Consider the following 72089-nt stretch of genomic DNA (forward strand, 5'->3'; position numbering starts at 1 on the left):
CTGTATGAAGTTAGAAGCAGAAGAAAGAATTATTTCTCCCCCACTGTATGATCTTAGTAAAAAAATATTTTTTTGTGTGGATGAGGCCTGTATAACAAGACTACATGTTTCAAGCAGTTTCAAACTGAGATCTCCCAAACTATCATGCTAGTAACGGAAGAAATTTTTTTTATGTGGATGAGGCCTGTATAACATAGACTACATGCTATAAACAATTTTAAACTGAGATCTCCTCTACTGTATCACGTTAGAAACAGAAGAAAGAATTGTTTGAGTATGGATGAGGCATGTATGACAAAGAAGATATGCTCCAAACAATTTCAAAATGAGATCTCCCCACTGTATGATGTTAGTAACAGAAGAATTTTTTGTGTGTGGATGAGGCCTGTATAACATAGACTAGATGTTTCAAACAATTTCAAACTGAGATCTCCCCTACTGTATCACGTTAGTAACAGAATACATTTTTTTTGTCTGGATGAGGCCTGTATAACAGACTACACGCTACAAACAATTTCAAACTGAGATCTCCAATGCTGTATCACGTTAGAAACAGAAGAAATTTTTTATGTGGATGAGGCCTGTATAACATAGACTACATGCTGTAAACAATTTTAAACTGAGATCTTCCCTACTGTACCACGATAGAATCAGAAGAAATAATTGTTTGAGTGTGGATGAGGCTTGCATGACAAAGAAGATATGCTCCAAACAATTTCAAAATGTGATTTCCCCTACTGTATGATGTTAGTAACAGAAGAATTTTTATTAGTAGATTAGGCCTGTATAACATAGACTAGATTCTCCAAACAATTTCAAACTGAGATCTCCCCTACTGTATCATGTTAGTAACAAAATAAATTTTTGTGGGTGTGTGGATGAGGTCTGCATACCATAGACTAAAGGATACAAACAATTTTAAACTGAGATCTCCCCTACTGTATCACGGTAGTAACAGAAGAAATAATTCTTTGAGTGTGGATGAGATCTGTATGACAAAGAAGATATGCCCCAAACAGTTTCAAAATGAGATCTACCCTACTATATGACATTAGTAACCGAATACATTTTTTTTTTTACTGTGGATGAGGCCTGTATAACATAGCTTTAAACAGTTTCATAGTGAGATGTACCCTACGGTATGACATTAGTAACAGAATAAATTTTAGTTTTGTGTGGATGAGGCTTGTAGTTTTGTTTTTTAATTTGCATGAGCTATGCAGACAGTTGAATTTCACCTCCACTACATAACAAGGTGAGATATGGCATGCTGAATCATGGTAGCAACTGCCAAAAAAATCTTATTTTCCTGCCCAACAGCTCAAATCACAAAACAATGTCACCACACAACTAAATGACAAGGTGACGTGCATTGCTGTATCACATTTAGCAACTGAAAAAATAAAATTTAGAAAGGACTATTCGTGCATGGAGCACAATAGAATCAGTGCACAACACACTTTTATAAAATGTGCCCTGCTATCTTTGTCTGTGGACCTCAGTAATGGCACAAAAAAAAATCCGCTGGAAGGTCGATTTCACAGCCACACAGGATACTAGCTACCTAAACTATCTGACTTACAAACAGCTGTCTATCTAACTAAAATCTATCAGCAACCAGTCCCAGCATCAGTCTCTGCACTGTTACATTGTAAAAATGGTGCTAAAACAAAATGTCCGCTCTTTATATGGAGGGACATGTGATTCCAGCAGCCAATGACACAAGCTATTGTGTTAGGACTTTGTGGATGTTTCCTGTGCCCTGGTTGGCTAGTCACAATTTGCACACATAAAGTTAGGAAAAAAAAGTTTAGAAGCAACGCCGCTCCTCTGAGCTGTGCCAACGCCTTCCCCTCATCAAACACATGCCTCACGCTCTTCATACACCACCATTATTGTTGCCAAAGTGCGCAAAATACTTTAGTGGCAACTCAAATTTTTTTCCCACACTTTCTACCGAATGTTACTAGTTTTATAAAATGTTGTTTGTGGTTACGATCAAGAATCCGAATGTGCCATATTCGTGCCATTTTTGTATTTGGTGATCGTTTTCCAACAAATTCGCTCATGTCTAGTCAGGATGCCTATATACGGATTAGATGTTTGTCCGGACTTGTCCGATGTTTGTCCGTTCTATTTTCTGTTTCACAAATAAAAGGCACAAGTAGTCAGGAGAAAACAAAAAATATATTGCAAAATAAAAAATATGCACAGTTACAGCACATTAAAATTTTCATTTGTGCTAGAAAATACCCCTAATCAAAGGAGTCTGGCTGTGTGCACACGTCGCAGATTTGGTGAGTTTTTTCCTCATTTTTTTCTGTGTAAATTTCTGGCAAGACCTGATGCCAGTAAAGTGAATGAAAAACTTGAAGTGTCATGCACACAAGTATTTTTGACTTGCAGATTTGGTGCAGAAAAGAAACTGAAGCATGTCAATTCTCTGTGCATTTTTCACCATTGACTTCACTAAAAACGCAGGTCAAAAAGGTACAAAAAAGGAGCAAATACGTGAGTTTTTGCAGCTGTGTTTTTTTCTGCCAAGAGATGCCGACATGGTGCAGAAATTTAACTCAACGTGTGCACATAGCCTAACAGCTTACTAAAACTTAAAAAGATTTCTTTAGTTTAAAAGTCAATTAAAATAATTGGAGATTACTGCATCATTTACTCCACAGCTTTCAACTGAAAAGATTTGAAAATTAGATTAAAAAAAATAGAAAATTAAATATATTAAAATGTAATCAAACAATAAACATCAGTCTCTGTGTTGTCTCTGTTTTTCACCCCAAACTAATAGTCTGGCTTTGCACAGGTCATGTATGGTGTGGGCACTAATGTGAATCCAATGCCAGGCTTGAGACTCAGGTCTTCTCTGGAAACTCCTGAAGGCGGATAGAAAGTAAATGCTTGAAGAAGTCCAGTGAAAAATAGGAAAAGTTCCATCTTGGCCAAGGCCTCCCCAGCACAAGCTCTTTTTCCTGTAGAAATCGGATAAGTGAGTTACCAATGTCATATTGAAAGTAGATTTTGACCCTAACACGTGTAGTAATGAAATAAATTGAATATAATGCATATTTTCCAACTCTCTCTAAATGACTGTGAGTCTCATGGAAAAAAAGGAGACCTACAGAAAGTTACAAAAGATTCCTAGAACCCCCTGGAAAGCATTGTTGACTGAATGGTTCTTGTTCGTTGCTCCAGTATGTTTTGTATCCAGTCCAGCCCCAACTTACATAGAAAATTACAATTCTACTCCATCCTCCACAAGGATGCCAAATGAGGGACCAGTTCTAGGAAAGAGATGACAAGTTCAACTTTGCTCCCTTTCATTGCACCAGATATGTCTATGCTATTTAGAAATTAATGCTGATCATCATAAGTCTAAATACCTGGAATATAATCACATTTTTTAACTAATGGTTCCAACTCGTAAATGCACACATGCTTGAGGGATCTCATTGAAACAACTCTGCCTTGTTCAGTGTATTTTGTCAAAGGACCAGAGAAGCAAACTGAATTCTTGCCCCAGGTGAAGGAAAACACAGTGAAGACTTTGGGAAATGTACTCACTTTGTTGAGGTTATAGTTGACACAGAACTTTCCTTTATTCACTATATCCAATCAGTCACTCGCTCATGTTACCTTCATCTTAAAAGCATTTCTAAAATCTAACCTTTTCTCACCTTTGGAACTGCAAAAACACTTACTGTCGCTCTTATTCATTCTCGTCTGGACTACAGCAACTCTTTACTGATCACTCTCCCTCTTACTAAGCTTTCTACTCTTCAACCTATCTAAATGCGGCAGCCAGGGTCATATTTCTATCCAGCCGCTTCCCCGATGTGCCAGCCATTGCACTGGTTGCCCATTCACTACAAAATACAATACAAACTTATCTCTTTCACCCACAAAGCTCTCCACAGTTTTGCACCACCCTATATCTAATTTCTAATTTCTATCACCCTACCTATGCTCTCCGTTCTGCACCTGATCTAAAACTAACATCCTCTATAATCCAAACCTCTGACCTCAGTCTTCAAAACTTCTCTCGTGCTGTGCCAGTTTTCTGGAATGCACTACCGCCAGCTGATCCAACTAATACCTAGCCCCCATGTTTTTAAGCGTGCTTTAAAAACACATCTCTTTACACAGGTCTGTCACCTCAACTCAGTAATCTAACTCTCCACTGTTCCCTCCTTCTAAATGTTAATCATAATCTTCTCCTTCCTATTCATCTGCCTCCATATCCTCTGTGCACTGAAGACCAAACAGTAGCTTCACTTAGACAGATCTGCCCTGACCACTGGATAATGCAGCTTTATATAAAAACTAGTGTTGAGCGATACCGTCCGATATTTGAAAGTATCGGCCGATATCCAAAAAATATCGGATATCGCCGATACCGATACCCGATACCAATACAAGTCAATGGGACACAAATATCGGAAGCTATCCTTGATGGTTCCCAGGGTCTGAAGGAGAGGAAACTCTCCTTCAGGCCCTGGGATCCATATTCATGTAAAAAATAAAGAATAAAAAAAAAAATATGGATATACTCACCCTCGGACGAGCCCTTGTTGTCACTGCTGCAAGCGTCTGCCTCCGTTCCTAAGAATGCAGAGAGTGAAGGACCTTCGATGATGTCGCGGTCACGTGAGCGGTCACATGAACTGTCACGTGACCAATCACAAGACCGCGATGTCATCGCAGGTCCTACACTCACTGCATTCTTAGGAACGGAGGCAGACGCTTGCATCGGTGAGGTCCAGGGTCCGTCGGAGGGGTGAGTATATCCATATTTTTTATTTTTATTCTTTATTTTTTACATGAATATGGATCCCAGGGCCTGAAGGAGAGTCTCCTCTCCTCCAGACCCTGGGAACCATACGCACCGCACACGCCTGGGAACTTATAGGAACTTCCGATTCCGATTTCCGATATCACAAAAATATCGGAACTCGGTATCAGAATTCCGATACAGCGAATATCGGCCGATACCCAATATTTGCAGTATCGGAATGCTCAACACTAATAAAAACCCTTATTTATCATAATGATGGCTGGATGGTACATAACAAGCACGCTCTACCTATTGTGTCCCCCCATTTCTTTATAGATTGTAAGCTTGGGAGCAGGACCCTCACTCCTCCTGTAACCAGTGAACTATGTGTTACATTGTATTATTTTTATTGTCTGTACATGTGCCCGCTTAAGGGTATGTTCCCACAATCAGGAATTGCTGCGGGTTTGACTCTGCACCTTTATGGAGCATCAAACCCTCAGTGACAAGATGTTAAAGCATAGTGGATGGGATTTCTAGAAATCCCATGTTCACTATGCATGCTTGTGCACCTGCGGATCACCCGTGAACACTGACATGTGACCCGTCTTTCAAAACCCAGCATGTCACTTTCTCTTGCGGAGACGCTAGTCTCTGGAACAGAAATGAAATTAATAGTATTATTATTGCTCTAGCCCATAATGCAAAAAAATTATAAAGTGCTCATGCATATTCTGAGCATCTTAATAAGACCATACTACATTTTTTTTTACTTTTTGGAGGAAACAATATGAGATTTAGAAAACATATAAATTATTTCTTGTTAAAAAATTGTCATTTTGTTAGGTAGTGTTTTGTCAGTTGAGTGACATGTAAAATGATTTGATTTTTCATCTTAATGCTCATCAGTCATCATTACTTACCTACTGAGAATGGCATAAATGCATCAGGTCGGACAAATTTCCCATTTTCATCCAAGAAGTGATTAGGATTGAAATCATAGGGAGTTTTCCATTGAGTTTTGTCATAGAGAACTGATGTCAGGAATGGAATAACCTCTGTACCCTGTGAGCAATAAATCACAAAATATATTTTTTTATTATATACATTTAAAAATGTAAGATTATTTGGATGGCTGTGGACCCCATAGCGGTCCCTTTTACAAATAGGTAAGTGCATACAGTATTTGAGCATAACAACATTTTTTTTTTTTAACAAAACTCACTTTTGGGATCAGGTAACCCCGCAAATACACATCAGTTGGAGTTGAGTGTGACACGTTTAATGGGAGAATATTGCCAAACCTTTGTATTTCATGTATTACTGCATCAGTATAAGGCATTTTCCTCCGATCTTCTACTGTCGGCAGCTGTCCAGGTTTAATATGTGTTTTAATTTCCTCCTGTACCTTCTCTATAAAGAAAAAAAAAACATATTTTGTTACAGTAACATTTTGTACTAGCACAACAATACCAATGCATTTAATTAATATATTATAGATTTTTGTTATGATTTGTATGGGCTGTAAGTCAGTGCTAGGGCGTGGATACAGCTGACACTCACTATGTACTGGCCGGTGACTGAAGCCGCGCCAGCTGCACCACTATGACTGAATGCCAGAGGATGCTGAGAGGAATAATGTTAATTTCCTCTCAGTAGCCGAGCTTTCAGTGCAGGGGCTGGGCAGCTTTGGAATGGTATTAACCTGAAGATTAACCCTATATCTGCAGGTTAATAGGGATTGGGAACATGAGAGGTTACTTTAAATGGAGTGGAAATCAAGCATGGGCACTGCGGCTCCATACATTCTCTATTGGACTGCTAGAGATTACATCAAGAATTCACTGTATACTAGTTCACATAGCAAAGTTCTAAAGCTTGAAGAAACAAAAATGTGGATTTTTATTGGCTTTGAAAAAAGTTTTTTTAGGAGAAATCTAAATGTCACACTCCACCAAAAATCACATGTCCCCTCTGTCTAGGGTGGGTGGCAGCATTATTCTAGAGCATTGGAAAATATTAAACATGCAATAAATGTAAAAAATATATACTAGAATTACCTCAACTTAATTGTTAATTTGCATATACAATTATAGTAAAATTGCATTTACAATTTGACTTCTACAGGGGAGGTCATCAAAAAGAAGTTCATTGTACAGGTATATGGAATATGATACAAAAGTGAATAAATAACAGAAAATCTGGGTAAAGTGGTAGCCTTCAGAAAAAGGTGATTTGGTGGTCTTGGGAGACCGTAGTTGTTCACCTACAGTCTTATATAACTTTTAAAAATATATCAAGAATTACTTTGAATCTCCGGATACTTCATCATCAATAAAATTCCCCAGCGGATTGTTGAAGATGTAGTTTCAGTTCCAGCACCGAAGAGATCCAGGACGGAACCAAGTAGATTACCTTCATTAAAATATGTCTGAGCTTTCGTTGTTTCCTAAAATTACATAACACGTATATTATCACCTGTCAGTATTTTGATTGACAACTCAATCATCCAGTCTGGTACAGGGGCGTGCTGAGCTGTTTGTGTGCTGTTTGACAGCTTGACCGTCCAATCTGAGACTGGGAGGCGCTGGCTGTCTCCAGGTGTTCATTATCAAAGGGGATGGTCAGGCTATCTAACTGGGATGTTACTCCTAGACCCCTGCCAGACGTACATTCAGCTACGTTTGATTTGTCTCTCTGTGCCTTGAGTTCTGTTTGTAGATCTTTCGTTGCCTGACCTTGGACCTTGTTCTGTCTTTTACTTCTGTTTATGATGTTCCTTCCTGGGTTTTGACCTTGGACTCCTTGATTACCCTGCATCGTGGCTTGGAAGTGAGAAGTGACTCAGCGTCACAGGAAACTTGTGATGACATTAAATCAGGCAATATTTGACAACTAAGTGCATCAGTATGGAAGATACATCAACATGCTCCTGCATAAATATTGGTCAGGGGATATGTAACCAACAAGCTCTGTGCCTCAATACTGTATGTAGCTACCAAGATTGCAGCCTCATAAAGAGGCTGTAACCATTATGCGAATTGCTTTATATTCAAAGAACACCTTGAACATCTTGCAGATCTTGTGTTTTACTCAACAAAAATGTATAGTCATCACATTTTTGGCAGCACAGTGGCAGCTAAAAGTAGCAGCCACTGACTAGTCTGTAGTGACTTAGTCCCCCTTCGAAATAGAGGAAAAAGGTGACATAGCATAAACTGTAGAAAAGTCAGTCAGTTCTAGGACCCTGCAGAGGAAGAATCCATGAGATCAACCCAAAAGGGATGGGCAAAGACCAGGTAATTTTACCTGGGTTTTTAAAGAAGTGATGACTCCTTAGGAGAATATAATGTGTGAGCTGTTAAAAGGGCTGTCAGCAAAGCAGTTTAGCAACAGTGGACTGTGACCTAATTTCACCACAACATGGACTCTGTTGATCCTCTGATTTACTTTGACGTGGTAGGATGGCTTCTGTGCTATTTTTTTTAATCAAAAACAGTATTACTAAAAACTCTGTGTTTTTTAAATGTGCTTTTGCTTTTTTACTTAGTTACAGCAGGGTTTTTTTGCTAACTTTTTCTCTTGTAGGTTTTATATGTGTTGTGGCCAATGTGAACATGCGTTTAACTTCTGCATGTGTACCAACTCAAGTTAAGCTCAATTTTTGTGCTTTTTTTCTTCGTATTGTTGCATTCTGTGCAAACCTGGTTGTGGCCTTCCCCTCTCCTGAGCTGGAAATTGTACATAAGGCTTCCCCAGTCTGGTGTCTCACTGGTTGGGCCCAGTCTTTTTGTCTGCCCTTATTCACACTGAGGTCAACATTAACACATGGTAAGGTTTTAACATTAGACAGCGTAGGACTGTCCCGATCAGAGTTACCTTGACGGGGTGGGATGGTTTTTGTGCCATTTTTAACTAAAAACTCTGTTATTTAAATGCTCTTTTACTTTTCTACTTAGTTATGGCAGGGTTTTTTGCTCACTTTTTCTCTTGTAGGTTTCTTCATTAAAATATGTCTGAGCTTTCGTTGTTTCCTAAAATTACATAACACGAATATTCCCCTTGTTATCACCTGTCAGTACTTTGATTGACAACTCGATCATCCAGTCTGGTACAGGGGCGTGCTGAGCTGTACCAGACTGGATGAGACTGGGAGGTCCTGGCTGTGTCCAGGTGTTCATTATCGAAGGGGATGGCCAGGCTATCTAACTGGGCTGTTACTCCTAGACCCCTGCCAGACGTACATTCAGCTAAATGTGATTTGTCTCTCTGTGCCTTAAGTTCTGTTTGTAGATCTTTTGTTGCCTGACCTTGGACCTTGTTCTGTCTTTCACTTATGTTTATGATGTACCTTCCTGGCTTTTGATCTCGTACTCCATGATTATCCTGTATCGTGGCTTGGAAGTGAGAAGTAACTCAGCGTCACAGGAAACTTGTGATGACATTAAATCAGGCAATATTTGACAACTAAGTGCATCAGTATGGAAGATACATCAGCATGCTCCTGCATAAACATTGGTCAGGAGATATGTAACCAACAAGCTCTGTGCCTCAATACTGTATGTAGCTACCAAGATTGCAGCCTCATAAAGAGGCTGTAACCATTATGCGAATTGCTTTATATTCAAAGAACACCTTGAACATCTTGCAGATCCTGTGCCTTACTCAACAAAAATGTATAGTCATCACAATTTTGGCAGCACAGTGGCAGCTAAAAGTAGCAGCCACTGACTAGTCTGTAGTGACTTACTCCCGCTTTGAACCAGAGGAAAAAGGTGACATAGCATAAACTGTAGAAAAGTCAGTCAGTTCTATTACCCTGCAGAGGAAGAATCCATGAGGTCAACTCAAAAGGGATGGGCAAAGACCAGGTAATTTTACCTGGGGTTTAGGGTTGAGCGAAACGGGTCGATCATTTTCAAAAGTCGCCGACTTTTGGCTAAGTCGGCGTCTCATGAAACCCGATCCGACCCCTGTGCTTGTCGGCCATGCGGTACGCGACTTTCGCGCCAAAGTCGCGTTTCAATGACGCGAAAAGCGCCATTTCTCAGCCAATGAAGGTGAACGCAGAGTGTGGGCAGCGTGATGACATAGATCCTGGTCCCCACCATCTTAGAGAAGGGCATTGCAGTGATTGGCTTGCTGTCTGCGGCGTCACAGGGGCTATAAAGGGGCGTTCCCGCCGACCGCCATCTTACTGCTGCTGATCTGAGCTTAGGGAGAGGTTGCTGCCGCTTCGTCAGAAGCAGGGATAGCGTTAGGCAGGGTCCACTAACCACCAAACCGCTTGTGCTGTAGCGATTTCCACTGTCCAACACCACCTTCGGTGTGCAGGAACAGTGGAAGCTATTTTTTTTTTTTTTTCCTCAGCGCTGTAGCTCATTGGGCTGCCCTAGAAGGCTCCCTGATAGCAGTATTGCTGTGTGTACGCCACTGTGCAAACCAACTGCTTTTTTCAAAGCACATATCCTCTTGTTCCTTTCTGCACAGCTATCTTTTTTGTTTGTCCACACTTTTTATTTAATTTGTGCATCAGTCCACTCCTATTGCTGCCTGCCATACCTGGCTGAGATTACTGCAGGGAGATAGTAATTGTAGGACAGTCCCTGTTTTTTTTTTTTTTTTTTTTGTGGGAGATTAAGATTGGCATTTCTGCTACAGTGCCATCCCTGTGTGTGCCATCTCTCACTGAGTGGGCCATAGAAAGCCTATTTATTTTTTCCGTGATTTGTGTTCTAAATTCTACCTCAACACAAAAACACTACATCAATCAGTGGTAGAAAAATATTGGCCTCAGTCAGGGCTTGTGTGCCACTGCTGTGTGTGCTATCTCTCATTCAGTGGGCTATAGAAAGCCTATTTATTTATTTATTTATTTTTCTTATTATTTGGTTTCTAAAGTCTCCCTGAAAAAAAAAATAAAAATAAAAAAACAGTGGGAGAGTAATATTGCCCTTTCAGCTTGTGTGCCAGTCTTGACTCCTGGGTGTGCCACCTCTCTCTCATTCAGTGGGCCATAGAAAGGCTATTTATTTTTTTGGTTTTTTTAATATTATTTGGTTTCTAAAGTCTCCCTGAAAATAAAAGAAAAAAAACTTAAAAAAACAGTGGGAGAGTAATATTGCCCTTTCAGCTTGTGCGCCAGTCTTGACTCCTGGGTGTGCCACCTCTCTCTCTCTAATTGTGGGCCATAGAAAGCCTTTTTTTTTTTGTTTTTTTTAATATTATTTGGTTTCTAAAGTCTCCCTGAAAAAAAAAAAACATAAAAAAACAGTGGGAGAGTAATATTGCCCTTTCAGCTTGTGTGCCAGTCTTGACTCCTGGGTGTGCCACCTCTCTCATTCAGTGGGCCATAGAAAGCCTATTTATTTTTTTTTTTAAATATTATTGGGTTTCTAAAGTCTCCCTGAAAAAAAAAAAAAACATAAAAAAACAGTGGGAGAGTAATATTGCCCTTTCAGCTTGTGTGCCAGTCTTGACTCCTGGGTGTGCCACCTCTCTCTCATTCAGTGGGCCATAGAAAGCCTATTTATTTTTTTTTTTAAATATTATTGGGTTTCTAAAGTCTCCCTGAAAAAAAAAAAAACATAAAAAAACAGTGGGAGAGTAATATTGCCCTTTCAGCTTGTGTGCCAGTCTTGACTCCTGGGTGTGCCACCTCTCTCTCATTCAGTGGGCCATAGAAAGGCTATTTTTTTTTTGGTTTTTTTAATATTATTTGGTTTCTAAAGTCTCCCTGAAAATAAAAAAAAAAAACATAAAAAAACAGTGGGAGAGTAATATTGCCCTTTCAGCTTGTGTGCCAGTCTTGACTCCTGGGTGTGCCACCTCTCTCTCATTCAGTGGGCCATAGAAAGGCTATTTTTTTTTTTGGTTTTTTTAATATTATTTGGTTTCTAAAGTCTCCCTGAAAATAAAAGAAAAAAAACATAAAAAAACAGTGGGAGAGTAATATTGCCCTTTCAGCTTGTGTGCCAGTCTTGACTCCTGGGTGTGCCACCTCTCTCTCATTCAGTGGGCCATAGAAAGGCTATTTATTTTTTTGGTTTTTTTAATATTATTTGGTTTCTAAAGTCTCCCTGAAAAAAAAAGAAAAAAAACTTAAAAAAACAGTGGGAGAGTAATATTGCCCTTTCAGCTTGTGTGCCAGTCTTGACTCCTGGGTGTGCCACCTCTCTCTCTCTAATTGTGGGCCATAGAAAGCCTTTTTTTGGGGTTTTTTTTTAATATTATTTGGTTTCTAAAGTCTCCCTGAGAAAAAAAAATAAAAAATTAGGTGGGAGATTAATATTGACATTAGTGCTTGAGTGACAGTCCTGCGTGTGTCATCTCTGTGATTTTGTGCCACAGAAAACAGAGTGTGTAACATTGTGCCTGATTTTCCTTGTGGTCTCACCAACCTGTTAAGGGATATTGAAATCATACTGAAGTTATAGCTCACCGTGTAAGTTGTTTGACAGCAACAAATAAAGTTACTTTGGTTAAGATTTTAAAACAATGAGGAAGTCTGGTGCAAGAGGTCGTCGTGGGCGTTCATTGTCAGCTGGTAATGATGGTAGTGGTAGTGGAGCATCAGGTGGTCGTGGGGATAAAAATATTCCACCTAAGTCTGGAGCTGTGGAGCCAGTTTCGTCGTCAGGCTACACAAGGCCTCGAACGCTCTCTTTTCTGGGAGTAGGAAAACCGCTTTTAAAGGCGGAGCAGCAACAGCAAGTTTTGGCTTACATTGCAGACTCAGCCTCTAGCTCTTTTGCCTCCTCTTCCGAAACTGTTAAATGTAAAAGCAGCGCGTCGCTTGTGGATGTTCACGGTCAGGGACAAGTCGCTTCCTTGTCCTCCTCAGCAAAAACTACAACAAGAGAGAAGGATGCAGCAGGCGACACAACGGGTCACTCCATGGAGCTCTTTACACATACCGTCCCTGGCTTAGAAAGTGAAACATTTAACAGGCCATGCCCATTACAAGTAGATTCTGACATGGAGTGCACTGATGCACAGCCACAGCCAGAGTACTATGCTGCTCCTTTGACTCAGACCACCACATTGCCCTCTCAGGGTACAGATCCACAATCAGACCCTGATGAGACTATGTTGCCCCGCCACGAACGCTATACCACAGACCGACACAGTGACACAGACGAAGTTGCACACGAGCTCGAAGAGGAGGTAATAGATGACCCAGTTATTGACCCCGATTGGCAGCCATTGGGGGAACAGGGTGCAGGCGGCAGTAGTTCAGAAGCGGAGGTGGAGGAGGGGCCGCAGCAGGCATCAACATCGCAACAGGTTCCATCTGCCGGGCCCGTATCTGGCCCAAAATGCGTGTCAAAGCCAAAACCTGTTGGAGGACTGCGTGGCCATCCGGTTAAAGCTCAGTCTGCAATCCATGAAAAGGGATCCGAGTCTAGGAAGAGTGCAGTCTGGCATTTTTTTAAACAACATCCAACTGATCAGCACAAAGTCATCTGTCAAAAATGTTCAACTAGCTTAAGCAGAGGTCAGAATCTGAAAAGTCTAAACACTAGTTGCATGCATAGACACTTAACCACCATGCATTTTCAAGCCTGGACTAACTACCAAACGTCCCTTAAGGTTGTAGCACCCTCGGCCAATGAAGCTAGTCAGCAACGCAACATCCCTTCCGTCACTGTAAGGCCACCATTTTCCGCACCACCGGCAGTATCTGTGCAGGTTTCTTTGCCAGCCAAAAGCAGTCAGGGTCAGGGAACCACCAGTTTTGTAGGAGGAAATATTGCATCTAGGGCACCGGCGGAAACAATACCGTCTCCAACCGTCTCTCAGTCTGCCATGTACACCGGCACACCCGAAAGTTCCACGATCTCCAGCTCTCCAGTCCAGCTCACCCTACATGAGACTCTGGTTAGAAAAAGGAAGTACTTATCCTCGCATCCGCGTACACAGGGTTTTAACGCCCACATAGCTAGACTAATCTCGTTAGAGATGATGCCCTACCGGTTAGTTGAAAGCGAAGCTTTCAAAGCCCTGATGGAGTACGCTGAACCACGATACGAGCTACCCAGTCGACACTTTTTTTCCAGAAAAGCCATCCCAGCCCTGCACCAGCATGTTAAACAGCGCATCGTCCATGCACTCAGGCAATCTGTGAGTACAAAGGTGCACCTGACTACAGATGCATGGACCAGTAGGCATGGCCAGGGACGTTATGTGTCCATCACGGCACACTGGGTGAATGTGGTGGATGCAGGGTCCTCAGGGGACATCAATTTCGGGACAGTTGTGCCTAGCCCACGGTCTAGGAAACAGTTGGCTGTAGGCGTTCGCACCCCCTCCTCCTCCTCCTCCTCCTCCTCGTCCTCCTGCAGAAGCTACAGCTCTTCCACAGAACGCAGTCTGCCAACCACTCCATCGGCAGATGACACTGTTGCACACCAGTTGTCCCATTATGGGCCAGCTACTGCCAAGCGTCAGCAGGCTGTATTGGCTATGAAGTGTTTGGGCGACAACAGACACACCGCGGAAGTTCTGTCCGAGTTCTTGCAACAAGAAACGCAGTCGTGGCTGGGCACAGTAGATCTTGAGGCAGGCAAGGTAGTGAGTGATAACGGAAGGGATTTCATGGCTGCCATCTCCCTTTCCCAACTGAAACACATTCCTTGCCTGGCTCACACCTTAAACCTGGTGGTGCAGTGCTTATTGAAAACTTATCCTGGGTTCTCCGACCTGCTCCTCAAAGTGCGTGCACTTTGCTCACATATCCGACGTTCGCCTGTACACGCCAGCCGTATGCAGACCTATCAGCGGTCTTTGAACCTTCCCCAGCATCGCCTAATCATAGACGTTGCAACAAGGTGGAACTCAACACTGCACATGCTTCAGAGACTGTGCGAACAGAGGCGTGCTGTTATTTATTTGTGGGAGGATACACGGGCAGGCAGTAGGATGGCAGACATGGAGTTGTCAGGTGTGCAGTGGTCTAAGATACAAGACATGTGTCAAGTCCTTCAGTGTTTTGAGGAATGCACACGGCTGGTTAGTGCAGACAACGCCGTAATAAGCATGAGCATCCCCCTAATGCGTCTGCTGATGCAAAGTTTGACGCACATAAAGGAGCAGGCGTCTGCACCAGAGGAAGAGGAAAGCCTTGATGACAGTCAGCCATTGTCTGGTCAGGGCAGTGTACAGGACGAGGTAGCGGGCGAAGAGGAGGTGGAGGACGAGGAGGATGATGGGGATGAGTATATTTTTAATGCCGAACCTTTCCCGGGGGCACAGGAAATTGGTTGCGTGTCACGGCCGGGTTCTGGTTTTTTGAGGGACACAAGTGACGTAGATTTGCCTGCAACTGCCCCTCAACCAATCACAACCGGAGATTTGACAACTGGAACTTTGGCCCACATGGCGGATTATGCCTTACGTATCCTAAAAAGGGACACACGCATTACGAAAATGATGAACGATGACGATTACTGGTTGGCCTGCCTCCTTGATCCACGCTATAAAGGCAAATTGCAAAATATTATGCCACATGAGAACTTGGAACTAATATTAGCAACCAAACAATCAACTCTTGTTGACCGTTTGCTTCAGGCATTCCCAGCACACAGCGCACGTGATCGTTCTCACACGAGCTCCAGGGGGCAGCAGACTAGGAGTGTTAGGGGTGCACACATCAGAAGTGGCGTTGGACAGAGGGGTTTTCTGACCAGGTTGTGGAGTGATTTTGCTATGACCGCAGACAGGACAGGTACTGCTGCATCAATTGAAAGTGACAGGAGACAACATTTGTCCAGTATGGTTACTAACTATTTTTCATCCCTTATCGATGTTCTCCCTCAACCGTCATTCCCATTTGATTACTGGGCATCAAAATTAGACACCTGGCCTGAATTGGCAGAATATGCATTGCAGGAGCTTGCTTGCCCGGCAGCAAGTGTCCTATCAGAAAGAGTATTCAGTGCTGCAGGTTCAATATTAACCGAAAAAAGGACTCGTCTGGCTACCCAAAATGTTGACGATCTAACATTCATTAAAATGAACCACAACTGGATTTCGAAATCTTTTGCCCCACCTTGCCAGGCCGACACCTAGCTTTCCTATGAAAAGCTCTTGCCTGTGAATTACTTTTCTAATGTCTAATTTGCTGCAGCTGATTGTACAGCATACGACATGTTTACACCTCCCTAAATGGCAAAACTTCCCACACGGGGCCGTGGTATCGCGACTTGGCGCAAGCACCAGTGAGACTGCTGGTTGTCTGAAGAGGTGGGTGTGCTCGCTTTTGGTTGACGGCATTGCTACTGGGTCCCTCATAGTACAATGTAGTGTCTCTGGCGGTGGTGGTGCGCACCCAACGTCAGACACACCGTTGTAACATGAGGGGCCCTGGGGCGGTCCCGCCGGCCTCAAGAGAGTTCCCCCCTACCCCAGCTCAAAATGTGCTCTACCACGTGCAAAATTATGTCGCACAGCTCCACCAATCTTTAGTCTATTCGCTGACATCATTCAATGTCTGGCACTGACAATACAAATTTGTAGACATCTATGATGCAACTTAAAGTAGTCTGTGTCTGTGTCCTATATTGGCACCATTAAATAGTTACTGCCAAATTACTATGTCAGAAACTCAGTAGATGAGCCCACCCCTGTACCTAAGTATGCCACCTTTTTTTTTGTTTTGGTTGTTTTGCGAGACATTCACATCTATTTATATTTTGGGAGTACTGGGACAGACACTCCTTGCACTACTCCTCCACTCACCACCAAGCTGCCTGTGTATCCATGTAACCGCTGTAAAGCTGCCATGAGCCTATTGTTTGTTATTTTAGGCCTTTGATAGCCTGTCTGCGGTCCCTACTTGAAATACTCCTCCACTCACCACCAAGCTGCCTGTGTATCCATGTAACCGCTGTAAAACTGCCATGAGCCTATTGTTTGTTATTTTAGGCCTTTGATAGCCTGTCTGCGGTCCCTACTTGAAATACTCCTCCACTCACCACCAGCTGCCTGTGTATCCATGTAACCGCTGTAAAACTGCCATGAGCCTATTGTTTGTTATTTTAGGCCTTTGATAGCCTGTCTGTGGTCCCTACTTGAAATACTCCTCCACTCACCACCAAGCTGCCTGCCCGTGTATCCATGTAACAGCTGTAAAGCTGCCATGAGCCTATTGTTTGTTATTTTAGGCCTTTGATAGCCTGTCTGCGGTCCCTACTTGAAATACTCCTCCACTCACCACCAGCTGCCTGCCCGTGTATCCATGTAACCGCTGTAAAACTGCCATGAGCCTATTGTTTGTTATTTTAGGCCTTTGATAGCCTGTCTGCGGTCCCTACTTGAAATACTCCTCCACTCACCACCAGCTGCCTGCCCGTGTATCCATGTAACCGCTGTAAAACTGCCATGAGCCTATTGTTTGTTATTTTATGCCTTTGATAGCCTGTCTGCGGTCCCTACTTGAAATACTCCTCCACTCACCACCAGCTGCCTGCCCGTGTATCCATGTAACCGCTGTAAAGCTGCCATGAGCCTATTGTTTGTTATTTTAGGCCTTTGATAGCCTGTCTGCGGTCCCTACTTGAAATACTCCTCCACTCACCACCAAGCTGCCTGTGTATCCATGTAACCGCTGTAAAACTGCCATGAGCCTATTGTTTGTTATTTTAGGCCTTTGATAGCCTGTCTGTGGTCCCTACTTGAAATACTCCTCCACTCACCACCAAGCTGCCTGCCCGTGTATCCATGTAACCGCTGTAAAACTGCCATGAGCCTATTGTTTGTTATTTTAGGCCTTTGATAGCCTGTCTGTGGTCCCTACTTGAAATACTCCTCCACTCACCACCAAGCTGCCTGCCCGTGTATCCATGTAACCGCTGTAAAGCTGCCATGAGCCTATTGTTTGTTATTTTAGGCCTTTGATAGCCTGTCTGCGGTCCCTACTTGAAATACTCCTCCACTCACCACCAGCTGCCTGCCCGTGTATCCATGTAACCGCTGTAAAACTGCCATGAGCCTATTGTTTGTTATTTTAGGCCTTTGATAGCCTGTCTGTGGTCCCTACTTGAAATACTCCTCCACTCACCACCAAGCTGCCTGCCCGTGTATCCATGTAACCGCTGTAAAACTGCCATGAGCCTATTGTTTGTTATTTTAGGCCTTTGATAGCCTGTCTGTGGTCCCTACTTGAAATACTCCTCCACTCACCACCAAGCTGCCTGCCCGTGTATCCATGTAACCGCTGTAAAACTGCCATGAGCCTATTGTTTGTTATTTTAGGCCTTTGATAGCCTGTCTGCGGTCCCTACTTTAAATACTCCTCCACTCACCACCAAGCTGCCTGTGTATCCATGTAACCGATGTAAAACTGCAGTATTTTGCTTATAAAAAAGAAAATACTGGAGAGATATCAAATGCAGACATTTTAACATTAAAAACAAAAACACATACAAAAAACTGGTACAGTACAAAAATTGGCCACCAGCTACAAAAACTTTCTCCTGCAAGTAGTTAACTGAAAGGTTTTTTTCCATTGAAAACACAGATATGGCATCCACCGAGTGTTGTCCTGTCGCGTCTTCTTTATATTATTGCCAAGAAGCTGCAACTGAATAAAGCTGAGCTTCTACCTTCTGCCTCTTATTAACTGCTTTTTTTTTATAAAATTGGCTGTTCCGGCCTACTAAAGGTGTCTGTCTGCCCCTGCCTGGTGTTGTCCTCAACTGAATAAAGCTGAGCTTCTACCTTCTGTTCCAAATTACCATTTTTAAAAATGCAATTGGCTGTACCGGCCTACTAAAGGTGAATGTCTGCCCCTGCCTGGTGTTGTCCTCAACTGAATAAAGCTGAGCTTCTACCTTCCGGCTCTGATTAACTGCAGTTTTTAAACACATTGGTGGTTCCGGCCTACTAACGGTGTCTGCCCCTGCCTTCTGTTGTCCTCAACTGAATAAAGCTGAGCTTCTACCTTCCGGCTCTGATTAACTGCTGTTTTTAAAAAAAATTGGTGGTTCCGGCCTACTAACGGTGTCTGCCCCTGCCTTCTGTTGTCCTCAACTGAATAAAGCTGAGCTTCTACCTTCCGGCTCTGATTAACTGCTGTTTTTAAAAAAAATTGGTGGTTCCGGCCTACTAACGGTGTCTGCCCCTGCCTTCTGTTGTCCTCAACTGAATAAAGCTGAGCTTCTACCTTCCGGCTCTGATTAACTGCAGTTTTTAAACACATTGGTGGTTCCGGCCTACTAACGGTGTCTGCCCCTGCCTTCTGTTGTCCTCAACTGAATAAAGCTGAGCTTCTACCTTCCGGCTCTGATTAACTGCTGTTTTTAAAAAAAATTGGTGGTTCCGGCCTACTAACGGTGTCTGCCCCTGCCTTCTGTTGTCCTCAACTGAATAAAGCTGAGCTTCTACCTTCCGGCTCTGATTAACTGCTGTTTTTAAAAAAAATTGGTGGTTCCGGCCTACTAACGGTGTCTGCCCCTGCCTTCTGTTGTCCTCAACTGAATAAAGCTGAGCTTCTACCTTCCGGCTCTGATTAACTGCTGTTTTTAAAAAAAATTGGTGGTTCCGGCCTACTAACGGTGTATGCCCCTGCCTTCTGTTGTCCTCAACTGAATAAAGCTGAGCTTCTACCTTCCGGCTCTGATTAACTGCAGTTTTTAAACACATTGGTGGTTCCGGCCTACTAACGGTGTCTGCCCCTGCCTTCTGTTGTCCTCAACTGAATAAAGCTGAGCTTCTACCTTCCGGCTCTGATTAACTGCTGTTTTTAAAAAAAATTGGTGGTTCCGGCCTACTAACGGTGTCTGCCCCTGCCTTCTGTTGTCCTCAACTGAATAAAGCTGAGCTTCTACCTTCCGGCTCTGATTAACTGCTGTTTTTAAAAAAAATTGGTGGTTCCGGCCTACTAACGGTGTCTGCCCCTGCCTTCTGTTGTCCTCAACTGAATAAAGCTGAGCTTCTACCTTCCGGCTCTGATTAACTGCTGTTTTTAAAAAAAATTGGTGGTTCCGGCCTACTAACGGTGTCTGCCCCTGCCTTCTGTTGTCCTCAACTGAATAAAGCTGAGCTTCTACCTTCTGGCTTTGATTAACTGCTGTTTTTAAAAAAAAATGGTGGTTCCGGCCTACTAACGGTGTCTGCCCCTCCCTGGTGTTGTCCTCAACTGAATAAAGCTGAGCTTCTACCTTCCGGCTCTGATTAACTGCAGTTTTTAAACACATTGGTGGTTCCGGCCTACTAACGGTGTCTGCCCCTGCGTGGTGTTTGTCCTCAACTGAATAAAGCTGAGCTTCAACCTTCTGGCTTTTGGCCTACAGTAGCAGATATTAAACTGCATTTGGCCTATTAGTGTGTTTGGGCCCTTAAAACAGTGTCTGCTGCTCCTGGGTTTGCTACTCCACTCAACAAAGCAATGCCACCTGTTTAGTCCTGTTACCAATTTTGAACTGCATGTAGCCTACTTTATTCTTTGGCCCTATATCTGTTTCCTCCTCATCCTGTCCACTGCCCAGCCACTGCTACATGAGTCTGCTGGTACATTGACCTAGACCACTACATTCCCCTTGCACTCTACACAGCCAGAATCTGACCCTGCTGAAAGTCAGGTTCCCCTTCCCGCATGTTATACCACCTTACACAGGGACAAAGAGGAAGGTGCAGATGAAAGTGCAGGTTCCTTCATCAGGTGGGGGGGGCATACTCGTTGGCGACGTCACTGGCACAGGGCCCCTCAGAGTACGCAAAAGTGTCGCTGCTGGTGGGAGGCGCCCCGCCATGCAAACACACATCGCTGTACTTTGAGGGGCCCTGTGCCAGTGCCAATGCGAACGAGTGGCCCCCCCCTGCTTGCTCAGGATCACAGCACTTGCAACGTTGAAATACTTACCTCTCCCTGCTCCACCGCCATGACACGTAGTCCATGTTTCCTGGGCCCACTAAAACCTTGAACCAGCCCTACCCCCACAACTTTTGCCAAATGACCCCCAATTTCCAGTGCCCAACTATTATTATAAAGTTAATTAAGATTGACACGCTTCAGAAAACAAGAATGGATGTTTTTGGCAGTAAAATGTGCACTGTAGGTGTTTTCCTGGCCTCCACTCACTGCCGGCTATGCTTCCCCATTGACTTGCATTGGGTTTCGTGTTTCGGTCGATCCCCGACTTTTAGCGATAATCGGCCGACTTCACTCGACTCGACTCTGGACTAAATCGGGTTTCACAAAACCAGACTCGATCTTAAAAAAATGAAAGTCGCTCAACCCTACTGGGGTTTTAAAGAAGCGATGACTCATTAGGAGAATATAATGTGTGAGCTGTTAAAAGGGTTGTCAGCAAAGCAGTTTAGCAGCAGGGGACTGTGACCTAATTTCACCACAACATGGACTCTGTTGATCCTCTGAGGTCAATCAAAACCAGAGAGCTACCAGAGCAGTATAGTATAGTACCAGTTTAGTGGCACCACATAGTGCTCCATACAGTATTATGGCCCCACATAGTGCTCCATAGAGTATATTGGCCCCACATAGTGCTCCATAAAATATAATAGCCCTAGATAGTGCTCCATACAGTGCAATGCCCTTACATAATGCTTTTTGCAGTATAATAGTCCCCTCATTAAAAAAATAAAAATTCTCACCTCTGCTCGTTCCCCTGCTGCTCGGGTCTCTTCATAGTGTCTTCAGATCCTCTGCACATCTTGGTACAGCGGGTGCATTATAATGACGTCATTGCGCCCGCTGTGCTGAGATGTCAGATGCAGAGGGGGAATCATGGAAGAGGGAGCATCAGCTAAACAGGTCTTCATAGCGGCCTGGGCCAGATGAAAAACATGGGAAAAGTGAACAGGTCCAATAAGAGAAGACATTGGTCTTGGATTGGATTTATAAGACACACTGCAGAGAAACACTAACAATAGATCTATTGCCACTCTATTCTACCGTGTAGCGCATTATGAATTGGGACATTGACCCCACACACACTTTTTAATACTTCCAAGACAGTTTTGATTGGTGGAACTTATGTTGCCTAAACCTTTGGTGCATCTTAAAGTCCAAAAAAGCTGTAGTTTAGTATTGTGCTCTTCCTCCTGAACAACCCTAGCAGTTCCCCAGAGATCAGTGCTTCTGCTCTCACCACAAGACCTTCTGTACTGACTGAATATGATTGTGTTGTTGGTATAATAGTTCAGCATTTACTGTCTCACTTTTACTTTTGGCCACATGGTCACACGTTGCCTAAAACCAACCGTGACAAAGTAGATAGTAAAACCCTCAGATTTTCCAAGAATAATTGATATCCCATCCTTTCGTTCTCATAAGTGAAAATTAAGGTAACATATGCACCATTAACGCACCTGTTCCTGCTTCAGAATATATGCATCGATGTATCCTGTGATGTCATTTGCATCTAATTCCAATCGTCGATTCGTTGTACATTGGGAAATAAAACTCCTCAGCTCTATATTGGTCTGCTGTATTTTCTTATGTAGGCCAAGGAGTGATCCGATGAAGGGATAATAATTATACAGCTGTGGAAATCAACAATTCCTCTTTAGATTTTCTTGCAGCAAAAAGTACAGACCAGTTCAATAACGGTGTACATTGGGAGCAGCTCGGCCAGTCAGTGGCGCTCCACCCTACATCACTAGGAGCCTAGGTTAGACTCCGGCCAAGTGTATTCTCTGAATAAGGCCCCTTCAGTTTTTTTTTCAAGATAACTTTTATCAGTATAGTGGTTCCAATTTGTATCCATTTTTGGTCCATGTGAATTTTGTTTTACCATTGTAGATTGTAAGCTCTCATGAGCAGGGTCGTCTTATTTTGCTTTAATTATTGTATTGTTAATGTTGTTACTTATCACTGTTGTGTTTGAAACTGTTAAACTGTAAAGAACTGCGGAATATGTTGGTGCTATATAAATAAAGATTATTATTATTATTATTAGTATTATTATTACCATTCATGTGTGTCATCCATATTTTTCATATGATAAAAAAAAACAAATTGAGGTTTCCTAAGCTTCAACTAGCATCAGTCACTGAAAAACAGACACTGAACAAACTTACTGAAATGGATGAGTTTAATGCGCAAAATGGATCAAAATCAAACATGAATTTGTGAATGTGAAAAGGTCATATACTATGATAGGTATGTGTTCTATCTGCAAAAAATAGCCAAGAAATAAAAAAACACAAAACTTGTATAAATGGGACCTAAGCTGGTATGTTCTCCTTGTAGGTTTGCATGGGTTTCCTCGAGGTTCTCCACTTTCTTCCTATACTCTAAAAAGCATACGTGTAGGCTCATTGGTCCTAGTGTGTAGGTGAGTGAGAGACAGATTTAGGTTGTGACCCTAATTGGGGACAAGAACTGATAAGAGTAACCTCTGTGGAGCGCTGTGGAATATTAAGGTACAGTATGCTATGGCTTTACCAAAGAGAGGATACATCACATCAATCAATTAATTATAGATATTACCTAGGATTAGAAAAAGCTTCTCCATTTTCATTAAGGAGTAAAGCTTCAGCTGTGTCTAGTTTTTCACCTAAAAATAATTCACTTATAGGGAAGCTATCATCAGAAAATTACCAAAACGACCTACTGTTTAAACCAGGCTTTTGTGTTACATATATTTTTTTCTTTTTAAGATCTTTATTTTTTTAAACAATAGTAATCATGCAATTTTCACACTGGCCACTGGGGCTTTTTTAGACGCATACTTCCCATGCTTTCAGGAAGAGTTTGCAGCAGACTCCATATCATTAGAGGCATGATTACAATGACTAATAACACCTCTATACACAACTGATTACATATTCCACAATTACCTTTGCATACGCTCATTAGAGGCTTCTATACAAAGTGCAAAAATACATTTAACAAAAAAACCTGATGTATTCAATAGGCCATTTTCTTTCCTTTTAGGCTATGTTTCCACAGTCAGGAAACCTTCAGGATTTGCTGTGGATTGGACGCTGCTTACAGCTGCAGTGTCCAATCCGCAGCATCCAGATGCTACAGCATAGTGTAGGGGATTTTAAGAAATCCTATCTCCACTATGCGTACAAACACACAGGTGGCAGACCTGCATATCCGGACATGCGGCGCGTCTTTATAAACCGCAGCATGTCTATTTATCTTGTGGAGACCCTCCGTCTCTGCAAGATAAATAACCCAGTCTATGTATACGATGCGGTGAGTCCGCATGTGTTCAATGAACACATGCGGAATCACCCCTCGTACAACAGGGGGCGGCGCTTTGGGTGGAGCGGGGTGTCCGCTGCCTCCAAAGCGCAGGGAATCCTGAACGTAGAGACATAGCCTAACTGATTAAAAGCTCTACATTCCTACCTAGTAACGTATCTGTGTAATATTATTATTATTATTATTTATTTATTTATATAGCACCATTGATTCCATGGTGCTGTACATGAGAAGGGGTTACATACAAGTTACAGATATCACTTACAGTAAACAAACTAACAATGACAGACTGATACAGAGGGGCGAGGACCCTGCCCTTGCGGGCTTATATTCTACAGGATTATGGGGAAGGAGACAGTAGGTTGTGGGTTGCAGGAGCTCCGGTGTTGGTGAGGCGGTAGCTTCGGTAGTGGTGAGGAGGCAGCAGGGTCAGTGCAGGCTCTAGGCTTTCCTGAAGAGGTGGGTTTTCAGGTTCCGTCTGAAGGATCCGAATGTAGTTGATAGTCGGACAAGTTGGGGCAGAGAATTCCAGAGGATGGGGGATATTCGGGAGAAGTCTTGGAGGCGATTGGATGAGGAGCAAATAAGTGTGGAGGAGAGGAGGTCTTGGGAGGACCGGAGATTACGTGAGGGAAGATATCGGGAGATTAGTTCAGAGATATATGGAGGAGACAGGTTAAGGATGGCTTTATTAGGTCAGTATTAGTAATTTGAACAGGATACGCTGAGGGAATGGGAGCCAGTGAAGTGATTTGCAGAGGGGGGAAGCGGAGGAGTAGCGAGGAGAGAGATTAATTAGTCGGGCAGCAGAGTTAAGGATTAACTGGAGAGGTGCAAGGTTGTTAGCAGGGAGGCCGCAGAAAAGGATGTTGCAGTAGTCAAGGCGGGAAATGAAGAGGGCATGCACAAGCATTTTAGTAGATTGACAATTGAGGAAAGGACGGATTCTGGAGATATTTTTGAGCTGGAGGCGACAGGAGGTGGACAGAGCTTGGATGTGCGGTTTGAAGGACAGGGCAGAGTCAAAGGTTACTCCAAGGCAGCGGACTTCCGGTACGGGAGAAAGCGTAATGTCATTGATTGTGATAGATAGGTCAGGTAAGGAAGATCTATGGGATGGAGGAAAGATGATGAAGGTGCTCTGTAGCATATATCACTAAGAATACTAAAAAGATCCTTATTCAGTTACATTAAATATAAAGAACAGCTATGAGACGATATCTCATATTCATTATGTAAAGAAGAGTATACACTACTCACAGAAATTTAGGAATATTTGGCTTTCAGGTGAAATATATGGAAACCTTAAAAAGTTCTCACTACAGTGACTGTATCCTCTCTTTTGCTTCCTCCCCTGCCCAGTAGCTGTAGTATGATCAGACCATGTCCCTGTGTCCCTGTATGGTCAGACACAGCCATTACGCAGTACACAGCAGGGGCACATTTATAAGATTATCTCAGCACAGGAACATTTTATTTAAACACATCCAGTTATGTAAATGATTATTATTCCAAGATCTATTGATTAAAAAGTACTTTGTTCATGGGAAATAAAGCCCCTTTAACGACCAGAGGTATTTTTGTGTTTGCATTTTCATTTTGTGAACCCCTTATTCCTAGAGCCATAACTTTTTTTATTTTTTGGTAAAAATGGCCATGTGAGGATTTGTATTTTGCGGGACGAGTTGTACATTTGAACAACACCATTAGTTTTACCATGTTGTGTACTCAAAAATGGGAAAAAAAATTCCAAGTGCAGCGAAATTGCAAAAAAGTACAATCCCACACTAGTTTTTTGTTTTGTTTCTTTTATTAGGTTCACTAAATGCCAAAACTGACTAGCTATTATTATTCTCCATGTCATTATGAGTACATAGACACCAAACATGTCTAGGTTCTAATCTAAATCTAAAGTTTTATCTAAGGCTACTTTCACACTAGCGTTAACTGCAAACCGTCTCAAAACGTCTTTTTTCAGAAAAAACGCATCCTGCAAAAGTGTTTGCAGGATGCGTTTTTTTCCCCATAGACTTGTATTGGCGACGTATTGCGACGGATTGGCATACGTCGTGTACATCGTACGACAAATGCGTCGAAATTTGGCGATACGTCGTCGGCAAAAAACGTTGCTTGTAGGTTTTTTGTCTCCGCCTAAAAAACGTGTCGCGACGCATCCTGCGGCATGCGTCGTTGGCTACAATGGAAGCCTATGAGCGACGGATGCGTCGGGACACGTCGTACGACGCAATGCAGCGCTGCAATACGTTTTTTTACACTGAGCATGCTCAGAAGCTGGATTTTGTTGCCAATTGGCCAGACACCCCCAAATCTATATAAACCTGGCCTGGGCCTTCAACCCCACATATATGGCCACGTATATACGTGGCACTTATATACGTGGCACTTATATAATATAATATATTATATAGTATATAAGTTCCACGTATTTAAGTTCCACGTATTTAAGTGCCACGTATATAAGTGCCACGTATTTAAGTGCCACGTATTTAAGTGCCACGTATATAAGTGCCACGTACATAAGTTCCACGTATTTAAGTTCCACGTATTTAAGTGCCACATATTTAAGTGCCACGTATTTAAGTGCCACGTATATAAGTGCCACGCATTTAAGTGCCACGTATATAAGTGCCACGTATTTAACTGCCACGTATTTAAGTGCCACGTACATAAGTTCCACGTATTTAAGTGCCACGTATTTAAGTGCCACGTATATAAGTTCCACGTATTTAAGTGCCACGTATATAAGTGCCACGTACATAAGTTCCACGTATTTAAGTGCCACGTATTTAAGTGCCACGTATATAATTGTCATGTATTTAAGTGCCACGTATTTAAGTGCCACGTATATAAGTTCCACGTATTTAAGTGCCACGTATATGTGGCACGTATTTAAGTGCCACGTATATAAGTTCCACGTATTTAAGTGCCACGTATATAAGTGTCACGTATTTAAGTGCCACGTATTTAAGTGCCACGTATATAAGTGCCACGTATTTAAGTGCCATGTATATAAGTGCCACGTATTTAAGTGCCACGTATATAAGTTCCACGTATTTAAGTGCCACGTATTTCATGTAAATGCTACGATTTTTCAGTGCCATGTATTTCAGTGCCACGCATTTAAGTGCCACGTATTTACGTGCCACGATATTTCAGTGCCACGTATAACCACGTAGTTATAGTATTTATAGTACGTGGCACTGAAATACGTGGCACTATGACTGTCAGAAAATGTTCATTAAACGGTTAGGTGTGAGGTTAGGGGTAGGGTTAGGGTTTGGATCCCTTTATCATCATCCGTAGTTCATTAATCGGATTAATCCACAGTCGTCTCCGTCTCCGTTGCTGCAGAAGCATCCTCCGTCTTTCCGCTGCCGCCTCCTTCTCCCACACTATGATATCCAGGCGATTCGTCTCAAAGATAACGTCGGTAACCAAACTAGCAATCCTCACAAGAACACCTTCCATCGCTGCCACAAAACTAAAACCCTCAAAGATGGGCTGTATAAACAGTAACTATATAGTTTTCCATATTTTCCAGTAGCCAATCAAATTTGGGAGCCTCCCATTTTAAAAACGGATCCGTCGTAAAAACGGATGCAACGGATGGTAAAAACGGATGCAACGTATGCAACGCATCCAGTATTTTCGATGGAAACGTTTAGCGGATTTGCGATGGATCCGTCGAAATGCTGTATGCGTTGCATACGTTTTTCACTTTTTTTGACGCATCCGTTTTTTCGGCAAAAAACGGATTTGCGACGTAATGCAGTTAACGCTAGTGTGAAAGTAGCCTAAGTCGTGAGAAAAAATGCCAAAACTTTGTTAAAAACAATTGCGCCATTTTCCGATATTCATAGCGTCTCCATTTTTTGTGATCTTGGGTTGGCTAAGGGCTTATTTTTTGCATGCCGAGCTGACCATATAGGTATCCGATTGTTAGTCAGAGGAGGATCGTAATAAATCTATAGAAGACCGCAATCAGTGTCTGGACCCCATAGGGCAGAGCAGTCAGTTCCCCTAAATTCCCTATTATGTTCATTCTATACCCACCATATTTGGGTAGCGTCTGAGAAGGACTGTTCTGCTCCAGTACAGTAAACTATTGAATTAGAGAGAGGAGAAGCAGAATACTAATCGGATATTGTACATGAATTGTAAGGACTCATTTAGGGAACAAAGATTGTACATCATCATCTATTATACAGGACACTTTTGTTTTATTAATTAAGCAACTGGAGGGTATTGGGTGTGAACTAGGGTTGAGCGAAACGGGTCGATCATTTTCAAAAGTCGCCGACTTTTGGCTAAGTCGGCGTCTCATGAAACCCGATCCGACCCCTGTGCTTGTCGGCCATGCGGTACGCGACTTTCGCGCCAAAGTCGCGTTTCAATGACGCGAAAAGCGCCATTTCTCAGCCAATGAAGGTGAACGCAGAGTGTGGGCAGCGTGATGACATAGATCCTGGTCCCCACCATCTTAGAGAAGGGCATTGCAGTGATTGGCTTGCTGTCTGCGGCGTCACAGGGGCTATAAAGGGGCGTTCCCGCCGACCGCCATCTTACTGCTGCTGATCTGAGCTTAGGGAGAGGTTGCTGCCGCTTCGTCAGAAGCAGGGATAGCGTTAGGCAGGGTCCACTAACCACCAAACCGCTTGTGCTGTAGCGATTTCCACTGTCCAACACCACCTTCGGTGTGCAGGAACAGTGGAAGCTATTTTTTTTTTTTTTTCCTCAGCGCTGTAGCTCATTGGGCTGCCCTAGAAGGCTCCGTGATAGCTGTATTGCTGTGTGTACGCCACTGTGGAAACCAACTGCTTTTTTCAAAGCACATATCCTCTTGTTCCTTTCTGCACAGCTATCTTTTTTGTTTGTCCACACTTTTTATTTAATTTGTGCATCAGTCCACTCCTATTGCTGCCTGCCATACCTGGCTTACATTACTGCAGGGAGATAGTAATTGTAGGACAGTCCCTGTTTTTTTTTTTTTTTTTTTTTTTGTGGGAGATTAAGATTGGCATTTCTGCTACAGTGCCATCCCTGTGTGTGCCATCTCTCACTGAGTGGGCCATAGAAAGTCTATTTATTTTTTCCGTGATTTGTGTTCTAAATTCTACCTCAACACAAAAACACTACATCAATCAGTGGTAGAAAAATATTGGCCTCAGTCAGGGCTTGTGTGCCACTGCTGTGTGTGCTATCTCTCATTCAGTGGGCTATAGAAAGCCTATTTATTTATTTATTTTTTTTTCTTATTATTTGGTTTCTAAAGTCTCCCTGAAAAAAAAAAATAAATAAAAAAACAGTGGGAGAGTAATATTGCCCTTTCAGCTTGTGTGCCAGTCTTGACTCCTGGGTGTGCCACCTCTCTCTCATTCAGTGGGCCATAGAAAGGCTATTTATTTTTTTGGTTTTTTTAATATTATTTGGTTTCTAAAGTCTCCCTGAAAATAAAAGAAAAAAAACTTAAAAAAACAGTGGGAGAGTAATATTGCCCTTTCAGCTTGTGCGCCAGTCTTGACTCCTGGGTGTGCCACCTCTCTCTCTCTAATTGTGGGCCATAGAAAGCCTTTTTTTTTTTGGTTTTTATAATATTATTTGGTTTCTAAAGTCTCCCTGAAAAAAAAAAACATAAAAAAACAGTGGGAGAGTAATATTGCCCTTTCAGCTTGTGCGCCAGTCTTGACTCCTGGGTGTGCCACCTCTCTCTCTCTAATTGTGGGCCATAGAAAGCCTATTTATTTTTTTGGTTTTTTTAATATTATTTGGTTTCTAAAGTCTCCCTGAAAAAAAAAAAAACATAAAAAAACAGTGGGAGAGTAATATTGCCCTTTCAGCTTGTGCGCCAGTCTTGACTCCTGGGTGTGCCACCTCTCTCTCTCTAATTGTGGGCCATAGAAAGCCTATTTATTTTTTTGGTTTTTTTAATATTATTTGGTTTCTAAAGTCTCCCTGAAAAAAAAAAAAAAACATAAAAAAACAGTGGGAGAGTAATATTGCCCTTTCAGCTTGTGTGCCAGTCTTGACTCCTGGGTGTGCCACCTCTCTCTCTCATTCAGTGGGCCATAGAAAGCCTATTTATTTTTTTGGTTTTTTTAATATTATTTGGTTTCTAAAGTCTTCCTGAAAAAAAAAAAAAACATAAAAAAACAGTGGGAGAGTAATATTGCCCTTTCAGCTTGTGCGCCAGTCTTGACTCCTGGGTGTGCCACCTCTCTCTCTCTAATTGTGGGCCATAGAAAGCCTTTTTATTTTTGTTTTTTTTAATATTATTTGGTTTCTAAAGTCTCCCTGAAAAAAAAAAAAAACATAAAAAAACAGTGGGAGAGTAATATTGCCCTTTCAGCTTGTGTGCCAGTCTTGACTCCTGGGTGTGCCACCTCTCTCTTTCATTCAGTGGGCCATAGAAAGCCTATTTATTTTTTTGGTTTTTTTAATATTATTTGGTTTCTAAAGTCTCCCTGAAAAAAAAAAAAAACATAAAAAAACAGTGGGAGAGTAATATTGCCCTTTCAGCTTGTGCGCCAGTCTTGACTCCTGGGTGTGCCACCTCTCTCTCTCTAATTGTGGGCCATAGAAAGCCTTTTTTTTTTTGGTTTTTTTAATATTATTTGGTTTCTAAAGTCTCCCTGAAAAAAAAAAAAACATAAAAAAACAGTGGGAGAGTAATATTGCCCTTTCAGCTTGTGTGCCAGTCTTGACTCCTGGGTGTGCCACCTCTCTCATTCAGTGGGCCTTAGAAAGCCTATTTATTATTTTTTTTAAATATTATTTGGTTTCTAAAGTCTCCCTGAAAAAAAAAAAAAACATAAAAAAAACAGTGGGAGAGTAATATTGCCCTTTCAGCTTGTGCGCCAGTCTTGACTCCTGGGTGTGCCACCTCTCTCTCTCTAATTGTGGGCCATAGAAAGCCTTTTTTTTTTTGGTTTTTTTAATATTATTTGGTTTCTAAAGTCTCCCTAAAAAAAAAAAAAACATAAAAAAACAGTGGGAGAGTAATATTGCCCTTTCAGCTTGTGTGCCAGTCTTGACTCCTGGGTGTGCCACCTCTCTCATTCAGTGGGCCATAGAAAGCCTATTTATTTTTTTTTTTTAAATATTATTTGGTTTCTAAAGTCTCCCTGAAAAAAAAAAAACATAAAAAAACAGTGGGAGAGTAATATTGCCCTTTCAGCTTGTGCGCCAGTCTTGACTCATGGGTGTGCCACCTCTCTCTCTCTAATTGTGGGCCATAGAAAGCCTTTTTTTTTTTGGTTTTTTTAATATTATTTGGTTTCTAAAGTCTCCCTGAAAAAAAAAAAAAACATAAAAAAACAGTAGGAGAGTAATATTGCCCTTTCAGCTTGTGTGCCAGTCTTGACTCCTGGGTGTGCCACCTCTCTCTCTCATTCAGTGGGCCATAGAAAGCCTATTTATTTTTTTGGGTTTTTTTAATATTATTTGGTTTCTAAAGTCTCCCTTAAAAAAGAAAAAATACATAAAAAAAACAGTGGGAGAGTAATATTGCCCTTTCAGCTTGTGCGCCAGTCTTGACTCCTGGGTGTGCCACCTCTCTCTCTCTAATTGTGGGCCATAGAAAGCCTTTTTTTTTTTTTTTTTTTTTTAATATTATTTGGTTTCTAAAGTCTCCCTGAGAAAAAAAAAAATAAAAATTAGGTGGGAGATTAATATTGACATTAGTGCTTGAGTGACAGTCCTGCGTGTGTGTCATCTCTGTGATTTTGTGCCACAGAAAACAGAGTGTGGAACATTGTGCCTGATTTTCCTTGTGGTCTCACCAACCTGTTAAGGGATATTGAAATCATACTGAAGTTATAGCTCACCGTGTAAGTTGTTTGACAGCAACAAATAAAGTTACTTTGGTTAAGATTTTAAAACAATGAGGAAGTCTGGTGCAAGAGGTCGTCGTGGGCGTTCATTGTCAGCTGGTAATGATGGTAGTGGTAGTGGAGCATCAGGTGGTCGTGGGGATAAAAATATTCCACCTAAGTCTGGAGCTGTGGAGCCAGTTTCGTCGTCAGGCTACACAAGGCCTCGAACGCTCTCTTTTCTGGGAGTAGGAAAACCGCTTTTAAAGGCGGAGCAGCAACAGCAAGTTTTGGCTTACATTGCAGACTCAGCCTCTAGCTCTTTTGCCTCCTCTTCCGAAACTGGTAAATGTAAAAGCAGCGCGTCGCTTGTGGATGTTCACGGTCAGGGACAAGTCGCTTCCTTGTCCTCCTCAGCAAAAACTACAACAAGAGAGAAGGATGCAGCAGGCGACACAACGGGTCACTCCATGGAGCTCTTTACACATACCGTCCCTGGCTTAGAAAGTGAAACATTTAACAGGCCATGCCCATTACAAGTAGATTCTGACATGGAGTGCACTGATGCACAGCCACAGCCAGAGTACTATGCTGCTCCTTTGACTCAGACCACCACATTGCCCTCTCAGGGTACAGATCCACAATCAGACCCTGATGAGACTATGTTGCCCCGCCACGAACGCTATACCACCGACCGACACAGTGACACAGACGAAGTTGCACACGAGCTCGAAGAGGAGGTAATAGATGACCCAGTTATTGACCCCGATTGGCAGCCATTGGGGGAACAGGGTGCAGGCGGCAGTAGTTCAGAAGCGGAGGTGGAGGAGGGGCCGCAGCAGGCATCAACATCGCAACAGGTTCCATCTGCCGGGCCCGTATCTGGCCCAAAACGCGTGTCAAAGCCAAAACCTGTTGGAGGACAGCGTGGCCATCCGGTTAAAGCTCAGTCTGCAATCCCTGAAAAGGGATCCGAGTCTAGGAAGAGTGCAGTCTGGCATTTTTTTAAACAACATCCAACTGATCAGCGCAAAGTCATCTGTCAAAAATGTTCAACTAGCTTAAGCAGAGGTCAGAATCTGAAAAGTCTAAATACTAGTTGCATGCATAGACACTTAACCACCATGCATTTTCAAGCCTGGACTAACTACCAAACGTCCCTTAAGGTTGTAGCACCCTCGGCCAATGAAGCTAGTCAGCAACGCAACATCCCTTCCGTCACTGTAAGGCCACCATTTTCCGCACCACCGGCAGTATCTGTGCAGGTTTCTTTGCCAGCCAAAAGCAGTCAGGGTCAGGGAACCACCAGTTTTGTAGGAGGAAATATTGCATCTAGGGCACCGGCGGAAACAATACCGTCTCCAACCGTCTCTCAGTCTGCCATGTACACCGGCACACCCGAAAGTTCCACGATCTCCAGCTCTCCAGTCCAGCTCACCCTACATGAGACTCTGGTTAGAAAAAGGAAGTACTTATCCTCGCATCCGCGTACACAGGGTTTTAACGCCCACATAGCTAGACTAATCTCGTTAGAGATGATGCCCTACCGGTTAGTTGAAAGCGAAGCTTTCAAAGCCCTGATGGAGTACGCTGAACCACGATACGAGCTACCCAGTCGACACTTTTTTTCCAGAAAAGCCATCCCAGCCCTGCACCAGCATGTTAAACAGCGCATCGTCCATGCACTCAGGCAATCTGTGAGTACAAAGGTGCACCTGACTACAGATGCATGGACCAGTAGGCATGGCCAGGGACGTTATGTGTCCATCACGGCACACTGGGTGAATGTGGTGGATGCAGGGTCCACAGTCGACATCAATTTAGGGACAGTTGTGCCTAGCCCACGGTCTAGGAAACACTTGGCTGTAGGCGTTCGCACCCCCTCCTCCTCCTCCTCCTCGTCCTCCTGCAGAAGCTACAGCTCTTCCACAGAACGCAGTCTGCCAACCACTCCATCGGCAGATGACACTGTTGCACACCAGTTGTCCCATTATGGGCCAGCTACTGGCAAGCGTCAGCAGGCTGTATTGGCTATGAAGTGTTTGGGCGACAACAGACACACCGCGGAAGTTCTGTCCGAGTTCTTGCAACAAGAAACGCAGTCGTGGCTGGGCACAGTAGATCTTGAGGCAGGCAAGGTAGTGAGTGATAACGGAAGGAATTTCATGGCTGCCATCTCCCTTTCCCAACTGAAACACATTCCTTGCCTGGCTCACACCTTAAACCTGGTGGTGCAGTGCTTATTGAAAACTTATCCTGGGTTCTCCGACCTGCTCCTCAAAGTGCGTGCACTTTGCTCACATATCCGACGTTCGCCTGTACACGCCAGCCGTATGCAGACCTATCAGCGGTCTTTGAACCTTCCCCAGCATCGCCTAATCATAGACGTTGCAACAAGGTGGAACTCAACACTGCACATGCTTCAGAGACTGTGCGAACAGAGGCGTGCTGTTATTTATTTGTGGGAGGATACACGGGCAGGCAGTAGGATGGCAGACATGGAGTTGTCAGGTGTGCAGTGGTCTAAGATACAAGACATGTGTCAAGTCCTTCAGTGTTTTGAGGAATGCACACGGCTGGTTAGTGCAGACAACGCCGTAATAAGCATGAGCATCCCCCTAATGCGTCTGCTGATGCAAAGTTTGATGCACATAAAGGAGCAGGCGTCTGCACCAGAGGAAGAGGAAAGCCTTGATGACAGTCAGCCATTGTCTGGTCAGGGCAGTGTACAGGACGAGGTAGCGGGCGAAGAGGAGGTGGAGGACGAGGAGGATGATGGGGATGAGTATATTTTTAATGCCGAACCTTTCCCGGGGGCACAGGAAATTGGTTGCGTGTCACGGCCGGGTTCTGGTTTTTTGAGGGACACAAGTGACGTAGATTTGCCTGCAACTGCCCCTCAACCAATCACAACCGGAGATTTGACAACTGGAACTTTGGCCCACATGGCGGATTATGCCTTACGTATCCTAAAAAGGGACACACGCATTACGAAAATGATGAACGATGACGATTACTGGTTGGCCTGCCTCCTTGATCCACGCTATAAAGGCAAATTGCAAAATATTATGCCACATGAGAACTTGGAACTAATATTAGCAACCAAACAATCAACTCTTGTTGACCGTTTGCTTCAGGCATTCCCAGCACACAGCGCACGTGATCGTTCTCACACGAGCTCCAGGGGGCAGCAGACTAGGAGTGTTAGGGGTGCACACATCAGAAGTGGCGTTGGACAGAGGGGTTTTCTGACCAGGTTGTGGAGTGATTTTGCTATGACCGCAGACAGGACAGGTACTGCTGCATCAATTGAAAGTGACAGGAGACAACATTTGTCCAGTATGGTTACTAACTATTTTTCATCCCTTATCGATGTTCTCCCTCAACCGTCATTCCCATTTGATTACTGGGCCTCCAAATTAGACACCTGGCCAGAATTGGCAGAATATGCATTGCAGGAGCTTGCTTGCCCGGCAGCAAGTGTCCTATCAGAAAGAGTATTCAGTGCTGCAGGTTCAATATTAACCGAAAAAAGGACTCGTCTGGCTACCCAAAATGTTGACGATCTAACATTCATTAAAATGAACCACAACTGGATTTCGAAATCTTTTGCCCCACCTTGCCCGGCCGACACCTAGCTTTCCTATGAAAAGCTCTTGCCTGTGAATTACTTTTCTAATGTCTAATTTGCTGCAGCTGATTGTACAGCATACGACATGTTTACACCTCCCTAAATGGCAAAACTCCCCACACGGGGCCGTGGTATCGCGACTTGGCGCAAGCACCCGTGAGACTGCTGTTTGTCTGAAGAGGTGGGTGTGCTCGCTTTTGGTTGACAGCATTGCTACTGGGTCCCTCATAGTACAATGTAGTGTCTCTGGCGGTGGTGGTGCGCACCCAACGTCAGACACACCGTTGTAACATGAGGGGCCCTGGGGCGGTCCCGCCGGCCTCAAGAGAGTTCCCCCCTACCCCAGCTCAAAATGTGCTCTACCACGTGCAAAATTATGTCGCACAGCTCCACCAATCTTTAGTCTATTCGCTGACATCATTCAATGTCTGGCACTGACAATACAAATTTGTAGACATCTATGATGCAACTTAAAGTAGTCTGTGTCTGTGTCCTATATTGGCACCATTAAATAGTTACTGCCAAATTACTATGTCAGAAACTCAGTAGATGAGCCCACCCCTGTACCTAAGTATGCCACCTTTTTTTTTGTTTTGGTTGTTTTGCGAGACATTAACATCTATTTATATTTTGGGAGTACTGGGACAGACACTCCTTGCACTACTCCTCCACTCACCACCAAGCTGCCTGTGTATCCATGTAACCGCTGTAAAGCTGCCATGAGCCTATTGTTTGTTATTTTAGGCCTTTGATAGCCTGTCTGCGGTCCCTACTTTAAATACTCCTCCACTCACCACCAAGCTGCCTGCCCGTGTATCCATGTAACCGATGTAAAACTGCCATGAGCCTATTGTTTGTTATTTTAGGCCTTTGATAGCCTGTCTGCGGTCCCTACTTTAAATACTCCTCCACTGACCACCAAGCTGCCTGTGTATCCATGTAACCGATGTAAAACTGCCATGAGCCTATTGTTTGTTATTTTAGGCCCTTGATAGCCTGTCTGCGGTCCCTACTTTAAATACTCCTCCACTCACCACCAAGCTGCCTGCCCGTGTATCCATGTAACCGATGTAAAACAGCCATGAGCCTATTGTTTGTTATTTTAGGCCTTTGATAGCCTGTCTGCGGTCCCTACTTTAAATACTCCTCCACTCACCACCAAGCTGCCTGCCCGTGTATCCATGTAACCGATGTAAAACTGCCATGAGCCTATTGTTTGTTATTTTAGGCCTTTGATAGCCTGTCTGCGGTCCCTACTTTAAATACTCCTCCACTGACCACCAAGCTGCCTGTGTATCCATGTAACCGATGTAAAACTGCCATGAGCCTATTGTTTGTTATTTTAGGCCCTTGATAGCCTGTCTGCGGTCCCTACTTTAAATACTCCTCCACTCACCACCAAGCTGCCTGCCCGTGTATCCATGTAACTGATGTAAAACAGCCATGAGCCTATTGTTTGTTATTTTAGGCCTTTGATAGCCTGTCTGCGGTCCCTACTTTAAATACTCCTCCACTCACCACCAAGCTGCCTGTGTATCCATGTAACCGCTGTAAAACTGCAGTATTTTGCTTATAAAAAAGAAAATACTGGAGAGATATCAAATGCAGACATTTTAACATTAAAAACAAAAACACATACAACAAAAAACTGGTACAGTACAAAAATTGGCCACCAGCTACAAAAACTTTCTCCTGCAAGTAGTTAACTGAAAGGTTTTTTTCCATTGAAAACACAGATATGGCATCCACCGAGTGTTGTCCTGTCGCGTCTTCTTTATATTATTGCCAAGAAGCTGCAACTGAATAAAGCTGTGCTTCAACCTTCTGTTCCAAATTACCATTTTTAAAAATGCCATTGGCTGTTCCGGCCTACTAAAGGTGTCTGTCTGCCCCTGCCAGGTGTTGTCCTCAACTGAATAAAGCTGAGCTTCTACCTTCTGTTCCAAATTACCATTTTTAAAAATGCCATTGGCTGTTCCGGCCTACTAAAGGTGTCTGTCTGCCCCTGCCAGGTGTTGTCCTCAACTGAATAAAGCTGAGCTTCTACCTTCTGTTCCAAATTACCATTTTTAAAAATACAATTGGCTGTTCCGGCCTACTAAAGGTGTCTGTCTGCCCCTGCCAGGTGTTGTCCTCAACTGAATAAAGCTGAGCTTCTACCTTCTGTTCCAAATTACCATTTTTAAAAATGCAATTGGCTGTTCCGGCCTACTAAAGGTGTCTGTCTGCCCCTGCCTGGTGTTGTCCTCAACTGAGTAAAGCTGAGCTTCTACCTTCTGCCTCTTACTAACTGCTGTTTTTTTTTTAAATTGGCTGTTCCGGCCTACTAAAGGTGTCTGTCTGCCCCTGCCAGGTGTTGTCCTCAACTGAATAAAGCTGAGCTTCTACCTTCTGTTCCAAATTACCATTTTTACAAATGCAATTGGCTGTTCCGGCCTACTAAAGGTGTCTGTCTGCCCCTGCCTGGTGTTGTCCTCAACTGAGTAAAGCTGAGCTTCTACCTTCTGCCTCTTACTAACTGCTGTTTTTTTTTTAAATTGGCTGTTCCGGCCTACTAAAGGTGTCTCTCTGCCCCTGCCAGGTGTTGTCCTCAACTGAATAAAGCTGAGCTTCTACCTTCTGTTCCAAATTACCATTTTTAAAAATGCCATTGGCTTTTCCGGCCTACTAAAGGTGTCTGTCTGCCCCTGCCTGGTGTTGTCCTCAACTGAATAAAGCTGAGCTTCTACCTTCTGTTCCAAATTACCATTTTTAAAAATGCCATTGGCTGTTCCGGCCTACTAAAGGTGTCTGTCTGCCCCTGCCAGGTGTTGTCCTCAACTGAATAAAGCTGAGCTTCTACCTTCTGCCTCTTACTAACTGCTGTTTTTTTTTTTAAATTGGCTGTTCCGGCCTACTAAAGGTGTCTGTCTGCCCCTGCCAGGTGTTGTCCTCAACTGAATAAAGCTGAGCTTCTACCTTCTGTTCCAAATTACCATTTTTACAAATGCAATTGGCTGTTCCGGCCTACTAAAGGTGAATGTCTGCCCCTGCCAGGTGTTGTCCTCAACTGAATAAAGCTGAGCTTCAACCTTCAGTTCCAAATTACCATTTTTAAAAATGCAATTGGCTGTTCCGGCCTACTAAAGGTGAATGTCTGCCCCTGCCAGGTGTTGTCCTCAACTGAATAAAGCTGAGCTTCTACCTTCTGTTCCAAATTACCATTTTTACAAATGCAATTGGCTGTTCCGGCCTACTAAAGGTGTCTGTCTGCCCCTGCCAGGTGTTGTCCTCAACTGAATAAAGCTGAGCTTCTACCTTCTGTTCCAAATTACCATTTTTACAAATGCAATTGGCTGTTCCGGCCTACTAAAGGTGAATGTCTGCCCCTGCCAGGTGTTGTCCTCAACTGAATAAAGCTGAGCTTCTACCTTCTGTTCCAAATTACCATTTTTAAAAATGCCATTGGCTGTTCCGGCCTACTAAAGGTGTCTGTCTGCCCCTGCCTGGTGTTGTCCTCAACTGAGTAAAGCTGAGCTTCTACCTTCTGCCTCTTACTAACTGCTGTTTTTTTTTTAAATTGGCTGTTCCGGCCTACTAAAGGTGTCTGTCTGCCCCTGCCAGGTGTTGTCCTCAACTGAATAAAGCTGAGCTTCTACCTTCTGTTCCAAATTACCATTTTTACAAATGCAATTGGCTGTTCCGGCCTACTAAAGGTGAATGTCTGCCCCTGCCAGGTGTTGTCCTCAACTGAATAAAGCTGAGCTTCAACCTTCAGTTCCAAATTACCATTTTTAAAAATGCCATTGGCTGTTCCGGCCTACTAAAGGTGTCTGTCTGCCCCTGCCTGGTGTTGTCCTCAACTGAGTAAAGCTGAGCTTCTACCTTCTGCCTCTTACTAACTGCAGTTTTTTTTTTAAATTGGCTGTTCCGGCCTACTAAAGGTGTCTGTCTGCCCCTGCCAGGTGTTGTCCTCAACTGAATAAAGCTGAGCTTCTACCTTCTGTTCCAAATTACCATTTTTAAAAATGCCATTGGCTGTTCCGGCCTACTAAAGGTGTCTGTCTGCCCCTGCCTGGTGTTGTCCTCAACTGAGTAAAGCTGAGCTTCTACCTTCTGCCTCTTACTAACTGCTGTTTTTTTTTTAAATTGGCTGTTCCGGCCTACTAAAGGTGTCTGTCTGCCCCTGCCAGGTGTTGTCCTCAACTGAATAAAGCTGAGCTTCTACCTTCTGTTCCAAATTACCATTTTTAAAAATGCCATTGGCTGTTCCGGCCTACTAAAGGTGTCTGTCTGCCCCTGCCTGGTGTTGTCCTCAACTGAATAAAGCTGAGCTTCTACCTTCTGTTCCAAATTACCATTTTTAAAAATGCCATTGGCTGTCCCGGCCTACTAAAGGTGTCTGTCTGCCCCTGCCTGGTGTTGTCCTCAACTGAACAAAGCTGAGCTTCCACATTCTGGCTTTCGCCCTATACTATCAGATATTAAACTGCATTTGGCCTACTAGTGTGGTTAGGCCCTTGAAACAGTGTCTGCTGCTCTTGGGTTTGCTACTCCACTGAACAAAGCAATGCCGCCTGTTTAGTCCTGTTACCAATTTTGAACTGCATTTAGCCTACTTTATTCTTTGGCCCTATATCTGTTTCCTCCTCATCCTGCCCATTGCCCAGCCACTGCTAGATGAGTCTGCTGGTACATTGACCTAGACCACTACATTCCCCTTATACTCTACACAGCCAGAATCTGACCCTGCTGAAAGTAAGGTTCCCCTTCCCGCATGTTATACCACCTTACACAGGGACAGAGAGGAAGGTGCAGATGAAAGTGCAGGTTCCTTCATCAGGTGGGGGGGCATACTCGTTGGCGACGTCACTGGCACAGGGCCCCTCAGAGTACGCAAAAGTGTCGCTGCTGGTGGGAGGCGCCCCCGCCATGCAAACACACCGCCGTACTTTGAGGGGCCCTGTGCCAGTGCCAATGCGAACGAGTGGGCCCCCCCTGCTTGCTCAGGATCACAGCACTTGCAACGTTGAAATACTTACCTTTCCCTGCAACACCGCCGTGATGTAGTCCGCATTTCCTGGGCCCACGAAAAACTTGAGCCAGCCCTACTCCCCCCACAACTTTTGCCAAATGACCCCCAATTCCCTATGCCCAACTATTATTATAAAGCTAATTAAGATTGACAAGCTTCAGAAACAAGAATGGATGTTTTTGGCATTAAAATGGGCACTGTAGGTGTTTTCCTGGCCTCCACTCACTGCCGACTATGCTTCCCCATTGACTTGCATTGGGTTTCGTGTTTCGGTCGATCCCCGACTTTTAGCGATAATCGGCCGACTGCACTCGACTCGACTCTGGACAAAATCGGGTTTCACAAAACCCGAATCGATCTTAAAAAAATTAAAGTCGCTCAACTCTAGTGTGAACCAAGAGATGAGTTCTTACCCAACGAGCTCTGGATTGCACTACAATTAGTTGTAAAGGTTAACATGAAAACTACTCTTCTGAGAATTCACTAAAAAGGTTAGACATAAGATCTGAAGGTTTTCTTACCAGCGCTTGGGGGGAACCGACCAGTTTGGCATCTTCATCTAACATTTTAATTAGTTTTTCAAACGTTGGGTCATCATACTCAAACCTTTTCCCAAAGATAATAGAGCAGATTACATTGGAAACTGCACTGTTTATCAACATGTGATTATTGAATGGTTTGCCTAGAAGAATAAAAAAATCAAAACAATAAATTAAATTATCAATAAAAAAACTAAAAAACATAAAAAATTACTCAATCTAAAAGATCATTTTTAACCCCAATGTAAAACTGCCTTCAGTAATGACTGTAGATCACTGAAAATACCAAGTGATAATTGAAGCAAACCCACAACCTGAATAACAATTGAAATCCTAATGATATATTTAGATGCTGCAGATGTTTTCCACGTGCAGAAAAATGTGATGCAAATATAGAGCAAAAACTTCACTCTTTGTGGTGTACCCTCTACTATATGTGAATTGGGGTTTGCAAAACCCCTCTGAATAACACTGTAGTTTAACTGTGTTGCGAATTGACAATGGCTCAGTGGTTAGCACTTGCAGCGCTGGGGTCATGGGTTCAAATCCCACCAAGGACAACCTCTGCAAGGAGTTTATATGTTCTCCCCGTGTTTGCGGGGGTTTCCTCCAGGTACTCCGGTTTCTTCTCACACTCCAAAGACATACTGATAGGGATTCTAGATTGTGAGCCTCAATGGGGACAGTGCCAATAATGTTTGTAAAGCACTGTGGAATTAACGTCGGTACACAAATCAGTAAAATAAATAAAATAAATAAATTCTGTAGACCGGGTTGGAGAAAGCGATAGACAAGAAGTTAGAGTATATAAAAGCTATGCCATAAAATGTGAATGATGTATCTTACCATTGTGAGATCTAAAACTTTCTATAAGGGGCATTAATTCATCTTGAATTCTGGCTTCCACACTTTTCTTCCCCATTCCAAAGTCTCGAAGTGTTGATAGCGTGAATCTCCTCATGGATTTCCATTGTTCTCCATTGGAAAATATTATACCTAAAATATAGCGTATTTTTTAGATTATAAGACACACTTTTTTCCACCAAATTTTTGGGAAAAATGGGGGTTCGTCTTATAATGCGGATATACCCTACTGGCCGCAGGGGATCAGGGTCCCAGGGTCGCTGCTGGAGGATGCAAGAGTGGAGCTTTGCTGCTGGCTGGGATGAGGGGGTGTTCATGGAGCGGCCCCCAAGTGCAGGGCAGCGGGGTACTCGGACCCGGGTCTCTCTCTCAGTTCTGGGGATGTCACGGTGGCCTGACCCGGTCCGTGGCCCTGCTAAGGGGCGCCCAATTAAAGATGTAGGTGATGGTGTAGGACGCAGTAAATGACGAGGACACAGGGTTGCAGTCTCTTTACCTCTTTGCTGAAGGCTTCGGCATCCACAATCCAGAGCACTGCTAACAGGGCTGGCTGAGACCAGCCGGTCCGAAGGCACATCCAGAGTTCCCTTTGCAGGTGGAAATCAGTAGCCTATCTACTAGCGCCTGGGTGTTGTAGTACTTCCCTGATGAGCACCATGGGATAGTCCTCAGAACTGTCGTGTTTGTTTCTGTTCTTTCTCTCTCCGTCCTCACGATGATATGGATAGGACGCACCCGTATGACGGGGTAGGCCTGGAGCTATTTTATAGGGACCCTAGAGACGCCCCTCTCCCACAATTGCCTCCGTTGTCTTCATTAGGTGTAAAAGGTGAGACAGCCAACCTAGAGTTAACTGCCCTGCAGTTGGTTCGAAGTAATGCGTAGAGTCTATTACTTCCTCGGCGTTCCGGCCACCGGCTACGCGCCTCTGTAGGATGTTGCCGATCTCGGGGCCCGACTCCTACTGGTTCTATCTCCTTTGTGCTGTGATCTCGTTTCTCACTTCTCCACAATATCCTTCGCTTCGTGTCCTTTCTTAAGATGCCGCCGCAATGAGGTGCAGGCACGGCTCCGTAACAATCTGTCCTTTCGCTAGGCCTCTGTCAGGATCCCACCCCTGACAGGGACCTCCCTGAATCTTCCCAAGCAACGCTCTCCTCTCACTAGATGTTACCTGGGCAAAACCCAGTCAGCTTCTCTCTAACTTCCTATCCAACCCCCAGTTTTACCAAAGTGTGAGGAGTGGCCTAATACATAGAACCCTTTGCTCCCCCTGGTGGCCGGAGTGTGAAGTGTAATGTGTGACTGTGATACCTGGTCAGGTGAACTCTTTTAGTGCAATCAGACATACCATCACTCCCCTTAGCGGCAGAGCAACGTTACTGCAATGACCAGGACCCTGGGGTGCTGCATTCAGATGTGCAGCGCCGCCATGGGTGTTCAGCGCTGCCGGTGTTCAGAGCTGCGGTAGCTCTGCCGACATCTTGTGAAAGCCCAGAGCCCCGGCAATTTCATGATTTCCTATGTGGTCGACTGAGGGAAAATGGCTGCCAGTGGCAACGCATGCGCAGATGGAAATCTCTGCACCAAAATCTCGGGAGACGAGATCTTAGTGCCGCCGCCATCAGCCATTTTCCCGGAGACCACCACATAGGGAACATGAAGTTGTGGGGGCTCTGGGCTTTCACAAGAAGTCACACCCGCAGTGCCGAACACCTGCAGTGCCAAACACCCGCAGCACCGAAGACCCGCCGCACCGAACACCCACAGTGGCATGCAGCACCGCACATCCGAACACCCCCTCATCCCAGCCTGCGGCCTGCAACAATGCTCCCCTCTTGCCTCCTCCAGCAGCGACCCTGGGACCCCACTTCACCGCAGCCACCGCCCACGGTAAGCAATTAGACCCATGGATAATAAGAAGCACCACCTTTTTATTAAAAAAAAGTTTTTTTTCCTATTTTCTCCTCAAAATTTGGGGTGCGTCTTACAATCCGGTGTATCTTATAATCCGCAAAATATGGTAGTTAAATATGAAACACTTTGGCAAGTATTAATTAATCATACTGAATAGAAAACAGCCTTATCATCTCAACAGTCCAACAAGTAGTTTCTTTAAAAAGTTGAAGACGTTGAATTCTGTGATTTAAAAATTAAATTTATAAATAAAACCCACAAATAAGAAAATGCATGTAAATTGACAACTGATGTTGTCATACGCAATAATAATTCTACTAATAACAAGAAAGAAGAAAAGAAAAAATGATGGTTAGAGAAAAGATGGAAAAAGTGAGGACAAAAAAGAAAAAATGAAAAATAAGGAAAAAAACAGGAAAGTAAGAAAGAATTAAGAAAATAATAATAAAGCTGAAAAAGAAAGATGAAGAAGAAGATGACGGACAAGGAAGAAAAAGAAGAAAAGTAGAATGAAGATGATAATGGTAAAGATGGAAAAGAAAAAGGCGAAAGAAGAATAATTAAGATAATGATTATTATAATGATAATGATGAAGAAGGAGATGTAAATTGAACATAAGATAGAAAATGAAGAGAATGATGAAGTAGATGAATAATTAAATGAAGAAAAAAAATTCAGAAGGAAGATGAAATCAAAGAAAAGAGCAAAATGAAAAAGGAAGACTGAACATGATGATGAAGAGGATGAATGAGAAGAAGGAAACAGAAAAAGAATGATGTATAGAAGTAGAAGGAGACGAAATAGAAGTAGATGAAGAAGAAGGTAGATAAAAGCTAAAAAAAAGGACTGCTGGTTACTTTCTAGGAATAACCTGAGCGCTTCCCCTCTTCCCTTTTTCTTTTGTGTCTTACTTGTTCATGTTCACAATTGACAGATAAAAAATGTTCAGTTGTTTGTTCCCCTGGATTTGTTCAATAAATATCAGCAGCTTCATTTTAATGTATATTACTTTGTTTAAAATTGACAAAAAAAATGTTTAAAAAATAAATTAATAAGAGAAAAAGGAAGTAAAATGTGCTGATTATGATGACGGTAAAGTAGGAATAAGAAGAATGCAGAATTATAGACATTAGCCATTATGACTTTCCCCCTTCATTACGCAACCTCTAAGAATTGGCATAAGTGTTTAAAGTGTTCTTCAATTCAAAAAATGTCCTTATAAATGACATTTAGTGATGTTTTTAGTGCATCTTCAATTAGCAGAATCAGCTATAGTTATTGGACTTTAAAGTATTCTGCTCCCCTTACAGGTCACCATTGTGGAATTTACGATTCATAGAATGCACAATATCATAGTTCTATAAATACCATGTCCTTTGAAGGCAGCTTTGAAGATTGGAGTAATCGCCCGTTCTCCAAAATCCTCAGCTTGTGTAACAAGTGCTTCTTTCACAATCTTATATCCAGCAAGTATCACCATTTTTTGGGGTCCAAAATGTAAAGTAAATATTTCGCCATACTTCTCAGAAAGCTGCAAAATATCATACTTTTTAGTCATATAAAACATTAATTTGAATAGCTTTTCTTTAAAGACAAAAATTGTGTTTTCAAACCACAATGTCAATCAAGCAGAGCCAATAAAGATAAACTTCCAACAAGCCACAGTTGTTGTTGAGACCATGAAGCTGGGGAAACATGCAAAAATCTTGACCTGATCAAGGTATGTTGCTTTAAAACTAAAATCAGAGAACAAGAGACCTAAAGACCAGATAGGAACAGCTGCAAAAATAAGCCTGACAGGATAGAGTTGGAAACAGCTAGTGTATGAAGGATCTAAGCTAACTGGAGTGATGCCCTGAACTAAAGAAGGGACCTGGACTTAGAAGCTCAGTGGTGACATTGGGAGATTGACTGCATCAGTCTGCTTGCTTTGAAATGGCCACAGCTGCTGGGACAATAAGAGGGGAGTCTGTTATGACCCCAATGGCGAGGGTCTCAGAGGAACGTGGAAGTCTGCAAGATACAAAAATCCAGCTCATAGGGCAGTGGTAACTGGGTTGACCATATATCTACTCCTAACGCCAACACTAGAAGTAGCCGGGGATCATTCCTACGTTGATTCTAGATGACACGCGCCAGCCGGAGAATCTAACTACCCCTAGTAGAAGAAAACAAAGACCTCTCTTGCCTCCAGAGAAAGGGACCCCAAAGCAGGATAGAAGCCCCCCACAAATAATAACGGTGAGGTAAGAGGAAATGACAAACACAGAAATGAACCAGGTTTAGCACAGAGAGGCCCGCTTACTAATAGCAGAATAAAGAAAGGTAACTTATATGGTCAACAAAAACCCTATCAAAATCCACACTGGAAATTCAAGAACCCCCGAAACGTCTAACGGTCCGGGGGGAGAACACCAGCCCCCTAGAGCTTCCAGCAAAGATCAGGATACAGATTTGGAACAAGCTGGACAAAAATACAAAACAAAACAAATAGCAAAAAGCAAAATAGCAGACTTAGCTGATATAACCGGAACAGGATCAGTAGACAAGAGCACAGCAGATTAGCTCTGATAACTACGTTGCCAGGCATTGAACTGAAGGTCCAGGGAGCTTATATAGCAACACCCATAACTAACGACCCAGGTGCGGATAAAAGGAATGACAGAAAAACCAGAGTCAAAAAACTAGTAACCACCAGAGGGAGCCAAAAAGCAAATTCACAACAGTACCCCCCCCTTAGTGAGGGGTCACCGAACCCTCACCACGACCACCAGGGCGATCAGGATGAGCGGCATGAAAGGCACGAACTAAATCGGCCGCATGAACATCAGAGGCGACCACCCAGGAATTATCCTCCTGACCATAGCCCTTCCACTTGACCAGGTACTGAAGCCTCCGCCTGGAGAGGCGCGAATCCAAGATCTTCTCCACCACGTACTCCAACTCGCCCTCAACCAACACCGGAGCAGGCGGCTCAGCAGAAGGAACTACAGGCACAACGTACCGCCGCAACAAGGACCTATGAAATACATTGTGAATAGCAAACGACACAGGAAGATCCAGACGAAAAGATACAGGATTAAGGATTTCCAATATCTTGTAAGGACCAATGAAGCGAGGTTTAAATTTTGGAGAGGAGACCTTCATAGGAATAAAGCGAGAAGAAAGCCACACCAAATCCCCAACGCGTAGTCGGGGACCCACACCGCGGCGGCGGTTGGCAAAGCGCTGAGCCCTCTCCTGTGACAACTTCAAGTTGTCCACCACATGATTCCAGATCCGCTGCAACCTATCCACCACAGAATCCACCCCAGGACAGTCAGAAGGCTCCACATGACCCGAAGAAAAGCGAGGATGGAAACCAGAGTTGCAGAAAAAAGGCGAAACCAAGGTGGCGGAACTAGCCCGATTATTAAGGGCAAACTCAGCCAACGGCAAGAATGTCACCCAATCGTCCTGATCAGCAGAGACAAAGCACCTCAAATAAGCCTCCAAAGTCTGGTTGGTTCGCTCCGTCTGTCCATTAGTCTGAGGATGGAAAGCAGATGAAAACGACAAATCAATGCCCATCCTATTACAAAAGGATCGCCAGAACCTAGAAACGAACTGGGATCCTCTGTCTGACACAATATTCTCAGGGATGCCGTGCAAACGAACCACGTTCTGGAAAAACACAGGAACCAGATCGGAAGAGGAAGGCAGCTTAGGCAAAGGAACCAAATGGACCATCTTGGAGAAGCGATCACATATCACCCAGATGACAGACATGCCCTGAGACACCGGAAGATCAGAAATGAAATCCATGGAGATATGTGTCCAAGGTCTCTTCGGGACAGGCAAGGGCAAGAGCAACCCGCTGGCACGAGAACAGCAAGGCTTAGCTCGAGCACAAGTACCACAGGACTGCACAAATGACCGCACATCCCTTGACAAGGAAGGCCACCAAAAGGACCTGGCCACCAGATCTCTGATGCCAAAAATTCCCGGGTGACCTGCCAACACTGAGGAATGAACCTCGGAAATGACTCTGCTGGTCCATTTATCCGGGACAAACAGTCTGTCAGGTGGACAAGACTCAGGCCTATCAGCCTGAAATCTCTGCAACACACGTCGCAGATCCGGAGAAATAGCTGACAAGATAACTCCATCCTTAAGGATACCAACAGGATCAGCGACTCCAGGAGCATCAGGCACAAAGCTCCTAGAAAGAGCATCGGCCTTCACATTCTTTGAACCAGGTAAATACGAGACAACAAAATCAAAGCGGGAGAAAAACAATGACCAGCGGGCCTGTCTCGGATTAAGGCGTTTAGCAGACTCGAGATACATCAGATTTTTGTGATCAGTCAAGACCACCACACGATGCTTAGCACCCTCGAGCCAATGACGCCACTCCTCAAATGCCCATTTCATGGCCAACAACTCCCGATTGCCCACATCATAATTTCGCTCGGCAGGCGAAAATTTCCTAGAGAAAAAGGCACAAGGTTTCATAACAGAGCAACCAGGGCCTCTCTGCGACAAAACGGCCCCTGCTCCAATCTCTGAAGCATCCACCTCAACCTGAAAGGGAAGTGAGATATCGGGCTGGCACAAAACAGGCGCCGAAGTAAACCGGCGTTTTAACTCCTGGAAAGCCTCCACGGCAGCAGGAGCCCAGTTAGCTACATCGGAGCCCTTCTTGGTCATATCCGTCAAAGGTTTCACAATGCTAGAAAAATTTGCGATAAAACGACGGTAGAAGTTAGCGAAACCCAAGAACTTCTGAAGACTCTTAACTGACGAGGGCTGAGTCCAATCAAGAATAGCTCGGACCTTGACTGGGTCCATCTCCACAGCAGAAGGGGAAAAAATGAACCCCAAAAAGGGAACCTTCTGTACACCAAAGAGACACTTTGAGCCCTTGACAAACAAAGAATTTTCACGCAAAATTTTAAAGACCAACCTGACCTGCTCCACATGCGAGTCCCAATTATCAGAAAAAACCAAAATATCATCCAGATAAACTATCAAAAATTTATCCAGATACTTCCGGAAAATGTCATGCATAAAGGACTGAAAAACTGAAGGCGCATTGGAGAGCCCAAAAGGCATCACCAAGTACTCAAAATGACCTTCGGGCGTATTGAATGCGGTTTTCCATTCATCACCTTGCTTAATGCGCACAAGGTTGTACGCACCACGAAGGTCTATCTTGGTGAACCACTTGGCACCTTTAATCCGGGCAAACAAGTCAGACAACAGCGGCAAAGGATACTGAAATTTGACAGTGATCTTATTTAAAAGCCGATAATCAATACAAGGCCTCAAAGATCCGTCCTTTTTAGCCACAAAAAAGAATCCCGCCCCAAGAGGGGAAGAAGAAGGACGAATATGTCCTTTCTCCAGAGACTCCTTGATATACGAACGCATAGCGGTATGTTCAGGTACCGACAGATTAAACAGTCTTCCCTTAGGAAATTTACTGCCTGGGATCAAATCTATAGCACAGTCACAGTCCCTATGAGGAGGCAATGCACTGGACCTGGACTCGCTAAAGACATCCTGATAATCAGACAAATACTCCGGAACTTCTGAAGGCGTAGAAGAAGCAATAGACACAGGCAGGGAATCCCCATGAATACCACGACAGCCCCAACTTGACACTGACATAGCCTTCCAGTCCAGGACGGGATTATGGGTCTGTAACCATGGCAGCCCTAAAACAACCAAATCATGCATTTTATGTAAAACAAGAAAACGTATCACCTCGCGGTGTTCAGGAGTCATGCACATGGTAACCTGTGTCCAATACTGCGGTTTATTTGCTACCAATGGCGTAGCATCAATACCCCTAAGAGGGATAGGATTTTCTAATGGTTCAAGAATAAAACCACAGTGCTTAGCAAATGACAGATCCATAAGACTCAGGGCAGCACCTGAATCTACAAACGCCATGACAGGATAAGATGACAGTGAGCAAATCAAAGTTACAGACAGAATAAATTTAGGTTGCAAATTACCAACGGTGACCGGACTAACAACCTTAGCTATACGTTTAGAGCATGCTGAGATAACATGTGTAGAATCACCACAGTAGTAACACAAGCCATTCCGGCGTCTATGAATTTTCCGCTCATTTCTAGACAGGATTCTATCACATTGCATTAAATCAGGTGTCTGTTCAGACAACACCATGAGGGAATTTGCGGTTTTTCTATCACATTGCACTGAATTAGGTGTCTGTTCAGACAACACCATGAGGGAATTTGCGGTTTTGCGCTCCCGCAACCGCCGGTCAATTTGAATAGCCAGTGCCATAGTATCATTCAGACCTGTGGGAATGGGAAAACCCACCATAACATTCTTAATGGCATCAGAAAGGCCATTTCTAAAATTAGCGGCCAGTGCACACTCGTTCCAATGTGTCAGCACGGACCATTTCCGAAATTTTTGGCAGTACACTTCAGCCTCGTCCTGCCCCTGAGACATAGCCAGCAAGGCCTTTTCTGCCTGAATCTCAAGATTGGGTTCCTCATAAAGTAAACCGAGCGCCAGAAAAAACGCATCAATATCGGCCAATGCCGGATCTCCAGGCGCCAGCGAAAAAGCCCAATCTTGAGGGTCGCCCCGTAAGAACGAAATAACAATTTTTACTTGCTGAGCGGAGTCTCCAGATGAACAGGGTCTCAGGGACAAAAACAATTTGCAATTATTCATGAAATTCCTAAACTTAAACCTGTCTCCGGAAAACAGTTCAGGAATCGGTATCTTAGGTTCTGACCTAGGACTTCTGATAACATAGTCTTGTAAGCCCTGCACACGAGTAGCCAGCTGGTCCACACTTGTAATCAAGGTCTGGACATTCATGTCTGCAGCAAGCTTAAGCCACTCTGAGGTAAAGGGGAAGAAGAAAAAAAAAATGAGAGAGGGAAAAAAAAAACTCAGAATCTTCTTTCTTGTAATCCCTCTTTTGCAATGCATTACACATATAATACTGGCCTGGCAAACTGTTATGACCCCAATGGCGAGGGTCTCAGAGGAACGTGGAAGTCTGCAAGATACAAAAATCCAGCTCATAGGGCAGTGGTAACTGGGTTGACCATATATCTACTCCTAACGCCAACACTAGAAGTAGCCGGGGATCATTCCTACGTTGATTCTAGATGACACGCGCCAGCCGGAGAATCTAACTACCCCTAGTAGAAGAAAACAAAGACCTCTCTTGCCTCCAGAGAAAGGGACCCCAAAGCAGGATAGAAGCCCCCCACAAATAATAACGGTGAGGTAAGAGGAAATGACAAACACAGAAATGAACCAGGTTTAGCACAGAGAGGCCCGCTTACTAATAGCAGAATAAAGAAAGGTAACTTATATGGTCAACAAAAACCCTATCAAAATCCACACTGGAAATTCAAGAACCCCCGAACCGTCTAACGGTCCGGGGGGAGAACACCAGCCCCCTAGAGCTTCCAGCAAAGATCAGGATACAGATTTGGAACAAGCTGGACAAAAATACAAAACAAAACAAATAGCAAAAAGCAAAATAGCAGACTTAGCTGATATAACCGGAACAGGATCAGTAGACAAGAGCACAGCAGATTAGCTCTGATAACTACGTTGCCAGGCATTGAACTGAAGGTCCAGGGAGCTTATATAGCAACACCCCTAACTAACGACCCAGGTGCGGATAAAAGGAATGACAGAAAAACCAGAGTCAAAAAACTAGTAACCACCAGAGGGAGCCAAAAAGCAAATTCACAACAGGAGTCTTGGCCTGGACGCTAAGTGATACTATAGTTAGAGACAGTGAGAGGAAGTGTGGCTGGGTGTGAGTTGTGACCAAAGAGACAGTGTGTGTCTCTAGAAGCAGTTGCACCCTGCATAGGTCAGATAGGGCAAGGCAAGCTGTACCGGTTGCCTGGAACCCCCGAGTAGTCCGCCTGTGATTCTAAGTGATCTGATGTTAGAGTGAAAAAGAATATTACTGTTACTCTACAACCACTAAGCTCTCTGCCTCAAATTCAAAGTATAACCACCAAGCTTAGCGCCTCAATTCCTGTCCTGAACACTAAATGGTACTGTAGTATAAGACAGTTTGTGGAGATGTGGCAGGAGGTGAGTTGTCAACCGGAACAGGGAGTCTATGACTTGGGATAGTGGTGAAAAAATGAAGGCCTGCACTAGTAGAACTAAGCAAACAGACAGTGTGTGTATCTAGAGGAAGATGCTTGAATAAAATATATATTCCTATCACTTTACAAGGTCTGACTAATCAAAAGAATTCCCCACTCCCATTAAAATCTAACTTTTTTTGTGGCTTGAATATCCAATATTGTGCCAAGTGAGCAAGACTGGATAGGTCAAACAAAGCCCTCTCAATAGCCGGATTGTGTTATGAATTTAGCTCGTGCTCTCAGGAACTGTAAGTGCTGCACTGGCTGGCCTCATACTGAGTAATGTGTAAGTTTACCCTGCAATGTCCTTAATGTTTAAGGACAAAGACGCCCACAACTGCTGGCCGACTTACAAATTTATTCTTTGATAAGGCCCAAACCACACTTCATTGAGGAGATTTCAAAAGTGAATCTTATGAAACTCAGTTTAGCAGTTTATGATTAATTAACTCATTCCTTGATTTTTGAGCTTAGACCAATTTCTTTGGAGTTCAGTTGGGGCCAAAACTATAAACAGGAATCCGGACAATCAACTATTTAAAGAGTAACATAATCTTTATGCATTTCTTTATATTTTGTAGACTTTATGGTGGGAGTCCGGATCCTGACTCCCGAGACCCTCACCAATCGTTCAAAATACGGCAGAGAAGTGTGCAGTGCAGGAGGCACAGTACTCCGTTCTGTGTGCTCACTCGGACAGGAGCTTTCCACTCCTGCTTCCCTCTCTGCACACTTCTCTGACAACTTTTCAGTCATTTTTTGAGGGCTTCATTTCTGTAACCACCCACCAATCTCCAGGCATGAAAAGTGCCTGCAAAATTGAGGACACTCAATTCTAAACATTTTGCAAAATATAAAAAATGTACAAAAGTTTAGTTCTTCAATATTTTCGTATGTCCACATATTTTGCCCTTTCTCATATATTAACCATTAAAATGTACCTTGCATAGCCTCTAATAACATAACCGCCCAGAAAGCTGAACTGTCTTGCCCTGCCAGTAGCAGGAGACATAAAACCTGGGCAGAAGGCAGGGACCTGCAACCAATGAAGACCTTCACCATCTATACAAATTATATTTGCCAAAGCTACTAGGAACTAGCAAAAAATAAAATATAGCAGCCCTATTTCCCAGCCAGACAATAATAAAAGTGAATATAAAATCCAAGAAAATGTGTTGTCGATAGGATCAGATAAAGGAAAATGTGACTGCTAAAGAAATTGAATGGCAAACCATTCGGAACAGTAAGAAGAAAAAAAAAACCAACTATTGGATATCAAGGAAATATAATTAAAAATGGTATAAATATATAATAAACCAAAATATACTAAGATGATAAAATAAAACATGCCTTTATTAAATATTATTTGGCAAACAGTAGCACTGATATAACGTGCCTGTACTCGGAAAGCAAATACAACAATAGATTAAAAATACATATGTATTATCATACTACTGAAAAAAAAAATATAGAGAGCAGCGGGGCGGACAAAAAAAGGAATAAAAAAGGAGTATAAAATCATACAAAAAAGATTCTATAACCGTCAGAAAAAAAGGGCGATGGTGTGCACAATAATCTATCCGAGAATATATGTATTATTATAATATATGTATGTGCAATGAACACCAAAAATATTTACTAAATGTGCTAAAAAAAAGTGCATTGTGCAAAAAATTGTATATATGATATAATATAAAGATCAAAGTATGATGACAATATAGTTAAAGAAATGTGCAAAAAGCAGAGTGTGGGTGATATAACATATATACATACTGTATATCTCCAATGCATACATTCACTGCTCACACCAAAGTTTTATATAGGATTAAACGATGGTATGTACCTTTAAAGGCCGCCTCTCCAAGTAAAGCGCACCCCACAGGAGCTGCTATATATATTTATATATATATATATATATATATATTTTTTTTTTTTTTCAGTTGTATGATAATACATATGTATTTTTAATCTATTGTTGTGTTTGCTTTCCGAGTACAGGCACGTTATATCAGTGCTACTGTTTGCCAAATAACAAATAAAGGCATTTTTTATTGTATCATCTTAATATGTTTTGGTTTATTATATATTTATACCATTTTTGATTATATTTCCTTGATATCCAATATTTGGGGTTTTTGTGTTTTTCTTAGGCACTGACAAAAATGTTTTTTGTAAAGTGCCGTGAGAAAGAACCCAACAAAATTGTGATCCCATCAATGAATATTATTAAAGAGGATGATCACCAAAAATAATCTGGTGCAGTGATCAATTGAACAGAGCAGATTTGGCTTTTCTGATCCATGGTGATCAACTGTTAATCTCACAGAAAGTCCAACAGCAATGCCCAACTTTACTAATGCTCATGTGCTTCAATGGACATAAATCTCTACATCTATTGTAATATTTGGTAGAAATGCTTCCCAGGATGTTGGAAACTGTTATAGCACCAGGAGAGACAATCAACCCCATAATACAATATTGGCCAAAGATTACAAATGAAATTATAAATGTTGTTGTAAATGGTATTGGAATTACTTTTGACCATACATTAAATGCTGTGGTATTTTCATTATCCATTCTTTCTTCTTCTATTGTTTCAATAAAGTAACGAGGCACTAACTTAGTAAATTAACACAGTTTGTAAATATGTTTCCCAGCAATATGTGCTCCTGAAGGATGATGATGGAACTTGATATTCTGATTCAAGGATGATTTTTATTTCAAACTAAAATACAACCGGTTTCGACTTCTTGGAGTCTTCCTCAGGTGTAATGTCATGCACCCAAAAAGGTGAGTGAATTCACACTGAGTATACACCTTCGGAAACTAACTGCTACACTCAGAAGTCTGCGCTTCCCGTTTCTCACCCTATAATCCCCTCTTGTTTTATATATAAATTAACACAGTGAAATCCATGATAGCAGAACATGGTTGCATATATCTCGAGAACCATGATAAGTCTACGACTCTTAAATAGGTTCTTGATTTGAACAATCCCTATTTTATTAGATGGTTCCTTGACAATAGGTTGATCACAAAGTGTCCAGATGCTGGCAGCTCCAGTGATCAGGTATTATTTCAGGAAAATCTGACAGTAAGTATTCAATCTCTCTCCCTCGCCACCACAGAGGAATGAAGCGTTACACAGTGACCATTCACATCAATGATTTGTGTATAATGCAGCAGAGGATAAGACCTCCAGACCTTTGATGCCCACCATTAATCCATTCATACCTGTCTTATTCACCAACCACCCCCAATTTCTTTGCCTCCAGCTAAATACTGTTGCACCCTCCTTGACTATACAGTAAGTACAGTATCCTACCTGCATCAGAGATTCGTGGGGCTTTTCCAGGTCCAGCAGGTTGAGATTTCCAATGACCGGCAGAGGCCTAGGTCCAGGGGGCATCTTTGCTGTGCTCTTCTTAATTCCATTTATCCAATAGATATATAATGCAATGAAAATTGAAAAGTATATTAACACATCGGCTCTAGCCAAAAAGTAGGCAATAAAAGCCATAGCGAAGTACTGGTAAGAGTCCGTTCTGCTCCTGTCCTTATATTTATACACTTGGGGTTATTTTTCTTACATGTGTTAATCTTTACTAGGACACAAATAACCAATAATAAACTGATTGGCCCATTGCCAGTTACCTTCGTCAGATAATCTTGGCTTAGATTGCACAATCTTGTCTTTACTTACATAGCATTATGCATTTCATCCAAATAAATGTTGGCCAAGTGTATTATAAAGTGATGTGTCCAGTGGATAAAGGAAAATGATTTTGCAATTTTTTATCTTATTTGTTTTTCAGCTGTACCAGCGCCATGGGGTAGAGTTCACATACTAATATTTGGGGACACAAATTAATCTATTCGCAGTAATAGCAGGATGAACTTTATATCTATTGTGCTGGAGTCTTTTGCATTAGATTTAGTGTATTAAAGGTTTTAATAAATTACCAATGTAATCAGCTAAACAGAATTTTTGGGCCTAATATTGAAAAGATTCTCCATATTTAGAGATGTCTGACAATTACATCTATGAGAACCTAGAAGTTGCATCTCCAACAGTGGTCTACATTGAAGAAAGAGAACCTCATCGAAAAAATTGTGCCAGATTCTGCCACATAGGACATGACCTAGAATATAAGCCCAGTATTAGTAGATGTTTCCTCCTCACCTACAGTAATAGCTGTATTGTCTTTCATGCAGGAGGACCAATGCAGCGGCGCCGTAAAGAAATTGAAAACATTTTTCTGCCTTCCATCATGGATTGCGGCTGTTCAGCAGTGATGAGATTAGATCATCATTGGGGAACATTTCGAGCAAGACATTGTGCTGCATTTATCTTGCAATAACGCAAGATAAATGCAGCACACTAAAAAAGACACCATCGCCTAGTCTGCCCAGTCTGCGACTCGGGTGCAAATAGTCATTACAGATCCATGACTTGTTCATTTTGATGAAAGTTAAGTGGTCTACACTTTCAGGGGACAGTCTGATGTGCTTAGAGGATAATCACTCCAAAATTACTGGAAGAAAAAACTTTACTTGGAGGATATACATTTGTATCATCATATTTGCATATGGACTGATCACACAAAAAATATATTTTTTCTTTCTTTTTGTTTATTCTTTATGTTTTTATTTTGTTCTGTTTTTGATTGAGTATAAGTGCACTATATTGGTATTATCTATATACCTTGTAATGAGTGACTTTATAAGCAAAGGTCTACTCAGTGTTATACACAAGCTGTGGTCACTTGGTTGTGCTGGGGCACGTTTTAGATATTCACATTTTGTCTAGTTGTTTACCCTTCAACTGTGCGGGGGTAATTTACCCCATTTCAATACACTATGAAACAATATCAAATCCCTGCGAAAAGACTCAAACCACTAATTCAGCCTTATTCATTCTTATGCAAAGTGATGCTTCATATCAATATTCCTCCACCCTTTTATTATTAACCTCTTTGAAGAATCTGTAACATAATAATTATCCTTCTAAATGGCGCTCTGTCATATTTGGTGTATTTTTGTGTAAATAGGAACCTTTTACCTTGGTATATTTGGAATCGCGAACAGCGCATGCGCATAATGGAGAGATTGAGGACAGTGAGTCGGAACACTGACTTCCGACCAACACTTGACTAGCGCATGCGCACTTTAACCTATCTCCCTGTGTTAAGGCGACTCTGATTCATGATGTTTCCGGGCAAATGAACTCCCGTACATGCGCACTGACGAAGACAGGACTCCATCCAATTTAGCTCATGGTCCGGACCTGACCTGACTGCCGCACATCTGGTATGACTCTCATGGATATTAATGATTATTTATTAAATATAAAAGGATGATATGCAACATTCTCTGCTACTTACCTTGAGGAAGACACATTCCTGTGTCGATACACTTGGGTCCATGTACCCACATAACCAGATTGCTTGCCTTACAGGAATGACCAACTGACCGAAATAGGCTTAAGTATGAGCTGCCTTTGATTCATGTTTACATATATCCTTCTTAGAAAATTCTTTAAGGAGATATAAACATTTAATGTTTGGATTATATTCTACTTTACTATTAATCATGGATGCCATTTAATAACAGTGGCATCAGTATATGTATACATGGTGTTTGGATATGGTACGGTATATACTACATCTGGTTTTTTATTGGACTATTTATAATAATCCTTTTGATGATCTATAGCTAGCAATTTATTATTTTTGTATTATTGGTTTGTGGGTCTATGCGTATTTGACTCTGTATTATGGATCAATTTCTCAGTGTTACATCCATTTGGGATTTTTAAGTGTTTTAAATGAATTGTATGTTGCTTTTCAATAAAATTTGTAATTTTTATGGTGATCCCTTGTTGTCTGCATATTCTTTTTCTTTGCGGTTCATGTTCTACATATGAAGTAGGTGATCCCAATAAGTCATATTTGATAGATGGTGCCCGCATATATATTTCATAAGTCTGTTGTTGAGGCTGACTTTTCATAAGTCAGTCTTTCTAGTGGTGGCACATCTGCATCACGTTACACGTTACAGATCTACATCTCTGGACCAGATATCACCTCCCTACTAACAAGAATCCCTCAATGTCTGTCCTCTATTTCATCCTTTTTCTCTGCTAGATTTCTAAAACTTAACATGGACAAAACAGAATTCATTGTCATTCCCCCATCTCACGTGACCCCCCCAACGAACCTATCCATTACGGCTGCCCACTCTCCCCAGTCCCACAAGCTCACTGTCTCGGGGTAATCCTTGACGCTGATCTCTCCTTCAAACCGCATATCCAAGCCCTTTCCATTTCCTGCCGCCTTCAACTCAAAAATATTTCACGGATCCGTACATTCCTAAACCAAGAATCTGCGAAGACCCTAGTCCATGCCCTCATCATCTCCCGCCTCGACTACTGTAACCTCCTGCTCTGTGGCCTCCCCTCTAACACTCTCGCACCCCTCCAATCTATTCTAAACTGCCCGACTAATCCACCTGTCCCCCTGCTATTCCCCAGCCTCTCCCCTCTGTCAATCCCTTCACTGGCTCCCCATTACCCAGAGACTCCATTACAAAAGCCTAACCATGACATACAAGGCCATCCACAACCTGTCTCCTCCATACATCTGTGACCTCGTCTCCCGGTACTTTCCTGCACGCAACCTCCGATCCTCACAAGATCTCCTTCTCTACTCCCCTCTTATCTCCTCTTCCCACAATCGCATACAAGATTTCTCTCGCGCATCACCCCTACTCTGGAACTCTCTACCACAACACAACAGACTTTCACCTACCATCGAAACCTTCAAAAAGAACCCGAAGACCTACTTCTTCGGGCAAGCCTACAACCTGCAGTAACCACCGATCGACCAACCACTGCACAACCAGCTCTATCCTCACCTACTGTATCCTCACCCATCCCTTGTAGATTGTGAGCCCTCGCGGGCAGGGTCCTCTCTCCTCCTGTACCAGTTATGACTTGTATTGTTCAAGATTATTGTACTTGTTTTTATTATGTATACCCCTCCTCACATGTAAAGCGCCATGGAATAAATTGCGCTATAATAAATAATAATAATAATAATAATCTGCATTATTGTAATACTGCCATTATTGATTTGGAAGCCAGGGAGGCGTCTTGGTAGGATCAGGTTGTGGACATTTTTGGACTGAATGGTACCATTGTATTGTCAGGTGCAACAAGTCATGATGGGTTTCAGAAACTTACACAAAACTTTAACAAAAACGCGATGGAACATTAAAAGTTTAGAAGGGTACAAGAAATTGAATTTTATACCTCGAGGATTGAGGGTTCAAATTTTTCCTGCATGGGAGGTCAATAGTGACTTTAGAGATTCATGTGAAAAAGGTCTGCAGAAATGTTCATGCATAATTATAGATATGTTGATAGAACAAGATCAATTAGCTCTAACCCATGTAAAAAATGAGATTAGAGACAGGGAGAGTAAACTTGACCTTTATGACAGAAAAGAACAGACCCCTTTAAAGAAAATCTGAAAATTACTCTTGACCGTTTTGAGAAAGAAATAATTTGAGGTAAAAAACAAAAGTTCCAAAGAGATAAGACGGATTATGACAACCAAAAGTCTTCAGATGGACACATCATGGAAATAAGCGGAATACCAATGTTAAACAATCGGATAAAAGGAGAGAGGGAAATAAAGAGAAAATAGACCCAGTTTCAAGCAATTTTTTATCAACAGACACAAACGATTGTGAAAGCGGCACAGATGGGGGAGAAAAAAACCAATAAATCAGAAAAAGAGATCAAGATACTTCAGGGAATGGTCACCTAGTTTCAAACGGGGGACACGCTTCAGGAACCAGAAACGGAGGAACTAAATCTGGTAGGAAGACAGAGACCTGATAGGGGTGAGTTAAGAATTATTAACTTATCAACATATGCTTTATCAATGACTGATCTTGCACTACTATCAGTAGCGTAGCTACTGGGGGGGCAGAGGGGGCTGTCGCCCCAGGCCCAGTGTCATGAAGGGGCCCACCCGCACCCATTCCCCCTTCTGTTATCAGGCCGCACTGAGGGAGAGCGCGGCATATTGCCTGCTCCTCTATCTTCCTGATATGCTGCACGCTGACTGGCACAGTGGCAGAGTCCTCAGTGCAGTGTACTGTGCGGCAGGAGCTCACCTAATAAGATTTTGACAGGCTCCGCTCCACTCCTGTGTGCTCACCTTCATGCACGCTGGAGCTCCCCTGGGTTCTAATGCTCACCGCTGATTTACCTCAGACACTGCCTGGCCATGTTTGACCTCACCTCATGCTCTCTGCCTGCAACACTTGGTGAGACATTGCAGTGCCATCCATGAACTAGCTACAGTGCCTGCAAACTCCATCTGAGGGCTAATTAAATTCAGGTAAGGCTGCTTTCACACTAGCGTCGGTACGGGGCCATTGCGCTGCATCGGCCCGACGTACCGACGCATACTGTGAAAAAAATTCCCATCGTGGGCAGCGGAAGCAGTCTTACGACGCTTCTGCTGCCCCATTGTAAGGTTCGGGGAGGAGGGGCGGAGTTTTGGCCGCGAATGCGCGGTCGAAAATGGCAGACACGATGTGCAAAAAAACGTTACATGTAACTTTTTTTGTGCAGACGGTCCGCCATAACACAACGCAACCATCGTTGCGACGTGTGGCACTGCGATGCAATGCATCGCTAATAAAAGTCCATGGAGAAAAAATGCATCCTGTGGGCAACTTTGCAGGATGCGTTTTTTCTCCACAACGACGCATTGCGACGTACAGTGCCCGACTCTAGTGTGAAAGTAGCCTAAAGGTCACTGTGGGGTGAATGTTAGAGCATGGGGGCAGGGTGGGCACTGAAGAAGTGGTGGAGGGAGGACAGAGGCCTTATTATTATACTTACTATAATATTGTTTAGTGCTCTGCACCACATCATATGCAATAAGTGCTGTTTGGGGGGGGTGATGGGGGCTTATTATTCTTATAGGCAGGGTCTTATTATAAGCCCCAGCCTGTTAGTATAACAAGCCCCCATACAGTAACCATGTTGTGAGCTGCATTATATGTAATGCAGTCATTATAAGTGACTTATTATTGTTATAAAGTTATTAAAGCTCTCCTGAGCGGTGTTACAGGCCGCTCATAGGTTATACAGCGTCTATCAGCACCGTCTGTAGTGTACCAGGCAGACATGTTTGTCTCTATAAGGGTCGATGCACACAGTCAGTAAACGCTGCGGTTGGACGCTGTGTACTTGTGCCTCGTGCAGATGTTACAGCATAGTGGATGGGATTTCAAGAAATCCCATGTCCACTATGCGTCCATAGACGCCTGCGACGCCCGTGGTTTACCTGTGGAGACAGATATGCGGCGCGTCTTTCCAGAGCGTGCCATGTCTATTTATCCAAGATAAATGTCACCTGTACAATGTATTGGATGCGATGAATCGGCACGGTTCAGTGAACACATGCGGAATCACCTGCGTTCAATAGTGGCAGCACTTTGGACACATCGGACATGTGCTGCATCCAAATCGCTGCCAATTACTGTAACGTCTGCACATACCCTAAAAATGCAGTGTTTCATTGAAAAACATACTAATAGCTGCAAGGGAGTGAGCGGCGCTGTGCACTAGTCCTACAGACAGGTCCCAGGTGGGTTCTCCCCTCCGCTGACAGTGCAGTGCTGTGCACTAGTCCTACAGACAGGTCCCAGGTGGTTCTCCCCTCCGCTGACAGTGCAGTGCTGTGCACTAGTCCTACAGACAGGTCCCAGGTGGGTTCTCCCCTCCGCTGACAGTGCAGTGCTGCGCACTAGTCCTACAGACAGGTCCCTGGTGGCTTCTCCCCTCCGCTGACAGTGCAGTTCTGTGCACTAGTCCTACAGACAGGTCCCTGGCGGCTTCTCCCCTCTGCTGACAGTGCGGTGCTGTGCCCTAGTCCTACAGACAGGTCCCCGGTGGCTTCTTCCCTCCGCTGACAGTCCGGTGCTGTGCACTAGTCCTACAGATAGGTCCCTGGTCGCTTCTCCCCTCCGCTGACAGTGCGGCGCTGTGCACAAGTCCTACAGACAGGTCCCCGGCGGCTTCTCCCCTCCGCTGACAGTGCGGTGCTGTGCACTAGTCCTACAGACAGGTCCCCGGCGGCTTCTCCCCACCCACTGACAGTGCAGTGCTGTGCACTACTCCTACTGACTGGTCGCCAGCGGCTTCTCCTTGAGTGCTGACAGTGCAGTACTGTGCAGTGGGCCCATCATACTGTGTATAGGGCAGCTACGGCCCCCTGATACTGTGTATAGGGCAGCTGTGGAGCCACCTTGCTACGTATATGGCATCTGTGGGCCACTCATACTGTGCATAGGAGAGCTGTGGAGCCACCCTGCTATGTATAGGGCAGCTGTAGGTATGCTGTTTTTTTCTGTACATGGTAAATCAAGTGAATTATGCCAAGTACTGCCCATACAGTGGGGTTTGGGGCCCATATCTACACAGGGGCCCACCGGGGGATTTCCGGTTTCCCTATGGGCCAGTTTGAGCTTGACTGTACTGTAATCTATATGTTCTGCAGTAGTGGTATCTAGCACCATGTGGCGGTAATAACAGCGCCTTTTTTTATAGAGATTTATTTTCAGTAATACTAACGTAATTAGCAGTGGTTCCCCTATGCCGCCAATTAGGGTGTGCCACTATAGTTGTATACAGGGTTACCTGGCTAGGGGCCCACTCAGATGTTTTGCCCCCCCCCCCCCGAGGTAAACCCCTAGCTAAGCCTCTGACTACTATCTAAGGGTTTATTATTCTCACCAATAAATGTGCTAAATAAGTTCGATTTAACAAAAGATTTGTATCTTTTCTGTAGGCAGTTAACGTTCAAATTATTATAACAGCAACCTTCACTTATAGACAATTTACCTGAAAATGACAGAAAAGTACTCGGGGATCTATTAGATCTTTTGGAAGAAAATGAAACCGGCCGAGGTAAGAAAAAATTCACAGGAAGGTTACCATCACAAGCAACCCCCTCATTTACTTTGTTCCCAGCTGTACAAATATTTTTTGATACAGCAAGTAGAGATGTACGGAATTTAAAGATTGATAAAAATAGGCAGAGTAATCTCTCAAGAGAGGAACAGGTAGCACTCTCTAAATTGAAGAATAATGATCTTTTATAAATAAAGGAGTTGGACAAAGGGGGGAATATCGTCCTATGGCCCAAGGACATGTATTGCTCAGAAGCCAGATGACAAATAATACATATTATTATCAAGCTTTACCTTCTGATCCAACAATGGTTTTTAAATCTCAATTGGATAAATTATTATCTAAGGCCTCTTTACATGGGATCATTAATAAAAAAGAATTGGATTTTCTAACTTCAAAACATCCCGTTGTGCCAACGTTCTATATGGCACCGAAGGTACATAAATCAACGACACGACCCCCGGGTAGACATATCGTTTCAGGAATCGGGGGCATATATAAAAAGCCATGTATTCATTTGGGTTTTTCCAGCCAATAGTTCTTACATTGGATTCTCACATACGTGATTTGTCACACTTGACGCAGGAAATGGATGGTTTGGTGCTACCTGAGGATACAATTTTAGTCACATTGGATGTTGAGACCCTATACACGAATATCAATCATGAGCTAGGCATTTCAGCAGTTTATTATTTTTTGGATAAATGTACCACTGGAGATAGAGGTCATGACTCCTTTATTCTCGAATGGCTTAAACTGGTTCTTGAAAAAAACGATTTTGTATTTGATAAAGTATTTAACAAACAAATTTCTGGAACTGCAATGGGGTCTAAATGCGCACCTTCCTATGCCAACCTCTTTATGGGGTGGTGGGAGGATACTTATGTGCGCAGGATTACAACATTTCAGTCCTATGTCATGAAATGGTATCAATTTATCGATGACATAATCATCTTTTGGACAGGCAATATGGAACAACTGAATACCTTTGTTGAGGAGTTGAATAATAACAGCTGGAATATCATATTAACCTTAAATTTCTGTACCAGATCTTTGAATTTCTTGGATCTTAAAATTGCTGTACAGGAGAACAAGATTACCAGCACCTTACATCGGAAGTAGACGACCACCAATAACTTGTTACATTATTCAAGTTTTCATTCGGTCCATCTGTATTCCCAAGAGCCAATTTCTGCGTTTCAGGACAAGCTGTAGCCGTGTAGAGGATTTTCGAATAGAATCTCGACCACTTACTAATAGATTCCGAGAAGGAGGTTACCCACTAAGGATGGTATCCATGGCCTACGAACATTCCAGTGCTAGTACATACCAGGGGATGGAGAACTAGAGCACTATACACTAAATTGTCACTAGACAAAATGTCTTGAAATCCCCAGGGTTTGCGGGGCAAACCTCTGTATCTAACATTTCCTCCAGTGCTTCTGCCTCCTCCACCTCCTCTAGGGTCTCCATATGCACCTTGAACCTCTGCTTTAATGAGACACACTTCCAACACTGCCTAGAGAATCCCCACCTCTGTACTGCACAGCCAAGGCTAACCACAATCAGGCAGTGTTTAAATGAATATGCCTTAGAGATCGCTGTCAGACAGATCAAGAGTTGTGGACAGCTATCCATGCTGAGTTTGAACAATGGCTGCCTCCACTCAACCTGGGGCTAGGGAAGGCTGTGTGGGATAATAATACAAATCTGGCCATGGCCCTACGCAGAGGCAACCTCACATACGTGCCTTGCTTCGCTCACATCCTCAACCTGGTGGTACAGCAATTCCTCCGCCACTGTCCCAGCCTGGATGTGTTGATGCAGATACCACTGTCGTTTTGTGCTCACTTTCACCGCTCCACTTCAGTTGGTATAGAGCTCTTTCAGCCTACCAGTTAACTGGTTGATATGCAATGTGACTACACCGTGGATCTCAACTCTGCACATGTTGCAGCGATTGTGGCAGCAGCGCCGAGACCTGGTGCAGCATGAAATTTTGCATAGCCTGGCACAACGCAGTATGGACATGGCAAGAATTTTCATTACTCTGCTGCTGCCGTGTGTCAGCAAGGAAATCTTTAAAAAATCATAATTTTCTACTGATTTAGTAAATTGCGTATCTTTATCTGGCAGTTGTGTGACTGGCACAATCTGGGTAGAGATATCAAACGTGACAATTTAGCAGTGGCAATAATTTTCATTACTCTGCTGCTGCAGTGTCAGCTAGTCAATCTTTAAAAAATCATAATTTTCTATTGGTTTAATAAAAAGTGTATCTTTATCTAGCAGTTGTGTGACTGGCACAATCTGGGTAGAGATAACCAAATGTGACAATTTCGCAGTGGTAGGAATTTTCATTACTCCGCTGCTGCACTGTGTCAGTAAGGCAGTCTTTAAAAAATCATAATTTTCTATTGATTTAAAAAATAGCGTATCTTTATCTAGCAGTTGTGCAACTGGCGCAAAACCTGCAGGGATTCACAAATGTGACTATTTACCTGTAATTTACGTCAGTCTGCTGTTGCTGTGTATAGTAAAGCTGAGATCTGAAAAAAAATAGCCACAAATTGCTCGATTCAGTGAATTTGTACATAAGACCCTTGTGAGGGTACTTTTGAAAAATAAAGCCGGTATTCTTTCTTTCATAAGCATAACGCATTTGATATGAGAAAAGGTGACGTTAAGGGACGTGGATGTGGTGGTGCCCACCAAGGCCATGTGACAGATCCAAAGGTGACTGTGTTAGGTGTCGAGTTCCGGACGCTGCACAGGGGAAATCTCAAACCATGTCCTCTGTGGTCTCTTATTCTTCCCCAGCCACAGAGGAGCCTACTCAGCAGAGACGTCGGTTCCAGCTTCTTGCTCAAGCTGATGCTGAGCATCTGGTTACTGCTGCCGTCCCAGGTTCAGCTATTATAACCAGCATGAATCAGCGGTGAGCAGATACTCCAGGGACTAAGTCCTGCTTTTTGTCAACTGAGCATGCCTTTGGAATGACCTCTCATTGGAGGTTCAGGGTCACATGCTCAGGTCCTGAAGCGGTCCTGATTGGACCACCAGGAAGGTCCCAGAAGGACGCAGCTATAAAAGTTTTGCATGGCCGCTCGGCCATGCGCTAGTATAAAACCAAAATCGTGGATTTGTGGATGTGTGTATGCAGTCTGATGAAAGCTCCTAATTGATCCCCTTCCCTAGCGTTGTTGACTGAGTGTGGGTGATTGGAGAAAACTGGTTCCAGATTGTGCCATGCAGCACAAGGCATGACAGTACTGCATCTACAGGCAGGGGATAAGAGCGCAGACGCCGGCTACTTTTGAAAACAGCGGTGAGGAGGAGGCGGCGCCCGGCGCCAAGAAGATGTGAGTGACAGCTGTGTGCTGTCTGAAGCAGGGGGGAAACGCCGGCCTACTTGACTGAGGACCAGGTATTTCGGACAAATTATAAAACTGATTATTTCTCTAGTTACAACACCCAGAACTAAAAGAGCCACCTTGTCAGAATGCAGCATTACTGCTGCACAAGGTGGCTCTTTTAGTTTGAAACGACTGGGGGGGGTGACAGGTTCCCTTTAACCCGCGTGTGTTTATGTTATGCTGCCATATACTGTCCGTCATTACTAAGCAGCAGGTGTCATCTCTGTACAGTGGACCCCGAGCTGCGAACGCACCTTATATCCTCTTTAACCCCTTCCCGACATGTGACGTAATAGTACGTCACATGTCGGGACCCCCGCTTTGATGTGCGCTCCGGCGGTGAGCGCACATCAAAGTCGCGACATGTCAGCTGTTTTTTACAGCTGACATGTGCGCGCAATAGCGGCGGGTGAAATCGCGATCACCCGCCGCTATTAACTAGTTAAATGCCGCTGTCAAACTCAGACAGCGGCATTTAACTACCGCATCCGGCCGTGCGGCCGGATATGAGCGCATCGCCGACCCCCGTCACATGATCGGGGGTCGGCGATGCTTGTGCATTGTAACCATAGAGGTCCTGGAGACCTCTATGGTTACTGATTGCCGGTGGCTGTGAGCGCCCCCCTGTGGTCGGCGCTCACAGCACACCTGCAATTCTGCTGTGTAACAGCGATCTTATGATCGCTGCTGCATAGCAGAGCCGATCGGGCTGTGCCTGCTTCTAGCCTCCCATGGAGGCTATAGAAGCATGGTAAAAGTTAAAAAAAAAAGTAAAAAAAAATGTGAAAAAAATAAAAAAAATATAAAAGTTTAAATCACCCCCCTTTCGCCCCAATCAAAATAAATCAATAAAAAAAAAGCCCAACCTACACATATTTGGTATCGCCGCGTTCAGAATCGCCCGGTCTATCAATAAAAAAAAAGCATTAACCTGATCGCTAAACGGCGTAATGAAAAAAAAAATCGAAACGCCAGATTTACGTTTTTTTGGTCGCCACGACATTGCATTAAAATGCAATAACGGGCGATCAAAAGAACGTATCTGCACCGAAATGCTATCATTAAAAATGCCAGCTCGGCACGCAAAAAATAAGCCCTCACCCGACCCCAGATCACGAAAAATGGAGACGCTACGGGTATCGGAAAATGGCGCAATTTTATTTATTTATTTTTTTGCAAAGTTTGGAATTTTTTTTCACCACTTAGGTAAAAAAGAACCTAGTCATGTTTGGTGTCTATGAACTCGTACTGACCTGGAGAATCATAATGGCAGGTCAGTTTTAGCATTTAGTGAACCTAGCAAAATAGGCAAGCAAAAAACAAGTGTGGGATTGCACTTTTTTTGCAATTTCACTGCACTTGGAATTTTTTTCCCGTTTTCTAGTACACGACATGGTAAAACCAATGATGTCGTTCAAAAGTACAACTCGTCCCGCAAAAAATGAGCCCTCACATGGCCAAATTGACAGAAAAATAAAAAAGTTATGGCTCTGGGAAGGAGGGGAGCGAAAAACGAAAACGGAAAAGCGGAAAAAGCTCCGGGGGTGAAGGGGTTAATATTATTTGGTGCATTCCGCCAGCCCTAACAGACTGTATCTCGTTCTAGCTTCTTGTCAAAATTTGGTCAGCGTGCTATACCACAAATGAACCCAGTCAAGTGCGAGAATGTTGTGGGTTAGATGGCAGACAAAGGTTCCAGTTTGTTGACAAGCAGCAACACAAAGTATTCCGCACAGTACAGTCTCAGTAGCCAAGAGGCTGGTCCTCTGAATCCTCAACCTGTTTCTCCTTCCTCCCACCATCAAGAGTCCCAAGATACATATGACCCCAACGCTGGCCACTCTGAGGAACTGTTTACATTCTCTTGTAATTTGTCAGGCCGCCCAACGTGCACCATTAAATAGGGTCATGAGGAGGTGGAGTACAGTGATGCCACAACATTTGAGCACCCACAGCCAGGAGAAAGCCATGTTGGGGAATGTCATTTCATATCTGAAGAGGTGGAGGGAAGATAATCATGATGCACAGTTGCCATCAAGTTAGACTCAAATTGCAACTTAGAAGGAGGATCAGATTGAAAATTGGAAGACGACGTAGTTGATTATGAGGTCACTGATCCAACCTGGCATGGTGGGACACCTAGGGAGAGCATCAGTGCAGAGAGGGATGGATCCATAGCAGGAAAACAGGCAAGAAGAGGTAATGGTTTGACCAGAGGGAGAATTCAGCCAACTGTTCCACAGAGCCCCCCAGTCGGCTAGATAACAGGCAAAGGGTGCATTGTTCCCCTGTATGGCAGTTTTTTTCTGAAATTCCTTCTGACAAAACAATTATAATTTGCAGAAACTGCCAAACCAAGCTAAGAAGAGGCAACAACACTGCCAACCTGAGCACCACCAGCATGCAAAGGCCCATGACAGCCAAGCACACCAGTAGGTGGAATGAACGCCTGGGTATGAAATCTATGTCTGAGCGTGAAACCACTGCCCCTTCCCCTGCCATACAACTTTCTCAATCTGCTGACCATTAAGCAGGTGCTGATGCCTCTTGCCCACAATCTGCAGTTGACCACACACAACAATCAGCCATCATGTCCGGTTCATTATCCCAGCACAGCATTCAGTTGTCCCTGCCCCAAATATTTACCAGAAGGCAGAAATATCCACCCACCCACAGGCCCAAATGCTAAACATCCACTTTGCCAGATTGATAGCCCTGGAAATGTTGTCGTTCGACTTGTGGGAACTGAGTCTTTCCGCGATCTTTTGGCGGTGGCAGCCCCACAGTACTTGATTCCCAGCCGCCACTATTTTTACTGGTGTGTCATCCCTGAGTTATGTAAGCACACGTTATATTAGCCATGCACTAAACAACGCAGTCACAGGGAAGGTCCACCTAACCACAGACATGTGGACAAGTTCTGTTGGACAGGGACGATACATTTCTCTGATGGCACACTGGGTTAATCTGGTGGAGTCTGGGACAGAGTCAGATTCTGGGAAATCACACATCTTACCCACACCAAGAATAGCGGACCCAACTTCCATCTAGGTTTCAGTCCCTTTGTACTCCAGTTCCTGCCTTTCCTCCTCCGCATCCTCAGCAGAACTAGACTCCACATCGCCCCCCAGCTGGGAAGTCTGCAGCACTGCTTTGGCGAAGCAGGAGCACACTCTGCTGAAGCTCACCTTTTTAGGGGATAAAGCTCACAATGCCGCTGCGATCGATCAGTGGCTCTCCCCGCTAAACGTCCAACCAGGTCTGGTTGTGTGCCATAAAGGATGTAACTTGGTGGCAGCTTTAAATCTCAGCAAGCTGGTACATGTTCCATGCATGGCCCATGTGCTGAACTTGGTTGTACAGTGGTTTCTAAATATATACCCTGACTTGCTGTACCGTACATACTTGCCAAGGTACGCCGTGTCAGTGCACATTTCCAAAAGTCATCTCATGCTGTCGTCGGTCTAGCTTCGCTGCAGCAGCGTTTTAATTTGCCTTGTCATCGATCGATTTGTGACCTGCCCACATGCTGGACTTTGACCTTTCATATGTTGGCAAGGCTTAGTGAGCAGCAGAGGGCAGTGTCAGAATTCCAGCTTCTTAATGCCCATCAGAGTAACACTCGACCCCCACATATAACAGCTGCCGAGTGGGTGTGCATCACTGGCATATGTGAGGTTCTTCAAAACTTTGAGTACTGCACCAAGAATGTAAGCGCTGATGTTGCTATTATCAGCTTAACCATCCCGTTACTCTGTCTATTAAAACGGTCGCTGAAGAATCTCAAAGAGAAAGCTTTAAATGCTGAGCAGGTGGCTATGGAGCAAGATATTACAGTGGCTCAGCCTCACACAATATTCTCAGGCCACATTGAGTGATGAAAAGGAACAGGAGGATGAGGAGGATGAGGAAGAACAGGAGTTTTTGGTCTGCGCTACAGAGGGGACTCCCAATCCCAGCTTCATGCCTGTCCAGCATGGATGGCCTGAAGAGGAGGAGGAGGCTCTGCATTGTGAAGAAGAGAGGCTAGTGTTCTTCCTGGTGAGGACACTGAACGTTTGACTCTTTGTAGTCTGCCACACATGACAAAGTTCATGTCCAGATGCCTTTCCCAAGACCTACACGTGAAGCACATTTTGTCCAACATGAAATACTGGCAGTACACCTTTCTTAACCCACAATACAAGGAGAAATTTGCTTCTCTCATGTCGGAGGCAGACATGCCATTTTCAGTGCATGCATGCCAGAGGGCCGTTGTGGAAGACTTGCTAAAAAGATTACCCTCAGTCAACGCTGCTGGCAGAGGTAGCAGCTCTTTTCTCCCAAAAGGATAACAGGGGAGAGCCACGCACTCCACGTGCAACTCAGGGACTGGAGAAATGTCCACCAACTGGGCCTTTTTCATGAGACTATCACATCAGCAAGAGCTTTCTGTGGGTGTAACTATGACGAGGAGGGAGAAGTTGACCAAAATGGTGAAGGAGTACTTAAGTGACCATACCAACGTTGTTCCTGATTCTTCAGTGCCCTTTAACTATTGGTTGTCCAAGCTGCACACTTGGCCCGACGTGTCCTTGTATGCCTTTAGTTCAGCTTGTGCAATCATAAAGGATAGGCACACACAGCTGTCAGCGGAAAATGCAGACAGGCTGACTCTTCTAAAATCGAACAAGGGTTGGATTTCCGCTGACTTTGTAAGCCCTATGGATGACAGCAGTGTAATGTAGATGAAGCCTAAAAGTTTTTTTTGGGAAGTTGTCTTAACGTCCATCCCTTACTATCCAAACCCATTTTGTTCAGGAAATCGCTTCCTCCTGCTTCTGCAACAAGTACTTAGTGTTCATCTATGTATACCCCACGTAGGTAATGGTTTGTACTTTTTGAAAACTTTGCACATTGTGCAATGGTGAAACTTGTACTCCCTATCTCTTCCTCTTGTAATAATAACTGCAAACTGTATTGTGATGTACCCATCACGGCGTCTTTCAGCTGGTCTGATAGAGAGACCCTTAGGGTAATTTTTTTAAAACCTTTGCACATTGTGCAATGGTGAAACTTTCTCCCTATCTCTACCTCTTGTAATAATTGCTAAATGTATTGTGTGGTCCCCATCACGGGGTATATATCAGCGTGTATGATACAAACCCCTTGTTGAAATTTTTGGAAACTTTTGTACTTTGTGCACTGGTAACATGTCTATTTTCAATCTCTACCTCTTGTAATAATTGCTAAATGTATTGTGAGGTCCCCATCACGGGGTCTATCAGCGTGTATGATACAAACCCCTTGTTGTAATTTTTGGAAACTTTTGTACTTTGTGCACTGGTAACATGTCTATTCTCAATCTCTACCTCTTGTAATAACTGCTAATTGTATTGTGATGTCCCCATCATGGCATCTTTCAGCTGGTCTGATAGAGACCCCTTGGGTAATTTTTTTTAAACCTTTGCACATTGTGCAATGGTGAAACTTGTACTCCCTATCTCTACCTCTTGTAATATCTGCTAAACGTATTGTGAGGTCCCCATCACGGTTTCAGCATGCATGATACAGACCCCTTGGGGTAATTTTTGGAAACCTTTAAACATTGTGCAAAGGTCAAACTTCTACTTTCAATCTCTTTATATGCTATTATTATATTTTTTTTTTATTGTGTTGCCTTTCTCGCGGTCTCTTTAAGCATGTATCTGGTAGCCTGATGTTGATTTTGGGTCTGCACTTGGACATTTTGGAACATCAGTGCATTAATATGCTCCACACAATT

The 72089-nt window shown here is 43.4% G+C and overlaps 1 protein-coding gene across 1 annotated transcript; it reads right to left on the reverse strand.

The window, feature by feature from the left end:
* Nucleotides 1-2168: 2168 nt before the first annotated feature.
* Nucleotides 2169-55448, reverse strand: LOC143785742 (cytochrome P450 2K1-like). Its single transcript, XM_077274834.1, has 9 exons — nucleotides 55239-55448; nucleotides 45126-45288; nucleotides 41823-41972; nucleotides 40959-41119; nucleotides 22115-22288; nucleotides 7091-7232; nucleotides 6009-6196; nucleotides 5707-5848; nucleotides 2169-2981 (listed from the first exon to the last, which is right to left on the reverse strand). The coding sequence occupies exons 1-9, from the start codon at nucleotides 55431-55433 to the stop codon at nucleotides 2794-2796; spliced, it is 1503 nt and encodes a 500-aa protein (XP_077130949.1). The 5' UTR covers nucleotides 55434-55448; the 3' UTR covers nucleotides 2169-2793.
* Nucleotides 55449-72089: the final 16641 nt, after the last annotated feature.

Source organism: Ranitomeya variabilis, chromosome 7, assembly GCF_051348905.1.
Source record: "Ranitomeya variabilis isolate aRanVar5 chromosome 7, aRanVar5.hap1, whole genome shotgun sequence".
In the NCBI taxonomy this organism is placed as follows: domain Eukaryota; kingdom Metazoa; phylum Chordata; class Amphibia; order Anura; family Dendrobatidae; genus Ranitomeya; species Ranitomeya variabilis.

Coding starts and splice junctions, on each gene's coding strand:
- LOC143785742 (XM_077274834.1), bottom strand. CDS start 55,433: ATGGCTTTTATTGCCTACTTTTTGGCTAGAGCCGATGTGTTAATATAC. Junction 22,289..40,958: donor TCGGTTCCCCCCAAGCGCTG/GTAAGAAAACCT, acceptor TGATTTCCACAG/CTGTATAATTATTATCCCTT. Junction 5,849..6,008: donor GGGGTTACCTGATCCCAAAA/GTGAGTTTTGTT, acceptor TATTGCTCACAG/GGTACAGAGGTTATTCCATT.